The 60117-nt window shown below is 40.4% G+C and overlaps 5 protein-coding genes and 1 long non-coding RNA gene across 7 annotated transcripts; all 6 read left to right on the top strand.

The window, feature by feature from the left end:
• Positions 1-15601: 15601 nt before the first annotated feature.
• Positions 15602-45956, top strand: LOC124292259 (putative ankyrin repeat protein RF_0381). The gene is made up of 4 exons (XM_046729326.1): positions 15602-15666; positions 27941-28021; positions 44316-45751; positions 45876-45956. Exons 1-4 carry the CDS (start codon positions 15612-15614, stop codon positions 45954-45956), a joined length of 1653 nt encoding a protein of 550 aa, XP_046585282.1. The 5' UTR covers positions 15602-15611.
• Positions 17562-20927, top strand: LOC124292181. Of its 2 annotated transcripts, XR_006902388.1 has the most exons (4): positions 17562-18314; positions 18556-18700; positions 19629-19744; positions 20827-20927. It is a non-coding gene; the product is annotated as an uncharacterized LOC124292181 (long non-coding RNA). The 2 variants fall into 2 exon arrangements; XR_006902387.1 differs by having other exon boundaries at positions 17562-18700.
• A 544-nt stretch (positions 45957-46500) lies between the features above and the next one.
• Positions 46501-47193, top strand: LOC124292249 (probable palmitoyltransferase AKR2). Its single transcript, XM_046729317.1, has 2 exons — positions 46501-47115; positions 47187-47193. Exons 1-2 carry the CDS (start codon positions 46511-46513, stop codon positions 47191-47193), a joined length of 612 nt encoding a protein of 203 aa, XP_046585273.1. The 5' UTR covers positions 46501-46510.
• Positions 47194-47706: 513 nt separating this feature from the next.
• On the top strand, positions 47707-48398 carry LOC124292161 (ankyrin repeat domain-containing protein 50-like). The gene is made up of 2 exons (XM_046729211.1): positions 47707-48032; positions 48234-48398. The coding sequence occupies exons 1-2, from the start codon at positions 47717-47719 to the stop codon at positions 48386-48388; spliced, it is 471 nt and encodes a 156-aa protein (XP_046585167.1). The 5' UTR covers positions 47707-47716; the 3' UTR covers positions 48389-48398.
• Positions 48399-48520: 122 nt separating this feature from the next.
• LOC124292242 (putative ankyrin repeat protein RF_0381) lies at positions 48521-48991 on the top strand. Its single transcript, XM_046729307.1, has one exon. The coding sequence runs from the start codon at positions 48521-48523 to the stop codon at positions 48989-48991; it is 471 nt and encodes a 156-aa protein (XP_046585263.1).
• Positions 48992-49010: 19 nt separating this feature from the next.
• On the top strand, positions 49011-51379 carry LOC124292236 (ankyrin repeat domain-containing protein 50-like). Its single transcript, XM_046729292.1, has 4 exons — positions 49011-49606; positions 50411-50611; positions 51014-51198; positions 51344-51379. Exons 1-4 carry the CDS (start codon positions 49321-49323, stop codon positions 51377-51379), a joined length of 708 nt encoding a protein of 235 aa, XP_046585248.1. The 5' UTR covers positions 49011-49320.
• Positions 51380-60117: the final 8738 nt, after the last annotated feature.

Below are 60117 nucleotides of genomic sequence, written 5' to 3'. Positions count from 1 at the left end.
TTCATTCCGCTACGTTTCGTTGCGTATTGCTGTAATATCACAGCTTGGTAAAATGGTGACAAGGTCAGCGTGGGTGGAAATCTCTAGTAATATCAACAGTGTGGTATATGGTGACAGGTAAAGTGTGGTTGGGAGAACTCAGTAATATCACAGTGTAGTGGTATATGGTGACAGGTCAGAGTGGGCGGAAAGCTCGAGGTAACATGAGGCGTGGTATATGGTGACAGGTCAGTGTGTTGCAGAAAATTCCGAGTAATATCACGAGTGGCAGAGAATATGGTGACAGGTGAATGTGTGGTAGAGCTCAATAATATGCAGCGTGGTGTATGGTGACAGGTCAGTGTGGGTTGAAAATTCCAGTAATATCACAGTGTAGAATATGGTGACAGGTGAATGTTTGTGGAAAGCTCTATAATATCACAGCGTGGTATATGGTGACAGTGTGGTTGGAAAAGTCCAGTAATATCACAGCTTGGTAAATGGTGACAGGTCAGTGTGGGTGGAAATCTCTAGTAATATCACAGCTGGTGTGGTATGGTGACAAGGTCAGTGTGTGTGGAAAATTCCAGTAATATCATTAAAGTGTAGAATGGTGGTGACAGGTGAATGTGTGTGGAAAGCTCCAATAATATCACAGTGTGGTATATGGTGACAGGTCAGTGTGGGTGGAAAACTCCAGTAATATGACAGAGTGGTATATGGTGACAGGTCTTTTTTTATGGAAAGCTCTAATAATGTCACTGTGTGGTACATGGAGACCGTTCTGTGTGGGTGGAAATCTCCTGTAATATCACAGTGTGGTATATGGTGACAGGTCAGTGTGGTTGGAGAACTCCAGTAATATCACAGTGTGGTATATGGTGACAGGTCAAGTGGGCGGAAAGCTCGAGTAACATCAGAGCGTGTTATATGGTGACACGTCAGTGTGTGTGGAAAATTCCAGTAATATCACAGTGTAGAATATGTTGACAGGTGAATGTGTGTGGAAAGCTCCAATAATATCACAGTGTGGTATATGGTGACAGGTCAGTGTGGGTGGAAAACTCCAGTAATATGACAGCGTGGTATATGGTGACAGGTCTTTTTTTATGGAAAGCTCTAGTAATGTCACTGTGTGGTACATGGAGACCGTTCTGTGTGGGTGGAAATCTCCTGTAATATCACAGTGTGGTATATGGTGACTGGTGAAGTGGGCGGAAAGCCCCAGTAACGTCAGAGCGTGGTATATGGTGACAGGTCAGTGTGGGTTGAAAATTTCCAGTAATGTCACCACGTGGTATATGATTACAGGTCAGTGTTGATGAAAATCTACAGTAATATCACAGTGTGGTATATGGTTACAGCTCAGTGTTTACTGAAAAGCTCCAGTAGTATCAGAGCGTGGTATATGGTGACAGGTCAATGAGTGTCGAAAGCTCTAATAATATCACAGTGTGGTATATGGTGACAGGTCAGTGTGGGTGGAAAACTCCAGTAATATCACAGCTTGGTATATGGTGACAGGTCAGTGTGGGTGGAAATCTCTAGTAATATCACAGTGTGGTATATGGTGTCAGGTCAAAGAGTGGAAAACTCCAGTAATATCACAGCTTGGTATATGGTGACAGGTCAGTGTGGGTGGAAATCTCTAGTAATATCACAGTGTGGGTATATGGTGACAGGTCAGTGTGGTTGGAGAACTCCAGTAATATCACAGAGTGGTATATGATGACAGGTCAGTGTTGGTGAAAATCTCCAGTAATATCACAGCGTGGTATATGGTCACAGGTCAGTGTGTGGAAAATTCCAGTAATATCACGGTGTAGAATATGGTGACAGGTGAATGTGTGTGGAAAGCTCCAATAATATCACAGCGTGGTATATGGTGACAGGTCTCGGTGTGGGTGGAAAACTCCAGTAATATCACAGTGTGGTATATGGGAACAGAATCAGTGTGGTTGGAGAACTCCAGTAATATCACAGCGTGGTATATGGTGACAGATCATTTTGGATGGAAAGCTCTAATAATATCACAGTGTGGTACATGGAGACCGTTCAGTGTGCGTGGAAATCTCCTGTAATATCACAGTGTGGTATGTGGTGACAGGTCAAGTGGGCGGAAAGCTCCAGTAACATCAGAGCGTGGTATATGGTGACAGGTCAGTGTGGGTGAAAAGCTCTAGTAATATGACAGCATGTGGTATATGGTTACATGTCAATCAGTGTGTGTGGAAATAATATAACAGCATGGTGTATGGTGTATGGTGGCTGGTCAGTGTTGGTGTTGGTGAAAATCTCCAGTAATGTCACAACGTGGTATATGATGACAGGTCAGTGTTGGTGAAAATCTCCAGTAATATCACAGTGTGGTATATGGTTACAGCTCAGTGTTTACTGAAAAGCTCCAGTAGTATCAGAGCGTGGTATATGGTGACAGGTCAATGAGTGTCGAAAGCTCTAATAATATCACAGTGTGGTATATGGTGACAGGTCAGTGTGGGCGGAAAGCTCCAGTAATATCAGAGCGTGGTATATGGTGACCGGTCAGTGTGTTTGGAAAGCTTCAGTGATATCACAGTGTGGTATATGGTGACAGGTCAGTGAGCTTGGAAAGCTCCAGTAATATTAGAGCGTTGTATGTTGTGACAGGTCGGTGGGTGTGGCAAGCTCCAGTAATACCACAAGCGTGGTATATGGTGACAGGACGGAGTCGGTGGAAGTGTGGGTGGAAAGCTCCAGTTATATTACAGCTTGGTATATGGTGACAGGTCAATGTGGGTGGAAAGCTCTAATAATATCACTGTGGGGTGCATGGTGACAGGTCAGTGTGGGTGGAAAGCTCAATGTAATATCACAGTGCCGTACATTGTGACAGATCGAGGTGTGGGTGGAAAACTCAGTAATATCACAGTGTGGTATATGGTGACAGGTCAGTGTTGGTGAAAAGCTCTAGTAATATCACAGGAAGATGTATGGTGACAGATCAGTGTGAGTGGAAAGCTCCAGTAATATTTCAGTGTGGTATATTGTGACAGATCAAGTGGGCGGAAAGCTCCAGTGACATCACAGCGTGGTATATGGTGACAGGTCAGTGTGTAAAGCTCTAGTAATATCTCAGTGTGGAATATGGTGACAGGTGAATGTTTGTGGAAAGCTCCAGTAATATCACAGTGTGGGACATGGTGACAGGTCAGTGTTGGTGGAAAGCTCCAGTAATATCACAGTGTGGAATATGGTGACAGGTGAATGTGTGTGGAGAGCTCCAGTAATATCACAGTGTGGGACATGGTGACATTCAGTGTGGGTGTAAAGCTCCAGTAATATTTCAGTGTGGTATATGGTGACAGATCAAGTGGGCGGAAAGCTCCAGTGACATCACAGCGTGGTATATGGTGACAGGTCAGTGTGTAAAGCTCTAGTAATATCTCAGTGTGGAATATGGTGACAGGTGAATGTTTGTGGAAAGCTCCAGTAATATCACAGTGTGGGACATGGTGACAGGTCAGTGTGGGTGTAAAGCTCCAGTAATATCACAGTGTGGAATATGGTGACAGGTCAATGTGGGTGGAAAGCTCTAATAATATCACTGTGGGGTGCATGGTGACAGGTCAGTGTGGGTGGAAAGCTCCAGTAATATCACAGTGCCGTACATTGTGACAGATCAGTGTGGGTGGAAAGCTCCAGTAATATCACAGTGTGGTATATGGTGACAGGTCAGTGTTGGTGAAAAGCTCTAGTAATATCACAGGAAGATGTATGGTGACAGATCAGTGTGAGTGGAAAGCTCCAGTAATATTTCAGTGTGGTATATTGTGACAGATCAAGTGGGCGGAAAGCTCCAGTGACATCACAGCGTGGTATATGGTGACAGGTCAGTGTGGCGAAGCTCTAGTAATATCTCAGTGTGGAATATGGTGACAGGTGAATGTTTGTGGAAAGCTCCAGTAATATCACAGTGTGGGACATGGTGACAGGTCAGTGTTGGTGGAAAGCTCCAGTAATATCACAGTGTGGAATATGGTGACAGGTGAATGTGTGTGGATAGCTCCAGTAATATCACAGTGTGGGACATGGTGACATTCAGTGTGGGTGTAAAGCTCCAGTAATATTTCAGTGTGGTATATGGTGACAGATCAAGTGGGCGGAAAGCTCCAGTGACATCACAGCGTGGTATATGGTGACAGGTCAGTGTGTAAAGCTCTAGTAATATCTCAGTGTGGAATATGGTGACAGGTGAATGTTTGTGGAAAGCTCCAGTAATATCACAGTGTGGGACATGGTGACAGGTCAGTGTGGGTGTAAAGCTCCAGTAATATCACAGTGTGGAATATGGTGACAGGTGAATGTGTGTGGAAAACTCCAGTAATATCACAGCGTGGTATATGGTGACAGGTCAATGTGGGAGGTAAGCTCCAGTAATATCACAGCGTGGTATATGGTGACAGGTGAATTTTTTCTGGAAAGCTCCAGTAATATCACAATGTGGTTTATGGTGACAGGTGAATGTGTGTGGAAAGATCCAGTAATATCAGAGCGTGGTATATGGTGACAGGTCAGAGTCGGTGCAAAGCTCCAGTATCATCAGAGCCTGGTATATGGTAACAGGTGAATGCGCGTGGAAAGCTCCAGTAATATCACAGCGTGGTATATGGTGAAAGGTCAGTGTGGTTGGAAAGCTCAAGTAATATCACAGTGTATGGTGACAGGTCAGTGTGGGTGGAAAGCTCCAGTAATATCACAGTGTTGTATATGGTGACAGGTCAGTGTGGGTGGAAAGCTCGAGTAATATTTACAGCGTGGAATATGGTGACAGGTCAGTGTGGATGAAAGCTCTAATAATATCACAGTGTGGAATATGGTGACAGGTCTGTGAGCTTGGAAAGCTCCAGTTATATTAGAGCGTTGTATGTGGTGACAGGTCAGTGGGTGTGGAAAGCTCCAGTAATATCACAGCGTGGTATATGGTGACAGGTCAGTGTGGGTGGAAAACTCCAGTGACATCACAGCGTGGTATATGGTGACAGGTCAGTGTGTAAAGCTCTAGTAATATCTCAGTGTGGAATATGGTGACAGGTGAATGTTTGTGGAAAGCTCCAGTAATATCACAGTGTGGGACATGGTGACAGGTCAGTGTTGGTGGAAAGCTCCAGTAATATCACAGTGTGGAATATGGTGACAGGTGAATGTGTGTGGAGAGCTCCAGTAATATCACAGTGTGGAATATGGTAACAGGTGAATGCGCGTGGAAAGCTCCAGTAATATCACAGCGTGGTATATGGTGACAGGTCAGTGTGGGTGGAAAACTCCAGTAATATCACAGCTTGGTATATGGTGACAGGTCAGTGTGGGTGGAAATCTCCAGCAAAATATCACAGTGTGGTGAACGGTGACAGGTCAATGTGGGCGGAAAGCTCCAGTAATATCAGAGCGTGGTATATGGTGACCGGTCAGTGTGTTTGGAAAGCTTCAGTGATATCACAGTGTGGTATATGGTGACAGGTCAGTGAGCTTGGAAAGCTCCAGTAATATTATAGCGTTGTATGTTGTGACAGGTCAGTGGGTGTGGAAAGCTCCAGTAATACCACAGCGTGGTATATGGTGACAGGTCAATGTGGGTGGAAAGCTCTAATAATATCACTGTGGGGTGCATGGTGACAGGTCAGTGTGGGTGGAAAGCTCCAGTAATATCACAGTGCCGTACATTGTGACAGATCAGTGTGGGTGGAAAGCTCCAGTAATATCACAGTGTGGTACATGGTGACAGGTCAGTGTTGGTGAAAAGGTCTAGTAATATCACAGGAAGATGTATGGTGACAGATCAGTGTGAGTGGAAAGCTCCAGTAATATTTCAGTGTGGTATATGGTGACAGATCAAGTGGGCGGAAAGCTCCAGTGACATCACAGCGTGGTATATGGTGACAGGTCAGTGTGTAAAGCTCTAGTAATATCTCAGTGTGGAATATGGTGACAGGTGAATGTTTGTGGAAAGCTCCAGTAATATCACAGTGTGGGACATGGTGACAGGTCAGTGTTGGTGGAAAGCTCCAGTAATATCACAGTGTGGAATATGGTGACAGGTGAATGTGTGTGGAGAGCTCCAGTAATATCACAGTGTGGGACATGGTGACATTCAGTGTGGGTGTAAAGCTCCAGTAATATCACAGTGTGGGACATGGTGACAGGTCAGTCTGGGTGTAAAGCTCCAGTAATATCACAGTGTGGAATATGGTGACAGGTGAATGTGTGGGGAAAACTCCAGTAATATCACAGTGTGGTATATGGTGACAGGTCAATGTGAGAGGTAAGCTCCAGTAATATCACAGCGTGGTATATGGTGACAGGTGATTTTTTTCTGGAAAGCTCCAGTAATATCACAATGTGGTTTATGGTGACAGGTGAATGTGTGTGGAAAGATCCAGTAATATCAGAGCGTGGTATATGGTGACAGGTCAGAGTCGGTGCAAAGCTCCAGTATCATCAGAGCCTGGTATATGGTGACAGGTCAGTGAGCTTAGAAAGCTCCAGTAATATTAGAGCGTTGTATGTTGTGACAGGTCAGTGGGTGTGGAAAGCTCCAGTAATACCACAGCGTGGTATATGGTGACAGGTCAGTGTGGGTGGAAAGCTCCAGTTATATTACAGCTTGGTATATGGTGACATGTCAATGTGGGTGGAAAGCTCTAATAATATCACTGTGGGGTGCATGGTGACAGGTCAGTGTGGGTGGAAAGCTCCAGTAATATCACAGTGCCGTACATTGTGACAGATCAGTGTGGGTGGAAAGCTCCAGTAATATCACAGTGTGGTATATGGTGACAGGTCAGTGTTGGTGAAAAGCTCTAGTAATATCACAGGAAGATGTATGTTGACAGATCAGTGTGAGTGGAAAGCTCCAGTAATATTTCAGTGTGGTATATGGTGACAGATCAAGTGGGCGGAAAGCTCCAGTGACATCACAGCGTGGTATATGGTGACAGGTCAGTGTGTAAAGCTCTAGTAATATCTCAGTGTGGAATATGGTGACAGGTGAATGTTTGTGGAAAGCTCCAGTAATATCACAGTGTGGGACATGGTGACAGGTCAGTGTTGGTGGAAAGCTCCAGTAATATCACAGTGTGGAATATGGTGACAGGTGAATGTGTGTGGAGAGCTCCAGTAATATCACAGTGTGGGACATGGTGACATTCAGTGTGGGTGTAAAGCTCCAGTAATATCACAGTGTGGGACATGGTGACATGTCAGTCTGGGTGTAAAGCTCCAGTAATAACACAGTGTGGAATGTGGTGACAGGTGAATGTGTGTGGAAAACTCCAGTAATATCACAGCGTGGTATATGGTGACAGGTCAATGTGGGAGGTAAGCTCCAGTAATATCACAGCGTGGTATATGGTGACAGGTGAATTTTTTCTGGAAAGCTCCAGTAATATCACAATGTGGTTTATGGTGACAGGTGAATGTGTGTGGAAAGATCCAGTAATATCAGAGCGTGGTATATGGTGACAGGTCAGAGTCGGTGCAAAGCTCCAGTATCATCAGAGCCTGGTATATGGTAACAGTTGAATGCGCGTGGAAAGCTCCAGTAATATCACAGCGTGGTATATGGTGAAAGGTCAGTGTGGTTGGAAAGCTCAAGTAATATCACAGTGTATGGTGACAGGTCAGTGTGGGTGGAATTCTCCAGTAATATCACAGTGTTGTATATGGTGACAGGTCAGTGTAGGTGGAAAGCTCCAGTAATATTTACATCGTGGAATATGGTGACAGGTCAGTGTGGATGAAAGCTCTAATAATATCACAGTGTGGAATATGGTGACAGGTCTGTGAGCTTGGAAAGCTCCAGTTATATTAGAGCGTTGTATGTGGTGACAGGTCAGAGTCGGTGCAAAGCTCCAGTATCATCAGAGCCTGGTATATGGTAACAGGTGAATGCGCGTGGAAAGCTCCAGTAATATCACAGCGTGGTATATGGTGAAAGGTCAGTGTGGTTGGAAAGCTCAAGTAATATCACAGTGTATGGTGACAGGTCAGTGTGGGTGGAAAGCTCCAGTAATATCACAGTGTTGTATATTGTGACAGGTCAGTGTAGGTGGAAAGCTCGAGTAATATTTACAGCGTGGAATATGGTGACAGGTCAGTGTGGATGAAAGGTCTAATAATATCACAGTGTGGAATATGGTGACAGGTCTGTGAGCTTGGAAAGCTCCAGTTATATTAGAGCGTTGTATGTGGTGACAGGTCAGCGGGTGTGGAAAGCTCCAGTAATATCACAGCGTGGTATATGGTGACAGGTCAGTGTGGGTGGAAAGCTCCAGTTATATTACAGCTTGGTATATGGTGACAGGTCAATGTGGGTGGAAAGCTCTAATAATATCACTGTGGGGTGCATGGTGACAGGTCAGTGTGGGTGGAAAGCTCCAGTAATATCACAGTGCCATACATTGTGACAGGTCAGTGTGGGTGGAAAGCTCCAGGAATATCACAGTGTGGTATATGGTGACAGGTCAGTGTTGGTGAAAAACTTCAGTAATATCACAGGAAGATGTATGGTGACAGGTCAGTGTGAGTGGAAAGCTCCAGTAATATTTCAGTGTGGTATATGGTGACAGATCAAGTGGGCGGAAAGCTCCAGTGAGATCACAGCGTGGTATATGGTGACAGGTCAGTGTGGGTGAAAAACTCTAGTAATATCACAGCATCGTATATGGTTTCAGTTTAGTGTGGGTGTAAAGCTCTAGTAATATCTCAGTGTGGAATATGGTGACAGGTGAATGTTTGTGGAAAGCTCCAGTAATATCACAGTGTGAGACATGGTGACAGGTCAGTGTTGGTGGAAAGCTCCAGTAATATCACAGAGTGGAATATTGTGACAGGTGAATGTGTGTGGAGAGCTCCAGTAATATCACAGTGTGGGACATGGTGACATTCAGTGTGGGTGTAAAGCTCTAGTAATATCACACTGTGGGACATGGTGACAGGTCAGTATGGGTGTAAAGCTGCAGTAATATCACAGTGTGGAATATGGTGACAGGTGAATGTGTGTGGAAAACTCCAGTAATATCACAGCGTGGTATATGGTGACAGGTCAGAGTCGGTGCAAAGCTCCAGTATCATCACAGCCTGTTATATGGTAACAGGTGAATGTGCGTTGAAAGCTCCAGTAATATCACAAGGTGGTACATGATGACAGGTCAATGAGGGCGGTAAGCTCCAGTAATATCACAGTGTGTTATATATTAAAGGTTCAATGTAGGTGGAAAGCTCCAGTAATATCACAGTGTAGTGTATGGTGACAGGTCAATGTGTGTGGAAAGCTCCAATAATAGCACAGTGTGGTATATGGTGACAGGTCAGTGTTGGTGAAAAGCTCCAGTAATATGACAGCGTTGTATATGGTGACAGGTCTTTTTTTATGGAAAGCTCTAATAATGTCACTGTGTGGTACATGGAGACCGTTCTGTGTGGGTGGAAATCTGCTGTAATATCACAGTGTGGTATATGGTGACTGGTGAAGTGGGCGGAAAGCCCCAGTAACGTCAGAGCGTGGTATATGGTGACAGGTCAGTGTGGGTTGAAAATTCCAGTAATATCACAGTGTGTTATATATTAGAGGTTCAATGTAGGTGGAAAGCTCCAGTAATATCACAGTTTGGAAAATGGTGACAGGTCAGTATGTGTGGAAAACTCCAGTAATATCACAGTGTAGTGTATGGTGACAGGTGAATGTGTGTGGAAAGCTCCAATAATATCACAGTGTGGTATATGGTGACAGGTCAGTGTGGTTGAAAAGCTCCAGTAATATGACAGCGTGGTATATGGTGACAGGTCTTTTTTTATGGAAAGCTCTAATAATGTCACTGTGTGGTACATGGAGACCGTTCTGTGTGGGTGGAAATCTGCTGTAATATCACAGTGTGGTATATGGTGACTGGTGAAGTGGGCGGAAAGCCCCAGTAACGTCAGAGCGTGGTATATGGTGACAGGTCAGTGTGGGTTGAAAATTCCAGTAATATCACAGTGTAGAATATGGTGACAGGTGAATGTGTGTGAAAAGCTCCAATAATATCACAGCGTGGTATATGGTGACAGGTCAGTGTGGGTGGAAAGCTCTAGTAATATCACAGCATTGTATATGGTTACAGTTTAGTGTGGGTGTAAAGCTCTAGTAATATCTCAGTGTGGAATATGGTGACAGGTGAATGTTTGTGGAAAGCTCCAGTAATATCACAGTGTGAGACATGGTGACAGGTCAGTGTTGGTGGAAAGCTCCAGTAATATCACAGAGTGGAATATTGTGACAGGTGAATGTGTGTGGAGAGCTCCAGTAATATCACAGTGTGGGACATGGTGACATTCAGTGTGGGTGTAAAGCTCCAGTAATATCACAGTGTGGGACATGGTGACAGGTCAGTGTGGGTGTAAAGCTCCAGTAATATCACAGTGTGGAATATGGTGACAGGTGAATGTGTGTGGAAAACTCTAGTAATATCACAGCGTGGTATATGGTGACAGGTCAATGTGGGTGGTAAGCTCCAGTAATATCACAGCGTGGTATATGGTGACAGGTGTTTTTTTTCCTGGAAAGATCCAGTAATATCACAATGTGGTTTATGGTGACAGGTGAATGTGTGTGGAAAGATCCAGTAATATCAGAGCGTGGTATATGGTGAGAGGTCAGAGTCGGTGCAAAGCTCCAGTATCATCAGAGCCTGGTATATGGTAACAGGTGAATGTGCGTTGAAAGCTCCAGTAATATCACAAGGTGGTACATGATGACAGGTCAATGAGGGCGGTAAGCTCCAGTAATATCACAGTGTGTTATATATTAAAGGTTCAATGTAGGTGGAAAGCTCCAGTAATATCACAGTTTGGAAAATGGTGACAGGTCAGTGTGTGTGGAAAACTCCAGTAATATCACAGTGTAGTGTATGGTGACAGGTGAATGTGTGTGGAAAGCTCCAATAATGTCACACTGTGGTATATGGTGACAGGTCAGTGTGGGTGAAAAGCTCCAGTAATATGACAGCGTGGTATATGGTGACAGGTCTTTTTTTATGGAAAGCTCTAATAATGTCACTGTGTGGTACATGGAGACCGTTCTGTGTTAGTGGAAATCTGCTGTAATATCACAGTGTGGTGTATGGTGACTGGTGAAGTGGGTGGAAAGCCCCAGTAACGTCAGAGCGTGGTATATGGTTACAGGTCAGTGATAGTGGAAAGCTCCAGTAATATCACAGTGTAGAATATGGTGACAGGTGAATGTGTGTGGAAAGCTCCAATAATATCACAGTGTGGTATATGGTGACAGGTCAGTGTGGGTGGAAAACTCCAGTAATATCACAGCTTGGTAAATGGTGACAGGTCAGTGTGGGTGGAAATCTCTAGTAATATCACAGTGTGGTATATGGTGACAGGTCAGTGTGGGTTGAAAATTCCAGTAATATCACAGTGTAGAATATGGTGACAGGTGAATGTGTGTGGAAAGCTCCAATAATATCACAGCGTGGTATATGGTGACAGGTCAGTGTGGGTTGAGAATTCCAGTAATATCACAGTGTAGAATATGGTGACAGGTGAATGTTTGTGGAAAGCTCTAATAATATCACAGCGTGGTATATGGTGACAGGTCAGTGTGGGTGGAAAAGTCCAGTAATATCACAGCTTGTTAAATGGTGACAGGTCAGTGTGGGTGGAAATCTCTAGTAATATCACAGTGTGGTATATGGTGACAGGTCAGTGTGGTTGGAGAACTCCAGTAATATCACAGTGTGGTATATGGTGACAGGTCAAGTGGGCGGAAAGCTCGAGTAACATCAGAGCGTGGTATATGGTGACACTTCAGTGTGTGTGGAAAATTCCAGTAATATCACAGTGTAGAATATGGTGACAGGTGAATGTGTGTGGAAAGCTCAATAATATCTGGCGTGGTATATGGTGACAGGTCAGTGTGGGTGGAAAACTCCGGTAATATCAAAGCGGTATGGCATGGTGACAGGTCAGGTGTGGGTGGAAATCTCTAGTAATATCACAGTGTGGGTATATGGTGACAGGTCAGTGTGGTTGGAGAACTCCAGTAATATCACAGAGTGGTATATGATGACAGGTCAGTGTTGGTGAAAATCTCCAGTAATATCACAGCGTGGTATATGGTGACAGGTCAGTGTGTGGAAAATTCCAGTAATATCACGGTATAGAATATGGTGACAGGTGAATGTGTGTGGAAAGCTCCAATAATATCACAGCGTGGTATATGGTGACAGGTCAGTGTGGGTGGAAAACTCCAGTAATATCACAGTGTGGTATATGGTGACAGGTCAGTGTGGTTGGAGAACTCCAGTAATATCACAGCGTGGTATATGGTGACAGATCATTTTGGATGGAAAGCTCTAATAATATCAGAGTGTGGTACATGGAGACCGTTCAGTGTGCGTGGAAATCTCCTGTAATATCACAGTGTGGTATGTGGTGACAGGTCAAGTGGGCGGAAAGCTCCAGTAACATCAGAGCGTGGTATATGGTGACAGGTCAGTGTGGGTGAAAAGCTCTAGTAATATGACAGCATATGGTATATGGTTACATGTCAATCAGTGTGTGTGGAAAGCTCCAGTAATATAACAGCATGGTGTATGGTTACAGGTCAGTGTGAGTGGAAGGCTCCAGCAAAATATCACAGCGTGGTATATGGTGGCTGGTCAGTGTTGGTGAAAATCTCCAGTAATGTCACAACGTGGTATATGATGACAGGTCAGTGTACACCATACACTGCGATATTACTTGAGCTTTCCAACCACTCTGACCTTTCACCATATACCACGCTGTGATATTACTGGAGCTTTCCACGCGCATTCAACTGTTACCATATACCAGGCTCTGATGATACTGGAGCTTTGCACCGACTCTGACCTGTCACCATATACCACACTGTGATATCACTGAAGCTTTCCAAACACACTGACCGGTCACCATATACCACGCTCTGATATTACTGGAGCTTTCCGCCCACATTGACCTGTCACCGTTCACCACACTGTGATATTTTGCTGGAGATTTCCACCCTCACTGACCTGTCACCATGTACAACACTGTGATATTATTAGAGCTTTTCATCCACACTGACCTGTCACCATATACCACACTGTGATATTACTGGAGCTTTCCACTCTTTGACCTGACACCATATACCACACTGTGATATTACTAGAGATTTCCACCCACACTGACCTGTCACCATATACCAAGCTGTGATATTACTGGAGTTTTCCACCCACACTGACCTGTCACCATATACCACACTGTGATATTATTAGAGCTTTCGACACTCATTGACCTGTCACCATATACCACGCTCTGATACTACTGGAGCTTTTCAGTAAACACTGAGCTGTAACCATATACCACACTGTGATATTACTGGAGATTTTCACCAACACTGACCTGTCATCATATACCACGTTGTGACATTACTGGAGATTTTCACCAACACTGACCAGCCACCATATACCACGCTGTGATATTTTGCTGGAGCCTTCCACTCACACTGACCTGTAACCATACACCATGCTGTTATATTACTGGAGCTTTCCACACACACTGATTGACATGTAACCATATACCATATGCTGTCATATTACTAGAGCTTTCCACACACACTGACCTGTCACCATATACCACGCTCTGATGTTACTGGAGCTTTCCGCCCACTTGACCTGTCACCACATACCACACTGTGATATTACAGGAGATTTCCACGCACACTGAACGGTCTCCATGTACCACACTCTGATATTATTAGAGCTTTCCATCCAAAATGATCTGTCACCATATACCACGCTGTGATATTACTGGAGTTCTCCAACCACACTGACCTGTCACCATATACCACACTGTGATATTACTGGAGTTTTCCACCCACACTGACCTGTCACCATATACCACGCTGTGATATTATTGGAGCTTTCCACACACATTCACCTGTCACCATATTCTATACCGTGATATTACTGGAATTTTCCACACACACTGACCTGTCACCATATACCACGCTGTGATATTACTGGAGATTTTCACCAACACTGACCTGTCATCATATACCACTCTGTGATATTACTGGAGTTCTCCAACCACACTGACCTGTCACCATATACCCACACTGTGATATTACTAGAGATGTCCACCCACACTGACCTGTCACCATATACCAAGCTTTGATATTACTGGAGTTTTCCACCCACACTGACCTGTCACCATATACCACGCTGTGATATTATTGGAGCTTTCCACACACATTCACCTGTCACCATATTCTACACTGTGATATTACTGGAATTTTCCACACACACTGAAGTGTCACCATATACCACGCTCTGATGTTACTCGAGCTTTCCGCCCACTTGACCTGTCACCATATACCACACTGTGATATTACTGGAGTTCTCCAACCACACTGACCTGTCACCATATACCACACTGTGATATTACTAGAGATTTCCACCCACACTGACCTGTCACCATTTAACAAGCTGTGATATTACTGGACTTTTCCACCCACACTGACCTGTCACCATATACCCCACAGTGATATTATTAGAGCTTTCCACCCACATTGACCTGTCACCATATACCAAGCTGTAATATAACTGGAGCTTTCCACCCACACTGACCTGTCACCATATACCACGCTGTGATATTACTGGAGCTTTCCACACCCGCTGACCTGTCACCACATACAACGCTCTAATATAACTGGAGCTTTCCAAGCTCACAGACCTGTCACCATATTCCACACTGTGATATTATTAGAGCTTTCATCCACACTGACCTGTCACCATATTCCACGCTGTAAATATTACTCGAGCTTTCTCAGTAGTATCAGAGCGTGGTATATGGTGACAGGTCAATGAGTGTCGAAAGCTCTAATAATATCACAGTGTGGTATATGGTGACAGGTCAGTGTGGGTGGAAAACTCCAGTTATATCACAGCTTGGTATATGGTGACAGGTCAGTGTGGGTGGAAATCTCTAGTAATATCACAGTGTGGTATATGGTGTCAGGTCAAAGAGTGGAAAGCTCCAGTAATATCACAGTGTGGTATATGGTGACAGGTCAGTGTGGATGAAAAGCTCTAATAATATCACAGTGTTGTACATGGTGACAGGTCAGTGAGGGTGGAAATCTCCAGCAAAATATCACAGTGTGGTGAACGGTGACAGGTCAATGTGGGCGGAAAGCTCCAGTAATATCAGAGCGTGGTATATGGTGACCGGTCAGTGTGTTTGGAAAGCTTCAGTGATATCACAGTGTGGTATATGGTGACAGGTCATTGTGTGTGGAAAGCTGCAGTTATATGAAAGGGGGGTATATGGTGACAGGTAAGTGTGGATGGAAAGCTGGCAGTCATTGTTTTATGTGCCCATGGGATACAACGATACATAATAATTTGTGGCAGTAGCACCCGTGACCCTCGATGCATTGAATTCATTTAGAATCGGCGACGTTTCGATACAGATAATGTAGTAATATAGAAGTTGTTATCCATAAAGTCTGTCAATTCTCGATGCATTGATACTGGAAAGGACATTGGTTTTTAGGCAAAATGTTGGAATACAGTGTTTGAATTTTGTTTCCAGAAACCCGAATGTTGCTGTGGATGAGATCAAATTCGCCTTCCTTGACTGAAACTAGTGGATACCGTGAGTAGGCGTACAAAGTGACTGTTTATAAAACTCTTCTTTATCACGTCTACGTAAAATGCCATAAGCTTGTTAGAAAACTACAAACAAGGAAGACTGTATTGCAACACCAATGGTTTTAACGTACACTTAACCACATATATTCATATAAAATTTTTTTTGTGTTAAGGATTTATTTTGACCCTTCGGGCGTAGCACACATTAGGTTTCGATATGCACGTGCTAAGACCAAAGGCAAGGATCACATGCAATGTAAGGTGAGGTGAAATGGGGTTTTACGTCGTGCTTGAGAATTTTCGCTCATATGACGACGTGCATGCGTGTTTATATGTATGTGTGGCTGCTTGTACTAGCACTTAAGCTGGATTTATAGTGCTAGCCCACTGAGATACTATGCCGCAGTGAAGCATGAATACCCCACTCAGACATATTATACTGACTCCGAGCCGACCAGTCCTTGTTGTACCCATTAATGCAGAGCGCCAGGCAGGGTCAAACAAGTACCATACATGTATTGTAACGTCTTTTGGTCTTTTGGAAATATCCAAAGATCAAGTTCCAGTGAAGTGTAATAGCTCGATAACCCGGAAAATCAAATGATTTCGTTGCTGATAATCGAATATTGAGCCTCCTCAACTGACAACTGCTCAAAGATGGTACGTTATTGGTATGCGGAATGCTGCTATGTCATTGAGGGCTATTGCAAGACGACTTATCAGGCGTCCGTCGTCATCCAAAAAGCACAAAGTAGCTAGAATTTTTATACAACCGAATATCTTGGAGCATGTACCGTTTGGCAGGGGCCAATTGTGTTGGAGTGAGTCTCACGTGACTGTAAACATGACCGTTTGACGATCAGACAAAATGTGAATGGACAACAATACATCACTGACATCCTAAACATGGTTGTTGTACCACATTTCGATGACAAGGCCCATATCAACGGACCACAATGCAAGCCACATCGTGCACGTACCAGTGGAGGTGTACGTCAAGAGGCGGTAGAGAGTCTACAGCCAGGAGTTCAGTTCTCAATCCTATTGAGTATGTTTGGGACATTGATGGTTGAAGAATATGCCACGTAAATCCTCCAGTATACAAGCTGAATGGAGCTTATACCCCAAAGTCAAATTGAAAGTCTCATAGAGTCAGCGATGACGAGGGTTAGGGATGCTATTGCAGTTGGTGGAGGTTACATCCTGTACTGTGTTCAGTTATTGACACGTATGGAATTACTTGAGGATAGCAATGGTTAATGGGGACATATTGACACATATGGGGTGTTAAGATTACCCTCCTTTTCCATGTGTATATATTTAAAAGGTGAAAAGTCATCCATGTTTTCAAGTATTAAAACATTGGTTGGCTCTTTCTTTGCGGAATCAAAATTTGCTCATCTTGGACAATCATTTCGACTGGTTTGAGCTATGTTCGGCACTAGGCTCCCTTGCACGAAGCGACACCTACCAGAGAATCGAAGAATGAGAAGCTGTAATCACAACACAATATATACAATAAAAAGCCACAGCCAAACCTACATATGTGACTCTATTGCTAAACGTCATTATTATGCACAGGTAACAAACAAGCGATAATAAAGTTGGTCAATCAAAGGTAAAATGATGGTTTGCCACTTTAATTGTATTTTTAGTTCTGCTAGGCATAGTTTTATACACAAATGTAACGATCACTGTATGTTCTCGTAAACTATGCCGGAACTAGCAATCACTTATCAGAGGGGTACACAAAGTCCGTGGGCTAGACTATCAGTTGTCCGACTTCCATTGTTAGGCGGCTGACTTTGTGTGCTAGCGATTAGGTGCCTGACTCTGAGTGTGACAATTCGAATCCCGAATGGGACTCAACCCAACAAAAATACTAGAACCTATACTTTACTGAGAAATCGTAATCCCAAATATAACATGTTTTACATTTTACCACTTTCTAAATGGCATTGTGCATTCATAACTAGCAATCAGTTGTCCCAAATCCTCTTGTGATTCTGTGAGACAAAATACCCAATTCTGTAACTTGAGAGAATCTGGGTGCATTATATATTCTCGCATTGACATTCCCCACATGGTGTGAAGCCCATTTCCGGAGTCCCCCGCCGTGATATTGCTGGAATATTGCTAAAAGCGATAATTGTACATACACATTTGCACACATATACGAGTTTGGAATGGGAAAGGTTCTTGTAAGTAGAATCAGATCACATTTGAGAATTCCGAAAACCAGTATGTCAGCCGTGGAAGCTAATTAACGTATCGCCACTTGTCAATCAAACCAATGACCTGACCAATGAGGAACGTCAAATTACTCAATCCGTATCGCGCTGAAGTCAGCTGACAGCCGACCACCATTTTGTCCGACATCAGTGGTCTGGTGGACTTTTCAAAAATAAATCGACGTTTACAGTCAACTTTTTGATCATGGTGAAAAGGTGTAGCTAGGGTACCTGCAACTCGGACACGCGGTACCCGGAACGACTTGCAGGTGGTATCACCTTTATTCCATTCCCCAAGCCTGCCAGAAATTTTGACAAATGTCAACGATGGATACGTTTGTGTGGTCGCCCCAAATATCAACTGAACATGGACATACTTCGTGACCACAGCCGAAGAAAATATTTCTTCGTATGCACAAAGGTATGGAAACTAAAATTGAATAACATCTTAACTGATGTTGACGTTAATGTAAATTTAGATATCTTTGACTTGGTAGATCTTACAGTGCTTTTAAGTTTTTTACATAACCAGTGTACACAGATTTTCACTGATTCAGTTATTGGTATGTTAAGGACAGACAGACGATGTCTGTGTTCGATCATACGATTTCAGATACATCAGTGTTGTTTGTATAGACTAATAAATGCGAGTTTATTTACAGCACTTTGTTGATGGAAAACCCTCCAAGACATTTCCGGACTCCTCATGAACAAAATGAAAATCCAAAGACAGTAAGATCACGACCCAAACCTCGCTTGCCATTATTGGGCGACTTAAAAAAGGAAAGTTCTTCTTGAAACACACAGGTAAAACATTGTTGCCTTTATACTTACTGCTCACAAATCACGACAAAACCATTGAAACATAAAAATCAAACAAATCCTTGTTTATTCTGAGAGAATCACAGAAAGATAGTAATGGTAATGTTACAAATTGTAATTAAGAAAAGACAAAAGTATCACATGCATCACAAGATCACAGTCATACTCAAGTAATATTCATATAAGCATGATGCAGGTGCATACTGACATAAAAATCTAGTTGCTCCAGACAAAACTGTGTTTCAGCCAGGTCCCATAATATTGAGTGATGATGCACAATAACTCTGAGGGATTCAAAGTATGGATTACAATCCATTATAAATATTAATACATCAACATGGACATTTGCTGTAACCACTGAGATCAGCCACAACAGTGGTTCTTTTTAATATGTATAAATACAAAATTAATTTGCATGTTTATAGATTTTGAAATACATGACATGGCCAGACACAGCCATTAGTCCCCCATCCAGAGATTACTAATATTTCATACAGAAAAGGTGACTTCTCAAATATATAGATAATGTATGAATCAGATGGTCCAATATACACATACAACTAGTCCATTCATACTGGTCATTTCCCCGACGGGCACAGTGTTTCAGAATATATTCTTACTCCTTCATCAGCTGGGAGACGAATAAAACCAGGAAGCAGATGGCAATATTACGTGTGAAACAACAACAGTCATAAGATCTCAACTGTGGGAACTTAACAAGTGAAGCCAGAAGTTATTTATCGCCGAATTGTAATAGCAATAAACACATAGAAAATTTAATCCAGACATAACTAGTACCGACAGGTAATCAAGAAGTGGTAGGTAATCGACAAAGAGGGAAACCATTTAATAAAGGTTGTAATACATTTGATGGCCAGATATAAGATAAGTTTCTCTTTCTCTTCTTTTTCAGATGTAATCACAGTACTGGTATTTCTGATTCACGAAATCAGATGGATATTGAACATCCAGAGCCTACAACCATGCAGCATGAATCTGATATTCTTGTCCAACAACGTGACACCATGGGTAATTTTTTTTTAAGTTTGTTTCCTTGCAAACTATGATTTGAAGTGATTGACATATGTTTGTGACAGAGTTTCAAGCAGAGTCCTAAAGGTATTCCTATCTGGATGTATCCGTTCAATGTTAAAGTCTTGTCTGGTGTAGGTTACAAAGTCACAAAATGGTGCCCCAGTTACAAGTAGTTGGCCCTGTACCTGATACCAATGCCTATCACCTCTCGTTAAGTTGTAATATTTGCCTTCTTTTTTCAAAAAGAAGTTAGTCGTACAAGAGGCTTCATTCATGGTCAAGTCCCTTACAGCATAAGGACACTTAATTTCCACAATACCAGAAACAGAAGTGTCACACACTATAGCATCAGGGGTGCTCCTATAAGTGGAATAGATGGGTTTACAACAAAGCCAGTGTCATGAAGATGATTTTGATTTTTTTTCATGTCCATTTGTTTAGCTTTTTTCTCATAAGAATTCCAATAAGTTGTTGGATCGGAGGGAAATTTCTTTTTGTCAAAGGTGTTTCTGATAAATGTGTCATTGATTTGTTTCTTGCGAGTCAAAAGCAGACCAAAGTTTGAAGCAGTAATACTCCCTTTCCTCGCTTTGTACTACTTGCTTTGAGATCTTGTAGTTTTTTCTAAATTATGGGACTCGTCAACTGAAAGTTCTAAATCTGTCCACTGATGTTTTAAAGCTGGAATTGCATCCAGTTCGGGTAAGTTGTCATCTTTTGGAAATGTGACATCTCCGCACCTGTCCTCCATCTTTGGAGCCACTATTGGTCTAATTAGGGGTGCCTGTAAAGAGAAGAAGCCTGTTTATTTATACTTAGTTTTATACAAGGGAGGTAATAAGGATGTTTCATTTTCTTAAATCTCAAATTGAAACACGTATGTTGTGGATGCTAAGTGTTCATTCTTAACTTATTCTTTTGTGTGCAAAGCATTTATCAAACATTACAATAGGTCAGATTGATAATAAGTTAGTCTGTTTCAGGCCTAATAATGAGTTTGGTGCCCTAAACTAGCCAGATGATTACTTCTCTGTAGAATGTATTATTGTTTGAAACAGTTGTAATTGTTTTTACAGGTCCCTTGTCACTGGATATGCTGGCTCTAGCTGCAGAGAACAAGCAACTCAAAGAAGATATGGCCAAACTGATCCTGGAAAAGGAGAAGGTCATGCGTGCCCAGCAGATCGACACCAAAATTAGTGCAAAAAATCTTAGGCATGATGTGTATTCTCTAAATATTTAAATTTGTTGTCCCTGGCCATGCTGATGATGAACCTTTTCAATTTACCAGAACAGTTAGCAGTTTGAAGTGTATGGGTCTTGAAGTGGAGCATTTACTTGTTCTGATGAAACTTAGACAGAATTTTGATTTTAAACATCTCTCAAAGCTGTTTCTGATATCACCCAAAGATTGCAGTACTGCGTTTTCAAATTGGATAAAATACATATATTACAGGTTTGGATATGCGTCAATTTGGCCTCACCGTGATGTTATGCCTTCACAATTTCGCCAGGAATTTCCAAAAACTTTCAGTATCATTGATGGAACAGAAATAGAAATCAGAGACCCTCTTCACTGACAAGTCCAAGTCAAGCATATTCAGATTACAAACCAAGTACTACCCTGAAAGGTCTCAATGGTGTGGACCCAAGAGGTTCAATTACATTCATATCAATGCTGTTTTCTGGGGCGATATCAGACAAAGAATTAACTGTAAAAAGTGGTTATCTCTCCATCCTCAGAGAAAATATTAAATGTGGGAAACTTAGAGTGGGGGGATGGTGTGATGGCAGACAGGGGCTCTGATATTGAAAAGGAAATCAGGGCCACTGGATTACGTCTCATCATCCCCCCTTGTGCACCAGGTGAAGGTCAGATGTGTTTGTCTGATGTGGCAGAAACAGTGAAAATTGCAACACACAGAGTGGTGGTCAAAAATGCCATTGGAAAGGTAAACAAATTCAAAATTGTTGGTAAAAAAATTGCATTTAAGTTTGTTTTCCTCAGTAAATCAAATTTGGTTTGTGTGCTGCTTCTTGACCAATTTTATGCCTTATTTAATTCAAGATAAGGATTAATAATTACTTGATGTCCAAGACTTGATCCAAGATCCAAGATGGCGGATGTGGCAAGACTTATTTAAAATCGCTCTCGCTTGTGTGGATATATCTTCGTAAATTATCCTCAGTGAGGCCCAGCACAGGCACTTACTATTGAAACAAACATCACGTCAACGTTTATTACAGCAGAAATCTGATATGTCTGCCAGAGAAAGGAATTTAAAGCGAAATGGGAAGGCCTCAGCAGTGAGGCGTTCAAGTGAGAAACGCAAACCGTCAGGATCACCAACAGACTCACTACCGACTAAGTCGTCTAAACCTCTCCTACAGCCCACAATGCCTGACGTCTTCACTTTCATAAGTACACCGAAATCTCAGCCAAAGCCGATGAAACGGCGTCAGGAACAGCTAGCCCAAACATCTCGTACCCGTCAACTATATTCAACTTTATAAACGAAGTGTCAGTCGAAGTATTGACGACGAAGCTGTCGGAAGCGTTGATACTACTAAAGCTACAAGTTAAATTTCAAAAAGCATTCAAACAAATTGCAAAGTATATCATCACAAGTACACTCGACACTGTGATACAGCCCATGAAAGAGGAGATATCTACGCTACGAGAGAAACTGGAAAAAACGACGGAGGAATTGCACAGGAAAACCGACGAATTGGAACAATACAGTAGAAAGAATTCGCTCAGGATAAGTGGTGTGCAAAAATCGGAAGGTGACGTTGGGTGTCCCTAAGAAGATCAACACGATCTCTGATATCGACAGATGTCACCGAGTTGGAAGGAGAGTTCAAGGCGGGAGTCGTCAGATTATTGTGAAAGTTGTGAGTCACCAGGACAAGGACGGGATGTATACCCACAGGAGGAAACTTCGCTCAATGATGGAGAACGTTTTCATTAATGAAGACCTAACACAGTATAGGAGCAAGCTGTTTAAGATGGCGAGGAACCTCAGGAAATCTCGCTATTGTTACTCCAGCTTGCTGGCGGCATCGAGTCCAATCCAATCCCCATTTCACCTTAAGACCAGAAGCATAAGAAATAAACTGGAATATCTTAGCGAGTACGTTTCCGATTACAACATCGTTGGTTTCACAGAAACACATTTAGACGAACACACCGATGATTTTTCAATGAAGTGGACAGTTTACCATGACCCTTTTCGTAAAGACAGAAACTCATTTGGGGGAGGTATTATGATTTACATAAGAAATACATTAGCATTTACGAGAATGCAAAACTTAGAAAACGTTCATGATGAAACTATCTGGATAAAAAATTACCTATCTGTAAAACCAATAATCATTTGTTTAGCGTACAGACCCGAGTATAATTCTCCAGAATTCTGGGAACGATTAGACGTAAGTATGGAAAATGCTCTAGATGTTACTAGTCGAATTACTATAATAGGTGATCTGAATGCTGACCTTCTGTCTTGTAGAGGTAATCACCTTAAAGATTCATGTTAAATAAGTGTTTGAAAAATATTGTAACAGAACCTACTAGGGTAACACAATATTCTAGTACTTTGCTTGATCCAATTATAATCAGCGAAGATGTAGACAGAATTGATGATTGTGGAGTTATTTAATTCGACGGATCGATAAGTGATCACAAAGGCAGTTAATACACAAATGGCATATACCAGAGACATATTATGTTACAGCCAAGGTGATTATACATCCTTAAATGCACTTATCAGTGAATCAGATTGGACTAAATTGTTTGTAAATTGTTAGAATGTAAATCAAGCATGTGAAATATTTTACCAGAAATTGAACATATTTCTCAAAACATGTATCCCTACAAAGAAAGTCACTATTAGGCCAAATGACAAGCATTGGTTCGATTCAGGTCTAAGACGAGAATGCAGGAAAAGGGACAGGTTGAGCAGAAAGGCAAAAAGAACAACGCTGTTATCTGATATTACAAACTTCAAAAAGCAACGTCAAAAAGTCAATAACATGAAATATTATGCAAAGGAAAACGTGTTTGCTAATGTAGACAGCTTTCTCCTAGATACATATGCTGAAAGCAAAAGATCATATTGAAGCTACTACGGTATCTGGTAAAGCAGTCCAGCACAAATACATGCATACCCCGTCTTAAATCTAATGATGATCATGAAAGTCCATCTTGTTATTCTGACTGTGAAAAAGCTGAAAGACTGAATGAGCATCTAGTTCATCAGTGGATGACAATAATGTATGTCTACCATATTTCAATAAACGAACGGGCGCAATTTTTGACACCCTATCTATACTAAGCACATAAAGAAACTGTGCATACAAAAATTTAAAATAATTTTTTTAGACACATAAGGATTTAAACTCAGAGATTAGTGACATGTATCCAATATGCATGCACGTGCCACGTTCCGTGACGTCAGTGGGTTCATCCTTGAGACGCGCAATACGTTGTTGCAGGTGCATTCCGGGAAAGAGAAACAGAGCAAATGAATGCCACACAACACTGTCACTTTGGAAAGCTCAACCCCTGCCCTTGCGATCGTTCAAAAAATTAAACGGCTATTGAAACGCATAGCATGCCAAGGCTCACGTCTGCACAACGTCATGCGGCCATTGGGATGGTCCGTGGCGGAATGTCTCAACGACAAGTGGCTGCACATTTCCCCTGCCACCGGAAATATTATTTCTATCGTTTGAAGTATGAATTAGAGGGAAATTATCTTCTCCTAGCGGTATGAAGCGTTCACATGGGTTATCTGCCCGGTAGGTGGCGTGTTATGGGAGTATATAAGGGTGTAGATATTTGAAATTGGCATTCTCGATTAGTGCACTCCCGGCCTTTCAGCATTTAACATGAATTCTGACGAAAAATTAGACGCAATTTTGTCACAACTAGAGAGAAATAAAGCCACGTTTGAATCCGCCCTCGACGAACGATTTGGGGCTTTGAGGGAAGAATTCGTTCAGACATCTAAAGACATTAAGAGTCTGAAAGCAGAAAAAGATTACACCTGGCGTCGTGAAGGTAACAAAATTCAGTTCAGTTTTAACGAAGAAACTGCGGATGCTTTAAAAGAAGTGTTGGCCGCCATTCGGGGTAAACGTTTTGAGGAAAGTGAAACGTTAGTAACGTCAGAGTTGGAAAGAATCCTTAAAAGAAACAAACTCATCAAAATAGCTGATTCGTCTGAAGGTGGGTGGCAGACAGTGAGGAATTACGTGGCAAACGTTTCCGATGATGACCGGAAAATCACGATGGCAGATAACAAAGCGTTGCGTAAATTACGCCAGAAGCGTGGAAGAGGTGCTCCATACCCGAGTAGGTCAACCCAGAGACCGACAACGATGTCTCAGCCCATGCAAAGTGTCCTTCACCAAACTACTCCTGTGCTTCACCAGCCTAGCACTAGTCATCTTTTTCGCGGGAAAAGCGGGGAGCCTGGATCATGTTTCACATGCGGAGACTTCGGCCACTTCAGGAGAGAGTGTCCCTTTAATTCGAGTTTGTCAGCCGGAGCGTCAACTTCCAACACCCAGGGAAACAAGTAGTTCCTGTCAAGACTTGTCAGTTGAGTATTTCTCAAATGACGGTTTTGTTGATGATGTATGTCCTATAAAGCTCACTGATGACTATTATGAATATGAACAAGGCACGTCTGAAATTGTTGTAAGGGGACGTCTCAAAAGCAATGTTAAATTTTGGAAAGATATCAAAGCTTCTCAATTTGTCATTGATCTTACACAACATGGTTACAAGATTCCATTCGTCAATTGTCCACCTCCTATGTCAATTTCTAACAACCAGTCAGCATTAAAACATAGTGATTTTGTTACGCAGGCTATTGACGATCTATTGAAGAAAACAAAAACAGGTTAAAAAACAGGTTAAGACGATGGGTTGAAACAAACGAACTTATATCAGAGAGTCAAGCTGGATTCTGTCCCGGATATTCTACAGCAGATCACCTATTCACGCTTCAATCACTATGCTCAAAATATCTTTGTAAACAAAAGGGTAGATAGTATTGTTGTTTAATAGACTTCTGAAAGGCCTTCGATCTTGTGGACAGGAAACGAATGTTAACTCTTCTGCTTCAAAAAGGATGTCATGGAAAAGTCATTACTCTTCTGAAGAACATGTATTCATCGATCAAGGCGTGTGTGAAGGTGCAAGGAAACCCAACTGAAATATTCTCAACATCTGCAGGGGTTCGACAAGGCTGCATTCTCAGTCCAGTGTTATTTATATTATATATATATGAACTTGAAACAGCCATGTATAGATGATGTACAAATGGAATATTCGTCACCCAAGATATTGAAGACTTGACGCTCCTACTTTTTGCAGATGACGTTGTGTTATTTTCGTTTACCATCCTCGGCTTACAGAGACAGCTTAACACACTGGAATCCTACTGCTCAGAATCAGGATTACAACTGAAGTTTAATAAATCCAAGATTATAGTTTTTAGAAATGGTGGAAAACTAGCACAGAATGAAAAATGGACTTATAAAGGACTGCCTATCAAAACCGTCACCTTTACAAATACCTTGGACTTATCTTCTCATCACAACTAGTATGGACAAAAGCATGTGACACTCTCGCACAGCAAGCTAGTAAGGCATGCCTCGCAAATAGATTCCTACAGAAAAATAAAGAAATAACGTTTTCAACTGCATGTACAATTGACACTAAAGTTTTACCAATACTCCTCTATGGAGCAGAAGTATGGGGATGCAAGTATTCAGCTTCAGTTGAAAAAGTTCAGTCAAACTACTTTAAACACCATCTCAAAGTTGCAAAATTTGCTTCAAACAAGGCAATTCTTGGCGACACTGGAAGACATTTGATTTATATATCAACACAAATAAAGGCCATCAAGTACTTGATAAAAGTTCTACAAATGACAACCGATCGCCACGCACACCAGTGTTACCGAATGCTTTAATCACTCGATGATGTAGGAAAAAGAAACTGGACTTCTGATATTAGAGAAACATTGTTCAAGATAGGATTCTCACATGCATGGATCGCACAGGATGTCGGATATGTAAACAATGTGTTATCATGTTTAAAACAGCGCCTCAAAGATATATCACACCAAAACTGGCATCATGAGATAAACAGTTCAAGTTTCCTTACCCACTACGCTTCGTTCAAGTTTTCACTGGAAAGAGAATCATATATCACGAACATCAGGAACAAACAACTGATAAGAGTCTACTTCACATGTAGAGCTTCACTAACAAACTTCAAGATAAACAAGCTAAGAACCAATAAAGATACGACGGCAATCAACCCCATCTTTGAACTTTGTAATCATAACCTTAAAGAAGATGAGAACCATGTATTTCGTTTGTGACAAGTATAATCAAGCCAGAACTCTATATCTACAGAAGCTACAATCAGTCTACAGAGGCCCACTAACCATTCAGGCAATTTTCGTGTCACAAAATAGTAATGTACAGCATCTAACAGCTATCTCTCTCAATGAGATATTCAAAATTAAGATCAAAAAGAAACTCAAAATGTTTATGATCACGTGTAATTTATATTGTATTTGTCAACTGTATCATAGGCCTTATGGCCTAAATACTACTGAATAAACTTTTTTTTCTCTCTCTCTCGCTTATAAAACCCCAACAGATTAATGCCATATATTGGAAAGGCACCCGAAGTTATTACAAGTACTACTCATTTTTTAATTCTGTCAAGGGAAAAGTTGATTACATGGGGAGCTTCTGTATTCCGTTGACTTCTATATATCCTCCCGCAAATCGACACGATATTTCACAACATGAATGGAAAGTAACGAAATGAAGGTATGAAGCCGAACAAAAAGCCACTTCACGTTGTTTTTGCCACAAAGTAGGTCCATAAGGCAAATATTTCGGACCAGTACCATCGGGAATGTCTCGGAACGATATCACGATTGCAATTTTGACAGCTGGTTTTGACAGCTATGTTGACGGACCCTTTGAGAGTTATATCCCTTACTTTTGGGGGCGTGGTTAACTCGCCATTGGTGATCCGTTAATTGACCACTGGTGGTTACCCGGGATAATAGAAATGGCGGCGTGTAGAGAGTTGGAGTTTTGTTTGTTTCCCTGTCAGGTAAGACTCATGTTATCTGACTACATTATTTACAGATTCAACTCCCGGGAGTGCATCATCGTTGTCTGACGTTCATGATCAACAGACTGAGAGTGGATATGCCAAGGAACATGAAGGTATGTAGTCCACAATATTCAATTGTTTTCACTTTTAGAGCATGTCCTAATGATTGATATAACAGAAGTATAGAGTCTACATGTATCTCCACATTTGCTTGAAGATATGGCCTACTTAACAATAGAAACTGTGTTTCCTGGCATTTGACATATATATATATATATATATATAAGGGCAAATCCGACCTTTGGGCGACAGTACTATAAGCTGCGACCTTTGGGCGACATTGCCATATATTACAAACGGACATTGATTTTTTATATTTTAATTTTTAATTTTTTATAATTAAACATTAAAAGGGGATAAAACCTTGTAGATATATACAAATAGAGAATATATTTTTGATGTCGCCGATACCGTGTGGCCCAAAGGTAAAGTGTACGGCGTACATATATATATGCGACCTTTAGGCGACTGTCGCCCAAAGGTCGTATATATATGTCGCCCAATGGTCGCTTATGTAATATACATATATATATATGTCGCCCAATGGTTGCTGTTTAATACAATATACTATATACATTTCCATGGCTGCTTATTTCATATATGTCGCCCTTTGGTTGTTTATGTCTTGCGCGCCGAGGAAATTATATTTCATATCTGTGTGCATGAAACTGACTTTCTTGTTTCAGATCTTTAACATCGCACATACAATCAATTCATAGTTTTGTGCTTAATTTTCTCAAATATGATGCAGTCAAACAAATCAGGCTAGTTAGAATTAATACTGAGATTATGATTACTTGTAATATTTCTAAGAATATTATGCTGTAACAGACATTTATCATTTGGCATAACTTGCAATTATTGTTTCCCACTCAAGCGCCGATGTGCCCTTGCTTCATATTAGTGTCCGTTGTTTACCATTCGAGGTTTGCTAAGGATTAAGTTTTAAGGATATGTTAAGATTAACCAACAACTAAATATCAAATATTCCCATACTCAAACACTGAAAACTTCTATAGGAAATAGAGGGGTGGGGTGGGGGTGGTAAGAAAACGGCATTGTATCGCTTCCCGTGAACGAAGACGATTTTGTCAGTAAAGACATCAAATTTTCAATTAAAAATTATTAGACAATTTTATTTATCTTTTTAGTTCTAATTTGGTTTTGCTAAGCATTGTATTATGTGTAGGGATTAGGATTAGCGTGTGCATTTGCCTCGTATACACCGTCGGAAATGGCAATCAGCTGTGTACACTTTCCCCCGAGATCTACCGGTGATTTAGTTAAAATTTATCCAATATTACCACGCGATGAATTCTAATGGAGTGATCGAAAAAAATCTAGTATCAGAAATTATGTTGTGTTTCTATAAGAAATATATTGTTTCGTTTTAATTGCAGGCTTTGCTCTATAAATGTAAAGTATCTATAATCATAACTGAGGTTATGCGAGAGCACGCACTATGGTGTTTTGCTGGATAGGATTTATGCAAGGAACAATTTGACCTGTCACCGATAAGGTTTCGCGCGATCTCGCTTATTCCACCGCGAAAACACTTCGTTGACATGTAATAGTCCAACTGCAAGAAATATTACTTTTAGCGAAAACAAATATGTATGCAATATACGTATCCATTTCCTGCCAAATACACTTCAATTCGAGGCGTGAGTAGATGTAAAATGATAGTGATTGTTGCGACTAATGCGGACCGAAGTTAGAACATCGGGGAGACACAGGATATAACTGCAGTTGATATAAACATTCTTTTTTTACCTTTTGAGTAAAATTAAAAACTGGATTGCAAAGTCCAGATATGAAAAACGTCTTTTTAACTAGATAAAGTAACATCATTAACTTTCGTCTTCAAATATGGATTTGTTGAAACTAATTCTAATGACTGATCACAATGAAGAGATGAGCGAAGGTTGATGAAGTCTGAATACCATCTAACCACAGCCCATTTTGAGCGTGTCGGGATTATTCCCGTATTCTTATCATACACTGAGGCATACCAGACGACTCCTGAATAAACTGGGGGCTCCGACACTGATATTTGCCAAATGTCTGGTCTGAATACCATTTAAACACAGCCTATTTTGAGCCAGTCGGGACTATTCCAGTATTCTTATCATACACTGAGGCATACCAGACGACTCCTGAATAAACTGGGGGCTCCGACACTGGTATTTGCCAATTGTCTGGTCTGAATACCATTTAAACACAGCCTATTTTGAGCCAGTCAGGACTATTCCCGTATTCTTATCATACACTGAGGCATACCAGACGACTCCTGAATAAACTGGGGCTCCGACACGGATATTTGCATGTTGTCTGGTCTGAATACCATCTAAACAGAGCCCATTTTGAGCCAGTCAGGACTATCCTCGTTTTCTTGTCGTACAATGAGGCATACCAGACGACTCCTGAATAAATTGGGGCTCCGACACTGATATTTGCCTAATTTCAGTTCTAAATATCATTTGAACACAGCCCATTTTGAGCCAGTCGGGACTATTCTCGTTCTCCTATCATACACTGAGGCATACCAGACGACTCCTGAATAAACTAGGGCTCCGACGCTGATATTTGCATAATGTCTGGTCTGAATACCATTTAAACGCAGCCCATTTTGAGCCATTCAGGACTATTCCAGTATTCTTATCATACACTTAGGCATACCAGACGACTCCTGAATAAACTAGGGCTCCGACACTGATATTTGCCTGATGTTTGGTCTGAATACCATCTAAACAGAGCCCATTGTTAGCCAGTCGGGACTATTCTCGTTCTCTTGTCGTACATTGAGGCATACCAGACGACTCCTGAATAAACTGGGGCACCGACACGGATATTTGCCAAATGTCTGGTCTAAATACCACCTAAACAAAGCCCATTTTGAGCCAGTCGGGACTATTCCCGTTTTCTTATCATACACTGAGGCATACTGGACGACTCCTGAATAAACGTGGGCTCTTACACTGATATTTGCCTGATGTCTGGTTTGAATACCATCTAAACACAGCCCATCACCGCACTAGATCCGCAAGTGCTACCACCCCACGCCCCTATTTTTTCCAAATCAGCTTCGGAGACTTCACCATTTGAAATGGAGCCACATTCCACCCCAGTGCGAACCAATGATAGGAACAAGAAAAAATTGTAAGTTTAATAATTACTATTTATTAAATCAAATAGTTTTGACATTCTTATTTGCATAACTTCACAAAAAAGTGTAATAGTGGCATTTACACTTCTCTGATCGAGACTTTGACTAACATTTGTCAGGTTAAATTGCTAACAATGTTGTTCTGTGATAAGGTGTTTCACTCTGAGAGGGTGGGTTCAAATCACACAAGGGATTCACTCCACCCCCACCAGCAAAGTACTAGTATCTGTACTATACTGGGAAAGTGAATTCCCAAATGTAACATCCCTTAGAAATGATCTGAATATGTATTAAGTTAATTTCATTCTTAAAATGTGTGCCATCTCTTCCTTGTCCTTTGCTGCTGTATTTTCTGCTTGTTCATCATTTTTGTTCTCAGCTGAACATAAGAGCATTCGTGCTTGGAAATCTGTAGCAATGACTGAATGGTCTCCGTTTCTGAAATATAACAAAGTTTTCAAAATTATGCTAAAACATCAAGGTACAGTGAGTATCATCACTCAGCTTCTAGTCCTATAATCTTTACCCAACTCCCCAACTTAAGGTTTTATTAGGACAAGTAAACATTTGCCATTTTAAGATTTAGCTAATTTGTTATCATTATGAGGACTTGTGGCCTAAATATACTATTCACGCTTTGCTATGAATTAAATCATTGATTCAACAGAAAACTATAATTTGGGATCAAATTTGGTTTAAATATCTAAGCTTATTGTAAGCATGGATCCTAGGTTTCAGTATGTCATTTCATCTTGTGGATCCCATACCTGGTATTGACAGGTGTTGTTTGTTTGTAAATGACTCGTTCCATGATTTGCAAAATGGTTGATTGGTGCCATTAAAACCATTTTTATGGTTACTCATGTATCAAGTGCATAAGGTTAGACTAAAGTAGCTGTTTGCCTAAAGAAGGGTTACTATATTATTATTTATCCAGTTTTAAATGTATACAATTTCAAATTATAAATCTATGTGTAAGTATAGTTGGGAATTTTTGTAATCCTTAGCAAAGTGTGAGTAGTATATGTTAGTTTCTAATCAATGCAATATACAATATAACAATCTATAGTCATTAAATTAAGTTTGCTTTAACGTAGAATAGAAATAGTTCTATAAAGATGGAGCCTTGAGTATTCAGAAAACTGTAATCTCGTAACATGGCTGAAAATTGAATGGGAGTGACTGCCACTGTCTATGAGTTAAATGAGGGTCAGCACTAGTAGTGAGTGAGTTTAGTTTTTAGCTATGACAAGCGAACGCTTAAACCACTAGGCTACCCCTCCGCCCGTCAACCCTAGTAGTAGTAAGCGCTTCATTAAGCAGATACAGACTGAATACCACAGAGAAAGGGAAAGGTGGGAGGATGTCCAGATAGATACTGGTTAACTTAATTGCTTAGTGTTTATCAAACAAGTGAAATGATGATGAAACAAAACATTGACGATATTAATATGCAGCAACATACACATGTTTTGGTATATACTCAGAGAAATTATTACGGCAATGATAAAATAATCAAAGCAACAAGAAAGTAATTGAACAAAAGAGACATTTTAATTAAAACAACATTTTGATTGACAAAAAATGGCAGCATTAGGTTTTTGTATAACAAAGGTCTGAACTGTAAATATGTAAAAAAAAGGAACATATCTGATTCGCTTAACTTCTAAACCAAACTTCATAAAATTCTGCATACAATTGGCTCAGTGATTTTTCTCCAAATCTCCTACATGTCATGCATGATGCAATTGGAACCAGTTGATGACATATGTCAGCAGTATGTCAGCCAAGTTCTAGCAGTGCTAAAGGCTAAGGGTTAGTTATCTAGTTAGAAAAAAGACATGGTATGTTTTCAGATTTGAGAGTTTTGTTGTGTATTTGATAAACAGAAATTACATTTAGAGCACATAAGTTTAGCTTGAGGTTTGAAATGTAAACAATTTTGGCATTGACTACTCAATGAAACCCACAAATCTAGAAAACATACAGTATGTACTGACACTATAGAATACAAACATGATTTGTCATTTTTGTAATTTTTATCTATCTAGGTGACATATCATTTGAGGTGTTGAATCATAACTGACATCAGTCAATACAGACTGCAAGGAAGAAATCTTAACCCTTTAGTATGTATGATTTAATACTACAGCTCAGTGCACAGTGGGACAACCAAACCCAACTTATCTATATGATATACCTAGATTACAAACTGATTAGTTAAATAGCCTCTTTAGGGATACACAGTTTGATTACATTCGACTGTAGTCAAGTGAACTCCAGAGAGTTTGGTATATACACTATATATGATGTGTAACCCAATGGTGTACTGATAATACATATGATGTGTTGCCCACAGGTCTACTGATTGTATGATGTGTTGTCCTAAGTTCTACTGGTAATATAAATGATGTGTTGACCACAGGTCTACTGGTGATATATAAGATGTGTTGCCCTAAGGTCTACTGGTGATATATAAGATGCGTTGCCCTTAGGTCTACTAGGGCCATATAAGACGTGTTGACGACAGGTCTACTGATTGTATAATGTGTTGCCCTAAGGTCTACTGGATATATATATGATGTGTTGCCCACAGGTCTACTGGGGACATATAACATGTGTTGACCACAGGCCTACTGTAGATATATATGATGTGTTGCCTAAGGTCTACTGGTAATATATATGATGTGTTGACCACAGGTCTACTTGGGACATATAACATGTGTTGTCCACAGGCCTACTGTAGATATATATGATGTGTTGCCTAAGTTCTACTGGTAATATAAATGATGTGTTGACCACAGGTCTACTGGTGATATATAAGATGCGTTGCCCTAAGGTCTACTGGTGACACATAAGATGTGTTGCCCTAAGGTCTACTGGTGATACATAAGATGTGTTGCCCTAAGGTCTACTGGTGATATGTAAGATGTGTTGCCTTAAGGTCTACTGGTAATATATATGATGTGTGGCCCTATGGTATACTGGTAATACATATGATTCGTTGCCCACAGGTCTACTGGTGATATATAAGATGTGTTGCCCTAAAACAATTGGTGATATATAAGATGTGTTGCCCTAAGGTCTACTGGTAATATATATGATGAGTTGCCCTAAGGTCTACTGGTGGTATATAAGATGTGTTGCCCTAAGGTCTACTGGTAATATATATGATGTGCTGCCCTAAGGTTTACTGGGGATATATAAGATGTGTTGCCCAAAGGTCTACTGGTGACATATATGATGTGTTGACTTAAGGTCTACTGGTGATGTATAGGATGTGTTGCCCTAAGGTCTACTGGTAATATATAACATGTGTTGCCTACAGGTCTACTGGTGATATATAAGATGTGTTGACCAAAAGTCTACTGGTGATCTATAACATGTGTTGCACACAGGTCTACTGTTGATATATATGATGTGTTGCCCTAAGGTCTACTGATTATATGATGTGTTGCCCACAGGTCTATTGAAAATATATGATGTGTTGCCCAAAGGTCTGCTGATAACAGATATGATGTGTTGCCCAAAGGTCCTCTGATAAGGTCTGGTGTGAATATATATGTGTTGCCCAATGGTCTGTAAAAATAACAGATTGGATACGTAAAAATAAAGGTACGTAAAAATAATAGATGAGATGTGTTGCCCAATGGGCTGTGATTATAACAGATATGATGTGTTACCCAACATTCTGCTGAATATTAATACATAATCAATCAAGTTTATTTCGTAATAAGGCCTTAGGCCCACGTACAATACAAATAAGCATGTGTAATTATAAGATAGTGGCATTTGACAATCAGGTTTATGTGTATAAAGAACGCAATGACAATGCTTCCTTAATGTAAGAAGAACAATTTGTTAGTGTTGAAAACTTTGTACAGGATAATGTGTTTAGAAAGTATTGCTGATCTATGTAATTTGGTAATGCTTTAAAGTACTTATAGCGCAAATCATGATAAATTTTACATGCAAATAGGAAATGAAATTCATTTTCTACAAAATTATCATTACAAATATTACATAGTCTTTGGTGCCTCGGAACTCCATCAAATCTACCGGTATTTTTATATATTGGAAGTGCACCGATTCGTAACATTGTTATTCGACGCCTCGCATCTTTAGATTTCAATAATGTTAAATATGGCTCAATGCAAAATACACTTTTGATACTGGAATAGACATCAAGCGATGAACATTTGTGCATTTCTGAAAATATGAATTGCTTCTGACAATCACCAACTCTTGCATGAAAATCGTTCAAAAATTGTTCCTCGTTGCCAACTCCTTGAGCTTCCACACAAAACCAAAACCATAATTGAACAAAAGTATTTCGGACAAAATATACCCACGTTTTCCTACCAACTTTGTCTAAATTGTGCAACATAATATAGCACTGCTTTGGATTTCTATCCTTTGGTAAGCGTAAAAGTTTGAACCAATACTTCATAACACGTAATAAACTATCAACATAAATATAATTTCTACCACATTCCGCCAATACAGCAGCATTAGAGCATGTATAACTTACGCCCAACACATACTTACAAAATCTGATGTGAAACTGTTCAATAACATGCCATTTCCGAAAACCCCATATTTCCGAAGCGTACAAAATTATCGGCTTTATCTGAACGTCAAAGAGTTTGAACAAAATAATTGGAGAAATATTTTTAAGTCTCCTACCAGAAACCTTAACTGAACACAAGGCGTTATTCGCTTTATTTACCAGATTTTGAACCGATTTAGACCATGAAAGTCTATTTGAAAACAATAAACCCAAATAATTATAATATGTAGAAACGTTTAGCTTATGATCATCAAAGTACCATGATTCATACCGCCTTAATTTACCACCATTTCTAAACACTAGCACCTCTGTTTTCTCAAAATTTACAGACAAGACCCATTTTTTGCAAAACTGTAGTAATACATTGATCTTCCTCTGAAGACTAATGGCAGAATCTGCAAACAAACATAAATCATCTGCATACAGTAGCATATACAATTCCATAAACTCTGGATCAATAAATACGCCCTGTCACCACAAGTAATTATTTCCGTATACAACTGGTTAACAAACAACGCAAATAGAAGAGGACTTAAAATACAACCTTGCCGAACCCCACTCAAAGAATCAAAATATTCCGAAACATTTAAATTGTTTAGCTTAACACTAACCTTTGTCTTTGAATACATATCTCTAATGATATTGAACATAGGACCATGGACACTATTAGATAACAGAACAAACCAAAGAAGATCTCTATTAACTGAATCAAACGCCTTACGAAAATCAACAAATAAACAATAAAATCTACCTCCTGTTTTTGACAAATATTTCTGTATAACACTTTGGAGTGTAAAAATGTTATCGACCGTAGAATAGCCCTTACGGAAGCCACCTTGACACTCAGGGTACAGATCTAACACGTCAACAACCTCTTTCAAACGCCTGTTCAAAATGGAAGTAAAAACTTTGCCACAAATATCCATAAGGGAGATACCACGATAATTATTTACTTCATGAATGCTTCCTTTTTTATGCAATGGAAATATAATACTAAGTGACCACTGATCTGGAAATTTACCTGACCTAAAAACGCCATTAAACAAAGTACATAAATATTTTAAACAAATAAAATGTATCTGCTGACATGGAATTGAGGTGTCTTCAGTTCTCATTTGCTGAATTTCCTGTGTATGAAGGACACCAAAACATTAATGCAAATGTATCAACAATTACATGAATCATTTGATAACAACCCATTTAAACACCTGATACAATTATGTAAAACAAATTTAATTGAGAACCCATCCATCCCCACCCCCCAACCGACCCAAGTGATATGAACATAATGGTGTCAGAACTTTAATACACCTGATTATCCGATGGAAGATTGAAAGTTTGACAACAGACAAACAACAAAATGTAGGGAATATGTTAATTTGTATACTCTGTATTGAAAAATGCCAATCCTTTCTGAATTGTGTGCACTACGAAACACCACACGCATCAGCTCTCTATTAAACTATAAAAGATATGATTATTGCAGGGATAAATTTTTGAATTGCAAATGTTTGGACATCAAACAAGTGCAAAAGTCAATAGAAAAGCTTAAATATGTTGAAAATTACCCTATTGATATTTGAAAAGAGCAAATTATGCCAATTTTCAAAATTTCTACATTTTCTGTAACGTTTTCCATGATCAGAACCACAATACTTGTCTGGAACTGCTTGTTATGAGAGTGTATACAGTTTTTCTTTAAATTTTTCATATATGTCATCAAAGACAGACTATCTGCATATAAGGCTATTCCATGTCTATCACTTAATCTCTTATTGGCTATTTTGAATTTTTGATACTTAAATGAATAGTAAAAGATCCTGTATTTAGATAATACCTAAAACATGTATTGCTGCACTCGGTACTGATCGGCACACTACCATTCAAGATAACTGTACTAATATTGAGAAGGATAAAACAAATTGCAAAGATTCATGAGGCATTACTTCATCGGGTATTGCAAGTTTGTGGTGCTGAATTCTAAAGGTAGGCCAGAACAATGTTTAGGTGAGGAATGCCACGATACATCAATACTTTTTCTAAGATGATACAATCATTGATACATTCAAAACTCTATCGATATTTAGTTTTGAAAGTATTGATTTAAACATGTTTTAATATGTATCGTTCACATTTTGCAATTGTATCATGTTTTTTATGTTATGAGAGTTATAAATGATTATTGTTCATACACAAAGATGGGAAATTAGAACTTTTTAATCTCTGAGAATAGAAAATGTGGATCTTTTCAAGGACGCTTATAAAATATAAAATATTTAATGTTCAAAATGTAACTAATTTTACACAATAATGCAGCGAAAATAGGTATCATGATACATATCGAATCATGTCATGAGTATCGTGATACGTATCGATTCAAGAAACTTATGTATCGCGACATCGCAGCACATCATTTATATTACCAGTAGACCTTAGGGCAACAAATCTTATATATCACCAGTAGACCTTAGGGCAGCACATCTTATATATCACCAGTTGACCTTAGGGCAACACATCTTATATATCACCAGTAGACCTGTGGGCAACGAATCATATGTATTACCAGTATACCTTAGGGCAACACATCATATATATTACCAGTAGACCTTAGGGCAACACATCTTATATATCACCAGTAGACCTTTGGGCAACACATCTTATGTATTACCAGTAGACCTTAGGGCAACACATCATATATATTACCAGTAGACCCGTGGGCAACACATATATCACCAGTAGACCTTAGGGCAATACATCATATGTATCACCAGTAGACCTTTGGGCAAGACATCATACAATCAGTAGACCTTTGGCCAACAAATCTTATATATCACCAGTAGACCTTAGGGCAACAAATCTTATATATCATCATTAGACCTTAGGGCAACACATCTTATATATCACCAGTAGACCTTAGGGCAACACATCTTATCTATCACCAGTTGACCTTAGGGCAACACATCTTATATATCACCAGTAGACCTGTGGGCAACGAATCATATGTATTACCAGTATACCTTAGGGCAACACATCATATATATTACCAGCAGACCCGTGGGCAACACATATATCACCAGTAGACCTTAGGGGAATACATCATATGTATCACCAGTAGACCTTTGGCAAACACATCATACAATCAGTAGACCTTTGGCCAACACATCTTATATATCACCAGTAGACCTTAGGGCAACACATCTTATATACCACCATTAGACCTTAGGGCAACACATCATGTATATTACTAGTAGACCTTAGGCAACACATGATATATATCACCAGTAGACCTTAGGGCAAGACATCATACAATCAGTATACCTGTGGTCTACACATGTTATATGTCCCCAGTAGACCTGTGGGCAACACATCATATATATTACCAGTAGACCTTAGGGCAACACATCTTATATATCACCAGTAGACTTTAGGGCAACACATCTTATATGTCACCAGTAGACCTTAAGACAACACATCTTATATATCACCAGTAAACTTTAGGGCAACACATCATGTATATTACTAGTAGACCTTAGGCAACACATGATATATATCACCAGTAGACCTCAGGGCAAGACATCATACAATCAGTAGACCTGTGGTCTACACATGTTATATGTCCCCAGTAGACCTGTGGGCAACGCATCTTATATATCACCAGTAGACCTTAGGACAATATATCTTATATATCACCCATAGACCTGAGGGCAACACATCATATATATTACCAGCAGACCTTAGGCAACACATGATATATATCACCAGAAGACATTAGGGCAAGACATCATACAATCAGTAGACCTGTGGTCAACACATCTTATATGTCCCTAGTAGACCTAAGGGCAACGCATCTTATATATCACCAGTAGACCTTAGGGCAACACATCTTATATATCACCAGTAGACCTGTGGTCAACACATCATTTATATTACCAGTAGACCTTAGGGCAACACATCATACAACCAGTAGACCTGTGGGCAACACATCATACAATCAGTAGACCTGTGGGCAACACATCATATGTATTATCAGTACACCATTGGGTTACGCATCATATATAGTGTATATACCAAACTCTCTGTAGTTCACTTGACTACAGTCGAATGTAATCAAACTGTGTATCCCTAAAGAGGCTGTTTCACTAATCAGTTTGTAATCTAGGTATATCATATGGGTAAGTTGGGTTTGGTTGTCCCACTGTGCACTGAGCTGTAGTACTGTGCACTGAGCTGTAGTATTAAATCATACATACTAAAGGGTTAAGATTTCTTCCTTGCAGTCTGTATTGACTGATGTCAGTTATGATTCAACACTTCAAATGATATGTGTCACCTAGATAGATAAAAATTACAAAAATGACAGATCATGTTTGTATTCTATAGTGTCGGTACATACTGTATGTTTCTAGATTTGTGGGTTTCATTGAGAAGTCAATGCCAAAATTGTTTACATTTCAAACCTCAAGCTGAACTTATGTGCTCTAAATGTAATTTCTGTTTATCAAATACACAACAAAACTCTTAAATCTGAAAACATACCATGTCTTTTTTCTAACTAGATAACTAACCCTTAGCCTTTAGCACTGCTAGAACTTGGCTGACATACTGCTGACATATGTCATCAACTGGTTCCAATTGCATCGTGCATGACATGTAGGAGATTTGGAGAAATTTCTGTGAGCCAATTGTATGCAGAATTTTATGAAGTTTGGTTTAGAAGTTAAGCGAATCAGATATGTTCCTTTTTTTGACGTATTTTCAGTTCGGACCTTTGTTATACAAAAAACTAATGCTGCCGTTTTTGTCAATCAAAATGTTGTTTTAATTAAAATGTCTCTTTTGTTCAATTACTTTCTTGTTGCTTTGATTATTTTATCATTGCCGTAATAATTTCTCTGAGTATATACCAAAACATGTGTATGTTGCTGCATATTAATATCGTCAATGTTTTGTTTCATCATTATTTCACTTGTTTGATAAACACTAAGCAATTAAGTTAACCAGTATCTATCTGGACATCCTCCCACCTTTCCCTTTCTCTGTGGTATTCAGTCTGTATCTGCTTAATGAAGCGTTCGCTTGTCATAGCTAAAAACTAAACTCACTCACTACTAGTGCTGACCCTCATTTCACTCATAGACAGTGGCAGTCACTCCCATTCAATTTTCAGCCATGTTACGAGATTACAGTTTTCTGAATACTCAAGGCTCCATCTTTATAGAACTATTTCTATTCTACGTTAAAGCAAACTTAATTTAATGACTATAGATTGTTATATTGTATATTGCATTGATTAGAAACTAACATATACTACTCACACTTTGCTAAGGATCACAAAAATTCCCAACTATACTTACATATAGATTTATAATTTGAAATTGTATACATTTAAAACTGGATAAATAATAATATAGTAACCCTTCTTTAGGCAAACAGCTACTTTAGTCTAACCTTATGCACTTGATACATGAGTAACCATAGAAATGGTTTTAATGGCACCAATCAACCATTTTGCAAATCATGGAACGAGTCATTTACAAACAAACAACACCTGTCAATAGCGGGTATGGGATCCACAAGATGAAATGACATACTGAAACCTAGGATCCATGCTTACAATAAGCTTAGATATTTAAACCAAATTTGATCCCAAATTATAGTTTTCTGTTGAATCAATGATTTAATTCATAGCAAAGCGTGAATAGTATATTTAGGCCACAAGTCCTCATAATGATAACAAATTAGCTAAATCTTAAAATGGCAAATGTTTACTTGTCCTAATAAAACCTTAAGTTGGGGAGTTGGGTAAAGATTATAGGACTAGAAGCTGAGTGATGATACTCACTGTACCTTGATGTTTTAGCATAATTTTGAAAACTTTGTTATATTTCAGAAACGGAGACCATTCAGTCATTGCTACAGATTTCCAAGCACGAATGCTCTTATGTTCAGCTGAGAACAAAAATGATGAACAAGCAGAAAATACAGCAGCAAAGGACAAGGAAGAGATGGCACACATTTTAAGAATGAAATTAACTTAATAAATATTCAGATCATTTCTAAGGGATGTTACATTTGGGAATTCACTTTCCCAGTATAGTACAGATACTAGTACTTTGCTGGTAGAGGGTGGAGTGAATCCCTTGTGTGATTTGAACCCACCCTCTAAAGGTGAAACACCTTATCACAGAACAACATTGTTAGCAATTTAACCTGACAAATGTTAGTCAAGGTCTCGATCAGAGAAGTGTAAATGCCACATACAATTTTTTGCAAAGTTATGCAAATACGAATGTCAAAACTATTTGGTTTAATAAATAGTAATTATTAAACTTACAATTTTTTCTTGTTCCTATCATTGGTTCGCACTGGGGTGGAATGTGGCTCCATTTTCCATGGTGGGGTCTCCGAAGCTGATTTGGAAAAAATAGGGGCTTGGGTGGTAGCACTTGCGGATCTAGTGCGGTGATAGGCTGTGTTTAGTATTCAAACCAGACATCAGGCAAATATCGGTGTCGGAGCCCCAGTTTATTCAGGAGTCGTCTGGTATGCCTCAGTGTATGATAAGAATACTGGAATAGTCCTGAATGGCTCACAATGGGCTGCGTTTAAATGGTATTCAGACCAGACATCAGGCAAATATCCGTGTTGGAGCCCCAGTTTATACAGGAGTCATCTGGTATGCCTCAATGTACGACAAGAGAACGAGAATAGTCCCGACTGGCTCACAATGGGCTCTGTTTAGATGGTATTCAGACCAGACATCAGGCAAATATCCGTGTCGGAGCCCTAGTTTATTCAGGAGTCGTCTGGTATGCCTCAGTGTATGATAAGAATACTGGAATAGTCCTGAATGGCTCAAAATGGGCTGCGTTTAAATGGTATTCAGACCAGACATCAGGCAAATATCAGTGTCGGAGCCCTAGTTTATTCAGGAGTCGTCTTGTCTGCCTCAGTGTATGATAGGAGAACGAGAATAGTCCCGACTGGCTCAAAATGGGCTGTGTTTAAATGGTATTTAGACCTGAAATTAGGCAAATATCCGTGTCGGAACCCCAGTTTATTCAGGAGTCGTCTGGTATGCTTCAGTGTATGATAAGATAACGGGAATAGTCCCGACTAGCTCCAAATAGGCTATGTTTAAATGGTATTCAGACCAGACATTTGGCAAATATCAGTGTCGGAGCCCCCATGCAGTTTATTCAGGAGTCATCTGGTATGCCTCAGTGTATGATAAGAATACGGGAATAATCCCGACTGGCTCAAAATAGGCTGTGTTTAAATGGTTTTCAGACCAGACATTTGGAAAATCAAAGTGTCGGAGCCCCCAGTTTATTAAGGAGTCGTCTGGTATGCCTCAGTGTATGATAAGAGAACGAGAATAGTCCCGATTGGCTCAAAATGGGCTGTGGTTAGATGGTATTCAGACTTCATCAACTTTCGCTCATCTCTTCATTGTGATCAGTCATTAGAATTAGTTTCAACAAATCCATATTTGATGACGAAAGTTAATGATGTTGTTACTTTATCTCGTTAAAAAGACGTTTTTCATATCTGGACTTTGCAATCCAGTTTATTAATTTTACTCAATTTTACTCTATTTCCTATAGAGGTTTTCAGTGTTTGAGTATGGGAATATTTGATATTAAGTTGTTGGTTAATCTTAACATATCCTTAAAACTTAATCCTTAGCAAACCTCGAATGGTAAACAACGGACACTAATTAATATGAAGCAAGGGCACATTGTCGCTTGAGTGGGAAACAATAATTGCAAGTTATGCCAAATGATAAATGTCTGTTACAGCATAATATTTTTAGAAATATTACAAGTAATCATAATCTCAGTATTAATTCCAACTATCCTGATTTGTTTGACAGCATCATATTTGAGATAATTAAGCACAAAACTATGAATTGATTGTATGTGCGATGTTAAAGATCGGAAACAAGAAAGTCAGTTTCATGCACACAGATATGAAATATAATTTCCTCGGCGCGCAAGACATTGAAACACAGAAACAACCAAAGGGCGACATATATATCAAATAAGCAGCCATGGAAATGTATACATGTATATAGTATTAAACAGCAACCATTGGGCGACATATATATATGTATATTACATAAGCGACCATTGGGCGACATATATATACGACCTTTGGGCGACAGTCGCCTAAAGGTCGCATATATACATGTACGCCGTACACTTTACCTTTGGGCCACACGGTATCGGCGACATCAAAAATATATTCTCTATTTGTATATATCTACAAGGTTTTATCCCCTTTTAATGTTTAATTATCAATTTAAAGTGTATATACCTGAAGAAATATAAAAAATCAATGTCCGTTTGTAATATATGGCAATGTCGCCCAAAGGTCGCAGCTTATATATATAAACAGAGCAGAGCATTTAGGGCTATCCTCGACACATAAAAAAAACATTTTACCACCGGGACCATATATAACGGCTTACCTTTACTACTCTTTGAACTTTGAAAGCTGTTTCTACAATGGTATTTTGATTCTCCTAAATATCCGACATTTGAAAGCAGTTATTAGAAACGTTAGATCCACATGTATGTAAAACTAATTCAACACTTGAAATTTGAAGGTCAGCTGCCTCACATAACCCTCGGATGGGAGGTTCAGGATGGGAACATGAAGCTCATCGCTTATAACTATAATTCAATCCTTATTCAAGCTTGTTTGGACGAAAAATTGGTGATAGTGAAACGACTTTTGTCAAGCAGTTCCGTTGATATCAATAAGAGAACAAAGGGTGGATGGACACCTGTGTTAATTGCCGCTCACAAGGGAAATATGGAATTATTAACCCTTTTGGTCAAGCAGAAATGTGACCTCTCCCTTACGTTAGATAACGGTGAGAATATCTTGCATGTCGCATGTTCGAGGGACAATGTAGATATTGTTGAGTATGTTTTCTCGCATAGAATAGCTGACATAGACAGCAGAGACAGGGTGGGGAGAACGCCAGTGTTGTATGCAGCAGGGAAAGGCAATAAGAAAATTGTTGATCTACTGGTCAGCAAAGGATGCAACTTGTCGGTAGTGGATGATCAAGGTAGAAACATTCTACATGCTGCATGTTTAGGTGACAATGAAGACATTGTTAAGGATCTTCTCTCGCGTGGGATAGCTGACATAGATAGCAGAGATGATCGAGGAAAGACACCAGCGATGTATGCAACAGAGAAGGGCAATAAGAAAGTTGTTGATCTACTGGTGAGCAAAGGATGCAACTTGTCGGTAGTGGATAATCTTGGTGGGAACATTCTACATGTTGCATGTTTAGGTGACAATGAAGACATTGTTAAGGATCTTCTCTCGCGTGGGATAGCTGACATAGATAGCAGAGATGATCGAGGAAGGACACCAGTGATGTATGCAGCAGAGAAGGGCAATAAGAAAGTTGTTGATCTACTGGTGAGCAAAGGATGCAACTTGTCGGTAGTGGATAATCTTGGTGGGAACATTCTACATGTTGCATGTTTAGGTGGCAATGAAGACTTTGTTGAGGATCTTCTCTCGCGTGGGATAGCTGGCATAGACAGCAGAGACAGGGTGGGGAGAACGCCAGTGTTGTATGCAACAGGGAAAGGCAATAAGAAAATTGTTGATCTACTGGTCAGCAAAGGATGCAACTTGTCGGTAGTGGATGATCAAGGTAGAAACATTCTACATGCTGCATGTTTAGGTGACAATGAAGACATTGTTAAGGATCTTCTCTCGCGTGGGATAGCTGACATAGATAGCAGAGATGATCGAGGAAAGACACCAGCGATGTATGCAACAGAGAAGGGCTATAAGAAAGTTGTTGATCTACTGGTGAGCAAAGGATGCAACTTGTCGGTAGTGGATAATCTTGGTGGGAACATTCTACATGTTGCATGTTTAGGTGACAATGAAGACATTGTTAAGGATCTTCTCTCGCGTGGGATAGCTGACATAGATAGCAGAGATGATCGAGGAAGGACACCAGTGATGTATGCAGCAGAGAAGGGCAATAAGAAAGTTGTTGATCTACTGGTGAGCAAAGGATGCAACTTGTCGGTAGTGGATAATCTTGGTGGGAACATTCTACATGTTGCATGTTTAGGTGACAATGAAGACACTGTTAAGGATCTTCTCTCGCGTGGGATAGCTGACATAGATAGCAGAGATAATCAAGGAAGGACACCAGCGATGTATGCAGCAGCGAAGGGCTATAAGAAAGTTGTTGATCTACTGGTGAGCAAAGGATGCAACTTGTCGGTAGTGGATAATCTTGGTGGGAACATTCTACATGTTGCATGTTTAGGTGACAATGAAGACACTGTTAAGGATCTTCTCTCGCGTGGGATAGCTGACATAGATAGCAGAGATAATCGAGGAAGGACACCAGCGATGTATGCAGCAGAGAAGGGCAATAAGAAAGTTGTTGATCTACTGGTGAGCAAAGGATGCAACTTGTCGGTAGTGGATAATCTAGGTGGAAACATTCTACATGCTGCATGTTTAGGTGACAATGAAGACATTGTTAAGGATCTTCTCTCGCGTGGGATAGCTGACATAGATAGCAGAGATGATCAAGGAAGGACTCCAGTGTTGTATGCAGCAGGGAAAGGCAATAAGAAAATTGTTGATATACTGGTGAGCAAAGGATGCAACTTGTCAGTAGTGGATAATCTAGGTGGGAACATTCTACATGTTGCATGTTTAGGTGACAATGAAGACATTGTTGAGGATGTTCTCTCGCGTGGGATAGCTGACATAGATAGCAGAGACTGGGTGGGAAGCACGCCAGCGATGTATGCAGCAAAGAAGGGCAATAAGAAAGTTGTTGATCTACTGGTGAGCAAAGGATGCAACTTGTCGGTAGTGGATAATCTAGGTGGAAACATTCTACATGCTGCATGTTTAGGTGACAATGAAGACATTGTTAAGGATGTTCTCTCGCGTGGGATAGCTGACATAGATAGCAGAGATAATCAAGGAAGGACACCAGCGATGTATGCAGCAGAGAAGGGCAATAAGAAAGTTGTTGATCTACTGGTGAGCAAAGGATGCAACTTGTCAGTAGTGGATGATCAAGGTAGAAACATTCTACATGTTGCATGTTTAGGTGACAATGAAGACATTGTTGAGGATGTTCTCTCGCGTGGGATAGCTGACATAGATAGCAGAGATAATCAAGGAAGGACACCAGCGATGTATGCAGCAGCGAAGGGCTATAAGAAAGTTGTTGATCTACTGGTGAGCAAAGGATGCAACTTGTCGGTAGTGGATAATCTAGGTGGAAACATTCTACATGCTGCATGTTTAGGTGACAATGAAGACATTGTTAAGGATCTTCTCTCGCGTGGGATAGCTGGCATAGATAGCAGAAATGATCGAGGAAGGACACCAGCGATGTATGCAGCAAAGAAGGGCAATAAGAAAGTTGTTGATCTACTGGTGAGCAAAGGATGCAACTTGTCGATAGTGGATAATCTTGGTGGGAACATTCTACATGTTGCATGTTTAGGTGACAATGAAGACATTGTTAAGGATGTTCTCTCGCGTGGGATAGCTGACATAGATAGCAGAGATGATCAAGGAAGGACACCAGTGATGTATGCAACAGAGAATGGCAATAAGAAAGTTGTTGATCTATTGGTGAACAAAGGATGCAACTTGTCGGTAGTGGATGATCCCGGTAGAAACGTTCTACATGTTGCATGTTTAGGTGGCAATGAAGACTTTGTTGAGGATCTTCTCTCGCGTGGGATAGCTGACATAGATAGCAGAGATGATCAAGGAAGGACTCCAGTGTTGTATGCAGCAGGGAAAGGCAATAAGAAAATTGTTGATATACTGGTGAGCAAAGGATGCAACTTGTCAGTAGTGGATGATCAAGGTAGAAACATTCTACATGCTGCATGTTTAGGTGACAATGAAGACATTGTTAAGGATCTTCTCTCGCGTGGGATAGCTGGCATAGATATCAGAGACTGGGTGGGAAGCACGCCAGCGATGTATGCAGCAAAGAAGGGCAATAAGAAAGTTGTTGATCTACTGGTGAGCAAAGGATGCAACTTGTCGGTAGTGGATAATCTAGGTGGAAACATTCTACATGCTGCATGTTTAGGTGACAATGAAGACATTGTTAAGGATCTTCTCTCGCGTGGGATAGCTGACATAGATAGCAGAGATAATCAAGGAAGGACACCAGCGATGTATGCAGCAGCGAAGGGCTATAAGAAAGTTGTTGATCTACTGGTGAGCAAAGGATGCAACTTGTCGGTAGTGGATGATCCCGGTAGAAACGTTCTACATGTTGCATGTTTAGGTGGCAATGAAGACTTTGTTGAGGATCTTCTCTCGCGTGGGATAGCTGACATAGATAGCAGAGATGATCGAGGAAGGACACCAGCGATGTATGCAGCAAAGAAGGGCAATAAGAAAGTTGTTGATCTACTGGTGAGCAAAGGATGCAACTTGTCGATAGTGGATAATCTTGGTGGGAACATTCTACATGTTGCATGTTTAGGTGACAATGAAGACATTGTTAAGGATGTTCTCTCGCGTGGGATAGCTGACATAGATAGCAGAGATGATCAAGGAAGGACACCAGTGATGTATGCAGCAAAGAAGGGCAATAAGAAAGTTGTTGATCTACTGGTGAGCAAAGGATGCAACTTGTAGATAGTGGATAATCTAGGTGGAAACATTCTACATGCTGCATGTTTAGGTGACAATGAAGACATTGTTAAGGATCTTCTCTCGCGTGGGATAGCTGGCATAGATAGCAGAAATGATCGAGGAAGGACACCAGCGATGTATGCAGCAAAGAAGGGCAATAAGAAAGTTGTTGATCTACTGGTGAGCAAAGGATGCAACTTGTCGATAGTGGATAATCTTGGTGGGAACATTCTACATGTTGCATGTTTAGGTGACAATGAAGACATTGTTAAGGATGTTCTCTCGCGTGGGATAGCTGACATAGATAGCAGAGAAGATCAAGGAAGGACACCAGTGATGTATGCAACAGAGAATGGCAATAAGAAAGTTGTTGATCTATTGGTGAACAAAGGATGCAACTTGTCGGTAGTGGATGATCCCGGTAGAAACGTTCTACATGTTGCATGTTTAGGTGGCAATGAAGACTTTGTTGAGGATCTTCTCTCGCGTGGGATAGCTGGCATAGATAGCAGAGATGATCGAGGAAGGACACCAGTGATGTATGCAGCAGAGAAGGGCAACAAGAAAGTTGTTGATCTACTGGTGAACAAAGGATGTAACTTGTAGTGGATGATGTAGATAGAAACATTCTACATGTTGCATGTTTACGTGGCAATGAAGACATTGTTAGGGATCTTCTCTCGCGTGGGATAGCTGATATAGAGAGCGCAGACAAGACGGGGAGAAAACCAGTGATATATGTAGCACAGAAGGGCAATAAGAAAGTTGTTGATCTACTGGTGAACAAAGGATGCAACTTGTCGGTAGTGGATGATCTAGGTAGAAACATTCTACATGTTGCATGTTTACGTGACAATGAAGACATTGTTGAGGATGTTCTCTCGCGTGAGATAGCTGACATAGATAGCAGAGATGATGGAGGAAGGACACCAGTGATGTATGCAGCAGAGAAGGGCAATAAGAAAGTTGTTGATCTACTGGTGAGCAAAGGATGCAACTTGTCGGTAGTGGATGATCCCGGTAGAAACGTTCTACATGTTGCATGTTTAGGTGGCAATGAAGACTTTGTTGAGGATCTTCTCTCGCGTGAGATAGCTGACATAGATAGCAGAGATGCTCGAGAAAGGACACCAGTGATGTATGCAGCAGAGAAGGGCAATAAGAAAGTTGTTGATCTACTGGTGAGCAAAGGATGCAACTTGTCGGTAGTGGATGATCTAGGTGGAAACATTCTCCATGCTGCATGTTTAGGTGACAATGAAGACATTGTTGAGGATCTTCTCTCGCGTGGGATAGCTGGCATAGATAGCAGAGATGATCGAGGAAGGACACCAGCGATGTATGCAGCAGAGAAGGGCAATAAGAAAGTTGTTGATCTACTGGTGAGCAAAGGATGCAACTTGTCGATAGTGGATAATCTTGGTGGGAACATTCTACATGTTGCATGTTTACGTGACAATGAAGACATTGTTAAGGATCTTCTCTCGCGTGGGATAGCTGACATAGATAGCAGAGATGATCAAGGAAGGACACCGATGATGTATGCAACAGAGAATGGCAATAAGAAAGTTGTTGATCTATTGGTGAACAAAGGATGCAACTTGTCGGTAGTGGATGATCCCGGTAGAAACGTTCTACATGTTGCATGTTTAGGTGGCAATGAAGACTTTGTTGAGGATCTTCTCTCGCGTGGGATAGCTGGCATAGATAGCAGAGACAGGGTTGGGAGCATGGCAGTAATGCATGCAGCAGGGAAAGGCAATAAGAAAGTTGTTGATCTATTGGTGAGCAAAGGATGCAACTTGTCGGTAATGGATGATGTAGGTAGAAACATTTTACATGTTGTCTGTTTACGTGACAATGAAGACATTGTTAAGGATCTTCTCTCGCGTGGGATAGCTGACATAGATAGCAGAGATGATCAAGGAAGGACTCCAGTGTTGTATGCAGCAGGGAAAGGCAATAAGAAAGTTGTTGATATACTGGTGAGCAAAGGATGAAACTCGTCGGTAGTGGATGATCAAGGTAGAAACATTCTACATGCTGCATGTTTTGGTGACAATGAAGACATTGTTAAGGATCTTGTCTCGCGTGGGATAGCTGACATAGATAGCAGAGATAATCAAGGAAGGACACCAGCGATGTATGCAGCAGAGAAGGGCTATAAGAAAGTTGTTGATCTACTGGTGAGCAAAGGATGCAACTTGTCGGTAGTGGATTATCTAGGTGGAAACATTCTACATTTTGCATGTTTACGTGACAATGAAGACATTGTTAAGGATCTTCTCTCGCGTGGGATAGCTGACATAGATAGCAGAGATGATCAAGGAAGGACACCGATGATGTATGCAACAGAGAAGGGCAATAAGAAAGTTGTTGATCTACTGGTGAGCAAAGGATGCAACTTGCCGGTAGTGGATAATCTAGGTGGAAACATTCTACATGCTGCATGTTTAGGTGACAATGAAGACATTGTTAAGGATCTTCTCTCGCGTGGGATAGCTGGCATAGATATCAGAGACTGGGTGGGAAGCACGCCAGTAATGTATGCAGCATGGAAAGGCAATAAGAAAGTTGTTGATATATTGGTGAGCAAAGGATGCAACTTGTCGGTAATGGATGATGTAGGTAGAAACATTCTACATTTTGCATGTTCAGGTGACAATGAAGACATTGTTAAGGATCTTCTCTCGCGTGGGATAGCTGACATAGATAGCAGAGATGATCGAGGAAGGCCACCAGCGATGTATGCAGCAGAGATTGGTAATAAGAAAGTTGTTGATCTACTTGTGAACAAAGGATGCAACTTGTCGGTAGTGGATAATCTAGGTGGAAACATTCTACATTTTGCATGTTTAGGTGACAATGAAGACATTGTTAAGGATCTTCTCTCGCGTGGGATAGCTGGCATAGATAGCCGAGATGATCAAGGAAGGACACCGATGATGTATGCAACAGAGAAGGGCAATAAGAAAGTTGTTGATGTATTGGTGAACAAAGGATGTAACTTGTCGGTAGTGGATGATCCCGGTAGAAACGTTCTACATGTTGCATGTTTAGGTGGCAATGAAGACTTTGTTGAGGATCATCTCTCGCGTGGGATAGCTGGCATAGATAGCAGAGACAGGGTTGGGAGCACGCCAGTAATGCATGCAGCAGGGAAAGGCAATAAGAAAGTTGTTGATCTATTGGTGAGCAAAGGATGCAACTTGTCGGTAATGGATGATGTAGGTAGAAACATTTTACATGTTGCATGTTTACGTGACAATGAAGACATTGTTGAGGATCTTCTCTCGCGTGGGATAGCTGGCATAGATAGCAGAGATGATCAAGGAAGGACACCAGTGATGTATGCAGCAGAGAAGGGCAACAAGAAAGTTGTTGATCTACTGGTGAACAAAGGATGTAACTTGTAGTGGATGATGTAGATAGAAACATTCTACATGTTGCATGTTTACGTGGCAATGAAGACATTGTTAGGGATCTTCTCTCGCGTGGGATAGCTGATATAGAGAGCGCAGACAAGACGGGGAGAAAACCAGTGATATATGTAGCACAGAAGGGCAATAAGAAAGTTGTTGATCTACTGGTGAACAAAGGATGCAACTTGTAGATAGTGGATAATCTAGGTGGAAACATTCTACATGCTGCATGTTTACGTGACAATGAAGACATTGTTAAGGATGTTCTCTCGCGTGGGATAGCCGACATAGATAGGAGAGATGATCAAGGAAGGACACCAGTGATGTATGCAGCAGAGAAGGGCAATAAGAAAGTTGTTGATCTACTGGTGAGCAAAGGATGCAACTTGTCGGTAGTGAATAATCTAGGTAGAAACATTCTACATGCTGCATGTTTAGGTGACAATGAAGACATTGTTGAGGATCTTGTCTCGCGTGGGATATCTGACATAGATAGCAGAGATGATCAATGAAGGACACCAGTGATGTATGCAAAAAGAGAAGGGCAATAAGAAAGTTGTTGATCTACTGGTGTGCAAAGGATGCAACTTGTCGGTAGTGAATAATCTAGGTGGAAACATTCTACATGCTGCATGTTTAGGTGACAATGAAGACATTGTTGAGGATGTTCTCTCGCGTGGGATAGCTGACATAGATAGCAGAGATAATCAAGGAAGGACACCAGCGATGTATGCAGCAGAGAAGGGCTATAAGAAAGTTGTTGATCTACTGGTGAGCAAGGTATGCAACTTGTCGGTAGTGGATAATCTAGGTGGAAACATTCTACATTTTGCATGTTTACGTGACAATGAAGACATTGTTAAGGATCTTCTCTCGCGTGGGATATCTGACATAGATAGCAGAGATGATCAAGGAAGGACACCGATGATGTATGCAACAGAGAAGGGCAATAAGAAAGTTGTTGATCTACTGGTGAGAAAAGGATGCAACTTGTCGGAAGTGGATAATCTAGGTGGAAACATTCTACATGCTGCATGTTTAGGTGACAATGAAGACATTGTTAAGGATCTTCTCTCGCGTGGGAAAGCTGGCATAGATAGCAGAGACTTGGTTGGAAGCACGCCAGTAATGTATGCAGCATGGAAAGGCAATAAGAAAGTTGTTGATCTATTGGTGAGCAAAGGATGCAACTTGTCGGTAATGGATGATGTAGATAGAAACATTCTACATTTTGCATGTTCAGGTGACAATGAAGACATTGTTAAGGATCTTCTCTCGCGTGGGATAGCTGACATAGATAGCAGAGATGATCGAGGAAGGACACCAGTGATGTATGCAGCAGAGCACGGCAATAAGAAAGTTGTTGATCTACTGGTGAGCAAAGGATGCAACTTGTCGGTAGTGAATAATCTAGGTGGAAACATTCTACATGCTGCATGTTTACGTGGCAATGAAGACATTGTTAGGGATCTTCTCTCGCGTGGGATAGCTGGCATAGAGAGCGCAGACAAGACGGGGAGAAAACCAGTGATGTATGCAGCAAAGAAGGGCAATAAGAAAGTTGTTGATCTACTGGTGAACAAAGGATGCAACCAGTCGATAGTGGATGATCTAGGTGGAAACATTCTACATGTTGCCTGTTTACGTGACAATGAAGACATTGTTAGGGATCTTGTCTCGCGTGGGATAGCTGACGTAGAGAGCAGAGATGATCAAGGAAGGACACCGATGATGTATGCAGCAGAGGAGGGCAATAGAACAGTTTTTGATCTTTTGGTGAGGGAAGGATGCAACTTGTCGGTAGTTGATGATCTAGGTGGAAACATTCTACATGTTGCATGTTTGAGTGACAATGAAGACATTGTTGAGGATGTTCTATCGCGTGGGATAGCTGACATAGAGAGCAGAGACAGGGTGGGGAGAACACCAGTGATGTATGCAGCAAAGAAGGTCAATAAGAAAGTTGTTGATCTACTGGTGAACAAAGGATGCAACTTGTCGGTAGTGGATGATGTAGATAGAAACATTCTACATTAAGGATGTTTGAGTGACAATGTAGATATTGTTAAGGATCTTTACTCGCGTGGAATAGCTGACATAGATAGCAGAGACAGCATTGGGAGTACACCAGTGATGTTGCATCACAGTCGACTAAGAGGATTTCCTAGTGAGGAAGGGATATCACCAGTCATCGGATTACTCTCAGAGAGGTGTATATTGACAACAGTCACTTAAGGTATTCGACAATTGAAGTTACGTCTACTTGCTTAACAAGGGTTTTCTTTAAAGGTCGCATGCAACCAAAACATCAAACATAATTAAAACAAAATTATCACTTATTCATGACATATAATATACATTGCTGGTTATGAAAAAACATATAAACAAAATTATAAGCACACAATCGCAAATCAAAAGTGCAATATTGTGTACTTGGGTTTACTTCCCAAGAAACGAAGAAGCCGGGATACCGAACCCAGTCAGAGCGGGTGGGTGTGCACTCAAGTGTAACGGCTGGTTCATTTGCAGATGCCCACAAGGCTCATTGTGTGTGTATATATAGAGATAGTGGGTTTTGTAAATACATGCTCATTTTTTGTGTATAACATTTTGCAATCAACGGACATCATAACATGTCATGTGTACAAGTATCACACCTGCCTGTCTGTGTAATTACATAATGTGACAGAGACCGAATTCAGGCCATAAATCAATGCGTTTTGTTTATGGTGCATAGCCTGATAGGTGTTAAGTTCAAATTGCATGTGGTCAGTGATCGAAGTTGTGTACTGAATATGGTCATTAGCAGACAGGCAGGCAGACACATATGTGTCAATAAAACAGACATTGAGTTTTGTCTGTGACAACGACATTTCTATATCACAGTTAGAAATTCTGTCAACGCTAAATAATGACATTGCTTTTAAGTATCGAACTGAGAAGGTGACTCAGTAAGAACGTGTGGTGAAATAGACAAATGAAATTATATAAACAGTACTGTCATAACATATAAAAAGCTCGCGACTGTGAAATATCAACAAAACATTAGAAAAATAGCTCACACCTAAGCCTTCACCGAGTATACACCGGACAACCCGCTTCCAAGCTGCGCGAACCTATTTCAGTGCGCACGTGCTAAGAGAGCAGCCCACCTTTTGAAACCACTTGAATTCCCCCAAGCGCTGGGGGAAAATTAGTGAATCGTTTGAACTCCGATTTCGCGTGTGTTTTTTTCATCGCGTTATTTTTCAACTTTATAAGTCAGAATCTGCAAAGTTGTGTTTTACTTTTCATGTGACCTTTAAATAAATGGGGGCGGCAGGGTAGAAAATGGTTAAAATCGTTCCGTCGTCACGCTATACATCTGGGTTCTATTCCTAACATGGGTTCAATGTGTTAAGCCCATTTCTGGTGTCCCCTGCCGTGATATTGCTGGAATATTGCTATACACGACACTCGCTCAATATATATTTGTGACATGGTGATAGTCATCATCATAGATTTTATTAACACTTTTAATACGATGGAAATGTAAAAAAATGTAAAACAAGTGTATTTGTACATTCAGCAGCAAATAGCCTTTGAATACTGGACTGACTTAATAAACCTCTATTCTTTATGCAAACGTGAGGAGATGGTGGTATCGACACGGATGCCTGTGTGAGTATATGTCTTCATATTGTATGCCTGGCTGTGTGCAGCATTTCACACTTGCATGGACTAGAAACATTCGTGAAGCCATCAACAGAGCTGGAGATTGATTGTTGGGGCAATGATAAGCGATGTCTGTACTGTAGTAGTGCACGCCAAATACTGGCTGTTGGAGTGGAGTTTCTGCTTGTGGTATGTTTACTGTGTTCACCCACTGCTATGGCAGCTTATATAATTTATAGTATCCATGGCAGTATATTGTTCTGTGTGTATATGTGTTTGTGCAGGGGCTTAATTGAATAAAGCTTGTGAACATCCGAGTTAGTGTTGGGCTTAGCAATGCATGCATGTCATAAATAGAAGCGACAAAACCCTTTCCACTTTCATAAGATATCTCGGTTGTACAATGGTGACTATATCATGAGCATATGTATGTTTCAGCAGCATTACAGCTGTATGATGTTGTTATACAAATCGCGTCAGAACCAGACAATCCAGTGATTGTCGCCATGCGATAGGATGACAGAGCATGTGTTTATGAATCACTATGACATAGCGTTGAGCGTATCCTGCCCCACTGGTGGCATCCGTCATAAACATATGCTAAGTGTAGTCAGTTGTTCACCTGAAATAATTCGGGAGGACATCGTATATGTGTAAATGGAGAATTGCATCGGACATGATTTTTGTCACTTATGCATCAAATTTGAAAATGTCCTCACCATATCTACCATATAATTTCTTGAAAGCTCTACTGAGGCCTTGAATGTTGTATCCTTGATCAAACAACTTCTGGGCAAGAGTGGTATGTCGCTCTTTGAAATCCTGATAAAAAGATCAAGCTCGATTGAACCTCAAAAGTTGTGAAATGTAAACACCAAAGGCTGGAGAGGAGAATAGCGACATCGGGTGGTCAGGCTCGCTGACTTGGTTAATGCTAGTGATTGTATCCCACCAGCGTAGAACAGTGCTCATGATGTCTATCACTGGATCGTCTGGTGTAGATAATTTACAGATTGCCGTCATATCACTGGAAGATGCCTGAGTGCGGCGTTAACCAATAAGGAATAAATGCTTGCATATTAATATTACAAGGTATTTATGTAAAGCTGTTCAGCAGTGTGCATATTTTGTATGTATTATTGTATGTAACAATGTATCTAATCATTTTTGATGCTACCATGACATAGAGTTATCTCAGCAATGCCATGCAAATGTCACAAATGTTTGGAAGTTGTCCATCATTATTCACATTGTTCTGTAGCTTCAAACTTGTTTATCCGGGTTAGAATTGATCTTTAGTAACCCATGCTTGTCGTAAGAGGCAACTAACGGTATCCGGTGGTCAGGCTCGCTGACTTGTTTGATACATGTCATCGGCTCCCAATTGCGTAGATCGATGCTCATGCTGTTGATCATTGGCTTGTCTGGTCCAGACCAGATTATTTACAGACCGCCGCCATATAGCTGGAATATTGCTGAGTGCGGCGTAGAACTAAACTCACTCACTCAAACTTGTTTTTAGGAAGCTCCGACAGTCATCTGTCCCTGAGAACAAAGGTGTCCTCCAAATATATAAGTAAATGAGAAACTCCCTTCCATATCGATAACAAATCTCTGCCAAAAGAGAGGCGTCGGGGTAAGGTTTGATTCCCCACAATCTAAACTCAAAACTTAACTCACCCAATGTAGACAAACGTTGTAGATATCAACTTCTTTTATGCGTCGTGTTGATACAAATTCTAGTACCGTGGTCAACCAGGACAACGGTAAAGGGATCTGTATGGAAACGCCGATGTCCCGGTGTTTAGACGATACTCCTGATGGGTCCCATAGGGCACCAGGCAGATAATTTATATGTGACTTTCTCAAATGCGCTCCCATGTTTAGCTGTGAGATTTAAAATTCCCAATGGGGCGCAAAAAGACTTTTGAATCATTTGAATTGGTCAAATCTGATCTTTACATTAGATAAACCTTTGATGAGTAGTATGTGTATACCTTTAGTCATGCCCCTAGGGCACTGAGAAAACAACTCATCGTGTCATTTCAATATTTACCGTGTCATTGCATTATTTCCATCATCTTAGGTACTCTATATGGTAAGGTCAATTTTTATCACAAGTGTGTTTGTTTGCTATGTTTAACACTGAATATTCTATGACAGTGAATATAGGATGTTCTTTCCCTGAAGCCTTGTATTTAGATTTGTATGTTAAGTTTGGTTTGGGCTTTGTTGGCGCCGTATGGCCTTAATTTACTATATCATGACATATTGTATATATCTTTTTAATTTGTTTACTGAAAGCAGAATACTACCAATACATTTTTGACGTGTTTCCTTATTTAAATCAGTTACAAGGGTACTAGAATTGTTTACATACAGGGTTTTACATTGACTTTGAGAAATAGAATTAATAGAAGGAGTCATCTTTTAAGTGTGCGAGTAATGAAAATATTTTGTCAAGAAAATGATTCCATTACTAATTCTGAATCAGGCAATGGCTGTCAAAGCCTGTTTCGTGATACTGTAATCATTTGTTAGTAATCTGATGCATTGCTTCGATATTGTATTTACTAGACTTCTTTTGGATTTCAGACACACTTACTTGAAATATATATTGCATCAGCTGTGACTCGTATGAACTTATTTTTGGTCAAGTACGCAGAAATCACGTGTCATGTAAAACCTTGTACAACCTCATCGTAATATATTTGTCATGACATTACATGTACATAGTATACGTAAAATAATATGCTTACATAACAATGTACCATGCAATATAACTATATGAGATAAAGATTACTTTAAATTATCCACCTTCTTGTATGTTTATTCCAGTCAGCAGAGAAACACTATGAAATCTTCAAAGGGCGTTGACAAAATGTGTGTCATCCTACTGCTCTTTCAACAATAGACCGCCTCCTTGGTGTAGTGGTTAGAGCATCCGACCGGAGAGCGGAAGGTCGCGGGTTCGATCCCCCGACCGCGTCATACAAAAATACGTTGAAATATGGTACTTGTTGGTCCCTGTCTGGCGCTCGGCATTAATGAGTACATCAAGGACTGGTCGACTCGGAGTCAGTATAATGTGTCTGAGTGGGGTATTCATTGTTCACTGCGGCATGATATCTCAGTGGGCTAGCACTATAAAACCAGCTTCAGTTTGGGCTAGTACAAGCAGCCGCACTTACACATACACGCATGCACGTCGTCATATGAGCGAAATATTCTCAAGCACGACGTTAAACCCAATTTCACCTGACCTCGCCTCCAACAATATACTTACCTTATGGTACAGCCACTAACAATCCCAGTCATTCAATCATTCTTCTCACTTAAAATCAGTGACTTATTACAATACATTTAAAAATTGTCAATCAATTCAATTTCTTTTAAAGGTTTGGGAATCAAATGAGGACTTTCATTAAACAGATCCTTTAGGGATGAAATTTCGATCTCTTGTGATGGAAAAATCAATACAGTCAAGGTGGACACGTTTGACCGTGATTCTTTCATCAGTGAGAGGATCCTCACCTTTTAACAGGTTTTTCGTGATTATATCGAGAATGGCCGGCATCGTCTTAAAATGACCTCTTCAGATCTGGACTGACAACCCAAGTAGGTGTAACCAATATAGGGTTTTATAGCATGGAATTTATTAATACCTACGTGAGTGTCCCACTTCTTCATCATCAGATCAGTTGATCACTGGATTGTCTGGTCCAGACTCGATTATTTACAGACCGCCGCCATATAGCTGGAACATTGCTGAGTGCGGCGTAAAACTAAACTCACTCAGTCACTCAGCATCTGATCACAAGTGCGCTATCTAATGGTAGCTTTGTAATCGGAGTATGGAATGAGAATTGTGTCACAGCTTTGTTGAGTGCTGCTTTGGCAGCAAGATCGGCCATCGTGTTACCAGAAATTCCAACGTGGCTTGGTAACCAGCAGAGGACGATGTGGTATTGGCCAGTATCACGATCATTAAATACGGAATGATGATGGTGTTAGATCCTAGAATATGAGCAGTATTTCATTAAAATTAGTCCGTAGTCCTCTACAGTTCCACTGCACGATATGTTTTAAAAAACCTATCTTTTGGAGGGCAACAAACCATGTGCCCTAGGATGGATGCTTTCATCACAAGGGATACGACAAACCTCACCTTTAAACAATTACTCGTGTGCATAACGAGTATGGCAAATGCGACATAGTTGCATAATAACCTCTTCAAACAAGACTGACAACCCAATTAGGTGTAACCAACACAGCAAAAATAACTCGGTTTCCGCAATGCGGAAACCTGGTAGAAACTGGACTGAAACTTAAGTTTCCACCTAGAATCCAGTGAGTTTCCGTTCTTTTACATTGAGTTTCCGCAATAACGGAAACTTACAATTACCCACTTTCTAAGGGTTTCCGCAAGGTTTCCGTTACCCACACTCCAACAGGTTTCCGCAAGGTATCCGTTACCCACACTCCAAGAAGTTTCCGTTGAGTTTCAGTTAACTTTGAATCCATCAGGTTTCCGCAAGGTTTCAGTTATTAAGACTCCAACAGGTTTCCGCATAGTTTCAGTTACCAACAATCCGACATAGTTTCCGCATAGTTTCAGTTCCCAACAATCCGACATAGTTTCCGCATAGTTTCAGT

Source organism: Haliotis rubra, unplaced genomic scaffold, assembly GCF_003918875.1.
Source record: "Haliotis rubra isolate DU_JTF1 unplaced genomic scaffold, ASM391887v1 Scf1135, whole genome shotgun sequence".
Classification (NCBI taxonomy): domain Eukaryota; kingdom Metazoa; phylum Mollusca; class Gastropoda; order Lepetellida; family Haliotidae; genus Haliotis; species Haliotis rubra.
Note: the sequence above shows the minus strand (reverse complement) of the source record. Positions and strands in the feature narration are given on the sequence as shown.

Bases quoted from the DNA above. Each gene is read 5' to 3' on its own strand.
- LOC124292259 (XM_046729326.1), top strand. From the start codon at position 15,612: ATGTTGCTGTGGATGAGATCAAATTCGCCTTCCTTGACTGAAACTAGT. The intron at 28,022-44,315 runs GTATGTAGTCCA...TGAAATTTGAAG, and splicing joins ATATGCCAAGGAACATGAAG to GTCAGCTGCCTCACATAACC. The intron at 45,752-45,875 runs GTGAGCAAAGGA...TAGCTGACATAG, and splicing joins AGAAAGTTGTTGATCTACTG to ATAGCAGAGATAATCAAGGA.
- LOC124292249 (XM_046729317.1), top strand. From the start codon at position 46,511: ATGTATGCAGCAAAGAAGGGCAATAAGAAAGTTGTTGATCTACTGGTG.
- LOC124292161 (XM_046729211.1), top strand. From the start codon at position 47,717: ATGTATGCAGCAAAGAAGGGCAATAAGAAAGTTGTTGATCTACTGGTG. The intron at 48,033-48,233 runs GTGGCAATGAAG...TTGCATGTTTAG, and splicing joins TCTACATGTTGCATGTTTAG to GTGACAATGAAGACATTGTT.
- LOC124292242 (XM_046729307.1), top strand. From the start codon at position 48,521: ATGTATGCAGCAAAGAAGGGCAATAAGAAAGTTGTTGATCTACTGGTG.
- LOC124292236 (XM_046729292.1), top strand. From the start codon at position 49,321: ATGTATGCAGCAGAGAAGGGCAATAAGAAAGTTGTTGATCTACTGGTG. The intron at 49,607-50,410 runs GTGGAAACATTC...TGGATGATCAAG, and splicing joins GTCGGTAGTGGATGATCTAG to GTAGAAACATTCTACATGCT. The intron at 50,612-51,013 runs GTGGAAACATTC...TGGATGATGTAG, and splicing joins GTCGGTAGTGGATTATCTAG to GTAGAAACATTCTACATTTT.